Source organism: Megascapheus bottae, chromosome 18, assembly GCF_031878675.1.
Source record: "Megascapheus bottae isolate mThoBot1 chromosome 18, mThoBot2.hap1, whole genome shotgun sequence".
Classification (NCBI taxonomy): domain Eukaryota; kingdom Metazoa; phylum Chordata; class Mammalia; order Rodentia; family Geomyidae; genus Megascapheus; species Megascapheus bottae.
In genome coordinates this window covers 28,731,510-28,801,287 of record NC_143526.1, presented here as the reverse complement: position 1 = coordinate 28,801,287, position 69,778 = coordinate 28,731,510, and the positions used below count along the sequence as shown (strand labels likewise).

The 69,778-nt window shown below is 49.0% G+C and overlaps 3 protein-coding genes across 5 annotated transcripts; all 3 read right to left on the bottom strand.

Annotated features, from left to right (window-relative positions):
• Nucleotides 1–922: 922 nt before the first annotated feature.
• On the bottom strand, nucleotides 923–2,150 carry Id1 (inhibitor of DNA binding 1). Its single transcript, XM_090352821.1, has 2 exons — nucleotides 1,613–2,150; nucleotides 923–1,370 (listed from the first exon to the last, which is right to left on the bottom strand). Exons 1-2 carry the CDS (start codon nucleotides 2,033–2,035, stop codon nucleotides 1,332–1,334), a joined length of 462 nt encoding a protein of 153 aa, XP_090208947.1. The 5' UTR covers nucleotides 2,036–2,150; the 3' UTR covers nucleotides 923–1,331.
• Nucleotides 2,151–27,362: 25,212 nt separating this feature from the next.
• Nucleotides 27,363–67,862, bottom strand: Hm13 (histocompatibility minor 13). 3 transcript variants are annotated; one of them, XM_090352131.1, is made up of 13 exons: nucleotides 67,572–67,862; nucleotides 58,539–58,637; nucleotides 51,279–51,361; nucleotides 44,991–45,079; nucleotides 42,147–42,232; nucleotides 41,891–42,016; nucleotides 40,983–41,040; nucleotides 38,039–38,122; nucleotides 35,886–35,922; nucleotides 32,561–32,663; nucleotides 30,370–30,455; nucleotides 28,618–28,767; nucleotides 27,363–27,807 (listed from the first exon to the last, which is right to left on the bottom strand). In XM_090352131.1, exons 1-13 carry the CDS (start codon nucleotides 67,752–67,754, stop codon nucleotides 27,708–27,710), a joined length of 1,284 nt encoding a protein of 427 aa, XP_090208257.1. In that variant the 5' UTR covers nucleotides 67,755–67,862; the 3' UTR covers nucleotides 27,363–27,707. The 3 variants fall into 3 exon arrangements, with proteins under 3 accessions (XP_090208257.1, XP_090208256.1, XP_090208255.1); XM_090352129.1 differs by having other exon boundaries at nucleotides 27,721–27,807; nucleotides 28,565–28,767; XM_090352130.1 differs by lacking the exon at nucleotides 28,618–28,767.
• Mcts2 (MCTS family member 2) lies at nucleotides 43,138–44,174 on the bottom strand. The gene has a single exon (XM_090352132.1). It carries the CDS (start codon nucleotides 43,897–43,899, stop codon nucleotides 43,186–43,188), a length of 714 nt encoding a protein of 237 aa, XP_090208258.1. The 5' UTR covers nucleotides 43,900–44,174; the 3' UTR covers nucleotides 43,138–43,185.
• Nucleotides 67,863–69,778: the final 1,916 nt, after the last annotated feature.

Here is a 69,778-nt window from a genome sequence, read left to right as displayed (position 1 = left end):
CAACACACATGCACACATGTTCTGCGGCATTCACCTCTAAGCATGACCTTATTCACACAGCAGGCCTGTGCAGATGGCCCAGCCATGGTGGTGAGGGCTCCATTTACTCCCACAAACAAGTCTGGGCACCTATGCACTCCTTTTAAGCACGAGTTCACATGGCCAGGTAGACAGACAGGCCCCTGCCAAGGACCTTTTTCCTGCTCAGGAGCTGGGGACAGAACTCGCCCACTCCTCTTCAGAACCCACACAGTAGCCCCAGGGAGACCGTGGTTTGAACTGTACTGGCAGTCAGGCTAGGGTGAGGGGGCAGAATCCAGAGCCAAAGCAGGTGGCCCAGCAGCTGTGCACAGTCTGGCCCTGCCAAGTTGATCACCCACTTGGACCCGCCAGGAGCCCCAGGGCAGCCTATTGGCATTCAAGGGGAGGTGCCCAGCTAGCTAGGGGGAGATATCTCCTAGTAGCAAAGAGGGTATCAGAGAAGCCTGGGTTCAAACAAGATAGGACTCTTTAGTAAGCAAGTCAAAATAAACACCCCCTCTCCTGGACCTCAGTTCCCCCCACCATGGCTCTAGTGGCAGATGTCCCAGTGGTGTGGTTCAATGTAAACCCAGAGGGGGGGCCCTGGCAGGTTCATCTGCATTTAACAACCTCCCAGGTGACCCAGATGGCCAGGGATCACTTTGAGAGAAGCCCAGGGTCTAGAGGATTAATTTTATGACACTAGGGAGGTAAGGAAATGGCCAAGGATGGTGAGGAAATCATAGACATTAAAGACACCGGAAACACTCTTTCAGGTCTGTAAGATCGACAGTCCAGATGTGGCTGTCCATTGCACCTCCTCCCAGGAGGAGGTCAGAGGTCAGAGGTCAACCCCAGCTCCTCCCTCCCCCTCCACTCAAGAAGTCACGGCAACTTTTCCACTAAATTATTTGTTTAATAACAACAAAAAGCCACCCCCCCAGAACTATTGTAAAACAATATGCTCAGTCCATGATCATTGTAATATACAATACAAAGCAATTTTCTCAGAAATCTGAGAAGCACCAAACGTGACCATTTTTTAAAATGCTTTTCAAAAAATAGAAACACACGGGGGGGGGGGAGGTAGCGGTACTCCCCCGCCCCCAAGTCTGAGAGATGGTAGGTATGAAGAGGAGTAGGCCTGTCCTCCACTATGATCCCCAACCCTGGGTCCGAATCCGCCACAGGCAATGGCCACCGAGGCGTCTTGTTTCCCCGCAGACTCCCGCTCAGCGATTAGGGAGGACGGAGAGCATTCCTCTGGGCTCCTGGAGGGCTGGGGTCCAACTGTCCCCGAGAGCGGAGCTTCAGCGACACAAGATGCGATCGTCCGCCGGAACACACGCCTGTGAAAGAGAGGAGAGAGTTGAGTCCTGCAGATCCTGGAGGAGACAAGAAAGGGGAACAGGCGACTCCCCGCCCCTTGTCCAGGAGACACAATGGGGGGGACACGCACTCTCCGTGCTCCGAGAGTCCTCTTTAGGGAATCGACCGCCCACCACGGGCACAGGGCACAAAAACTCCCCCTTCTCCTCCCCCGCTCCTGGCTTCAGTTTCCCCAGCGATAGCACTTCAACGTGGAACACACCTCGGCCGCCAGGGCACCGATCTCGCCATTGAGGGTAGTAAGCGGAGCGCGGACGGGGAGCCCCCGGCCCCCGGGGGTCCCAGCTTCGGATTCGGAGTTCAGCTCCAACTGTAGGTCCCTGATGTAGTCGATGACGTGCTGGAGGATCTCGACTTTGCTCACTTTGCGGTTCTGGGGCAGGGTGGGCACCAGCTCCTTGAGGCGCGAGTAGCAGCCGTTCATGTCGTAGAGCAGCACGTTTACCTGCTGCTCGTCCAGCAGGGCGGGCAGGCGCGCCCCGGCGCCCCCCGCGCACCGCGAGATGGCCACGCTCTGCTCCGACAGGCAGCGCACCACCTCGCCCGCGCCTCCCGCCGTCTTGCCGGCTTTCAGCGCGCAGCTTGGGCCCGCGGCGGATGCGGTGCTACCACTGGCGACCTTCATGATCCTGGAGGAGACCGGGCTTGGAGGGAAGACGGAGGTGGCGGCGGCGGCCCTTGGGCGCGTGGGGAGAGAGGAGAGAGTTGGGAAGACTGTGCTACCAGGCGAGAGTCCAGCGCCCCGGCAGCACTTTTATAAGGATGCCGCCCCCCCCCTCCCGAGGGCGGGCTCAGAACGTTCAAACGCAGCCAATGAGAGGCCGGAGGGCGTGGCCTCGCGTGCTCCTGGGCCCCACCCCCTGCCCAACTGGTGCACCCTCAAGTGCCAGCGAGTCTGCAGAACCCACAGGGTGGGAGGACACCGGGCTATGGAGGCGAGAGCAGCCTGAGGCTCTGTGGTAATAGGGAGGCACGGAGGCTAAAGCAATTTGGCCGATAAGGAAAAGACCTCAGCCACATATTTTTCTCTTGTTCGCTTTCTGACCTCTCTAGCTTCCATTTTACAGAGGCTTGGTGGAAGAAGTGGCTGGGGTCTGCATCGCGCAGGAGCCAAGCTTTCCAGATCCTCTTGGAAGATTGATTGCCTCTCTGATCTCCAGATATTAGGGCCAAAGTTGAAAGCGGGTGCTCTTTCACACTCCTCTTTCTCAAGTACCGAAGAAATGTTGCCGTTCCCGTGCTTAGAATCCCAGAACCGGGATCCGGGTCCCTGGAAGTGGGAGCGATTAAAGAAATCTTCCCGTAAGAGGCAGCGTTTCTGGACTAGACAGAAAGCCTCGTCATGAAGTCCATTTGCAGCCCCTGCAAAACGAAGTTCCCAAAAAGGCAGGACTGAGAGACTTTTTTTCTCCCTGTTTTGCTTTTCTTCCTAAAGCTGGATTCCCCCCCCCACCCCCTTAAAGACCTCGGAGCCGGGTCTCCCTCCCACGGCGCGGCAGCTGCGGAGATCGAGTCCCCCCCCCCCCCCGCCCTCACCCCTCCCCCTTCCCCGGGCTGGTCTGTGTCAGCGTCTCAACAAGCGGCTCAGACCGTTAGACGCCAGGGCCGTGACGTCACCCATTCATAAAACCCGGACGAGCTGTCAGGCTGGCGCCGCGCGGGCGGTCGCCATGGAGACGGCAAACGGGGCTGGAGCTTTGTCGGTCCCCACCCCCTCCCCTCGGCGGGTCACCTGCAGACCCCGAGCGGGAGGCCCGGGAATGCGTTCCTCTTGGGTGCGGTTTCTGGGCAAGGGTCACCTTACTTCCCCGCCCCACACCTGCGGAGTCTCCCCCACCCAGCCCCCCAGCCCTCCCCGGCGCCTAGGGAAAGCGGCCGGAGTGGCCGTTCCGACGCCGCCGGCTGGAGGAATGCGAGGAAGTCTCCCACCCTCTTTGAGCCCTGCTCCGTCAGTCTCTCCGTCTGTCTTCCTGCCCCTCCGGTGGGAAGTTTGTCCTGAAAGTCTGTAGTTCTGTCGACAGCTCTGAACACAGGTGCTATTTGATTTCAGGCCCAAAGAGGGAACTGGGGTTTAAAAACTCTCCCCAGAGCCAGAGCCACAATACTGACAATTTAGTTACAACAGGGACGTATTATTATCATACAGCCATTTCTACCCTCGGGCAGGCAGGACAAGCCAACAGAAGGGAAACTGGCATCAGATCACCTAACTGGATGATCAGACCCTAGGCCTGAGACCCAGATCATGAAGTAAAAACTCCACCCACCCCCAACCCCCTAATCATTGGTCATCTGAAACTTCCCTTTTCCCACAGATGTTTTTTTTTGGGGGGGGGGGAGGATGGCGGAGAAGGACAGTAAACCAATTTTCAGCCTTCCCATCAGGAAACCAGGAAAACTCATCAGTTTGACAGTCTTCAAAAGGAAAAGACAGCTGTGAGGCTGAGATGGATGGTGGCAAGTTTGAAGGCAGTCGCTACTACTTAGGGAGACCCTGACTTTAAAAAGAAGGTAAAAGATAGAAAGGAAGAAGGAAGGAAGGAAAAGAAAAAGAAAGGGGCCAAGAGTGTGACCTAATTATAGAGTGCTTGCCTAGTGTGTATGAAGCCCCCGCTTCAAGTCCTCAGTACCACATACACAGAAAAAGCTGAAAGTGGTGCTGTGGCTCAAGTGTAGAGCACTAGCCTTGAGAAAGCTGAAGGACAGTATCCAGGCCCTGAGTTCAAGCCCCAGCACTGGCAGAAAACAAAGAGAAGAGAAAGAAAAGAAAAAAAGAGACATTGTGGCTCAAAATGGTAGATAGTGCACTAGCCTTGAGCAAAACAGCTCAGGGACAATGGCCAGGTTCTCCAGGTTCTGAGTTTAAGCTCCACCAACAAAAAAGGGGGAGGGGTCAATGTAATGGTTCACCCTTGTAATTGTAGCTACTCTGGAGAAAGAAATCGGAAGATCACCATTCAAAGTCAGGCCAGGCAGATAAATCCCAGAGGCTTTTTTTTTTTTTTGTCAGCGATGGGACTTGAACTCTGGGCTTGGGAGCTGCCCCTGGGATCTTCAGCTCAAGGCTACCATCCTACTCCTTGGCCTGGGTGTTGTGCCTGAGCTCTTCAGCTCAAGGCTATAACCCTACCCCTTGAGCCACAGTGCCACTTCCAGTTTTCTGGTGATTAACTGGAGATGAGAGTCTCAGACTTTTTAGTGCCCAAGCTGGCTTTGAACGGAGATACTTTGAGATCTCAGCCTCCTGAGTAGCTAGGATTACAGGCGTGAGCCACCTGAGACTCTCCAATTAACCAGCAAAGTGGAAGTGGAGGTGAGGTAGAGGGCCTAGACAGCTGTCCTTGAGCAAAGACCCAAGCAAGACTGCAAGGAGCTGGCATCCACAACACGTGCTTGGGAATCTCAGCTACTCAAATGGCTGGGATCTGAGGTTTGTGGTTCGAAGCCAGTCCTGGGGAAAAAAAAGTCTATGAGACTCTTATCTCCAATTAGCCATTAAAAAAAAAAGGCAGAAGTGGAGCTGTGTCTCTGTTTGTAGAGTGTTAGCCTTCCGGGGCCAAGTTCTGCAACTGGGAGTTTGACCTAGTGGTAGAGGACTTTCCTAGCATGCATGAAGACCCAGATTTGATTCCTTGGTACTACGTGCATAGAAAAAAATCCAGAAATGGTGCTGTGTCTAAAGGGGTAGAGCTCTAGCCTGGAGAAAGCCCTAGTACTCAGGCCCTGGGACTAGCAAAATAAAAAGTTCAGAGATAGTGCTAAGACACTCTAGAGAGACACATCATCAGCTAAATGACTGGGATCCCCCAAAATCCAGTTTGTTCCCAAACTCTTTTAGGCTTTGGTTGGCAACCCTTTACTTGATGGGAGAGAGCATTACACTACTCAAAAGAATTAAAGAACTGAAAGAAGAATGGTTAACCAGAGGAAATTGGAATACAAATTCATTTCCAAATGTTTCGTCATCAACCTAGAAATTGTACCGGCTGCCGTCAAGAACAAGGCTATCCACTGCTGTGCTGTTCGCAAGAGGGGCTATCAAAGTCACCGACATGGCCATCTATGGCTGCATGACATGAAATGTGATGAGCAGGGCCAGCCTGGTGGTGTAACATAGGCAGCATGGCAGAAGTGTGGCTCTGACAGTCTCTAAATCCAACTGTGTGTGATTGGGCCAGCCGTGTGGTTCTGTGGTCCAGTACTTAGCCAGTGTGCTGAGACCCTGGGTTCTACTCAGCGCTGAAAAGGAAGAAAGAAAGCAGGGGATTGGGGGAGAGAGGAGACATACAGTGGCTGATACCTGTTATGAGGCTTGAACTCAGGGCCCTGGGCCATCCCTGAGATTTTTCACTCAGGGCTAGTACTCTACCACTTTGAACCACAGCTCCACTTCTGGTTTCTAAGTAGTTTATTGGAGGTAAGGGTCTCACTGAGGCTTTCTGCCAGTTCTGGCTTTGAACTGCGATCCTCAGATGTCAGCCTCCTGAGTAGCAGGGATTACAGGCATGAGCCACTGGCACCAGGCTTCTTGTTTTTCTTATGTGTCAATTCTGGGCCTCGAACTCAGGGCCTGGGCACTGTCTCTGAGTTTCTTTTGCTCAAGGCTAGCACTCTACCACTTGAGCCATAGACCCACTTCTGGCTTTTTCTGTTCAAGTCGTACTAAGGAACCAGGGCTTCATGTATGCTAGGCAAGCACTCCATAGAGTGCTAAGCCACATTCCCAGCTACCCTACTTATGTTTTTGTTTGTTGTTTTGTTTTGTTTTTGTCGGTTGGAGCCTTAGACTCTGGCCCTGAGCTCTTCAGCAAAAGGCTATTGCCTGGGGCTGGGAGTTTGACCTAGTGGTTAAAGTGCTTGCCTAGCATGCACAAAGACCCAGGTTCGATTCCTCGGTACCACATATAGAAAAAAGCCGGAAGTGGTGCTGAGGCTCAAGTGGTAGAGCTCTAGCCTTGAGAAAGTCCAAGGACAATGCTCAGGCCCTGAGCTCAAGCCCAGGACTGGCAAAAAAAAAAAAAAAAAAGGCTATTGCCCTACCCCTGGAGCCACAGCACCACTTCTGGTTTTCTAGTGGTTAATTGGAGATAAGAGTCTCATGGACTTTAGTGCATGAGCTGGCTTTGAACCACCATACTCAGATCTCAGCCTCCTGAGTAGCTAGGATTACAGGCGTGAGCCACTGTGCCTGGCTTCCATACTATGTTTTTTTTTTTTTTTTTTTTTTTTAGCACATAAGAGGTGCTCACAAAAAAGTGAAGTCATAGCATGTGTGTCCAGCTGCTCTGTATTGGTGGTGCTGGGAATTGAACCAGGGCCTCACACACATGGGAAAAATGCTATACAGCTGAGCTGCATGCTCAGCTCTTCTTCTAGGGTTTCTTTTTCAGTTGTTTTTGCCTTAATGAATCAGAGTCTCACTATGTAACCCAACCCAAGCTGGCCTTGAACTTTCCCTCTTCCTGCCTCCCAGTGGAGCTGGTTTTTCTCATATATGTATATGTATGTATGTATATGTATATATATATATATATATAATTTATTTATTTATTTTTTGCCAGTCCTGGGCTTGAGCTGAGGGCCTGAGCACTGTCCTTGGACTTTCTCAGGGCTAGAGCTCTACCACTTGAGCCTCAGCACCACTTCTGGCTCTTTTCTATGTATGTGGTACTGAGGAATCGAACCTGAGTCTTCGTGCATGCTAGGCAAGTACTCTACCACTAGGCCAAACTCTCGGCCCCTCTCTCTTATATTTTTAAGGCCTCTCAAGTTTAAATAAAGATTGTTTGTTTATCTTGTTGTGATATGGGCAGTTTCCTGGCCCTCTTCTTGGCAATGTAAATTGAGGGGAATGTTGTCTTCCTTGTGCCATCTATATAGGTCAATTAGGAGCAGAGGCCTCTATCCATCAAATGAGAGGTCTAGAACTGAATTCCCATGTTCTCTGCCCAGGAATCTCACTCGCTAGTTGTTTTGTTTGTTTTTGAGACAGGCTGGGCTTGAACTCTCCATCTTCCCATTTAAGCCTCCAAGAGTGCTGGGATTATAGATATGCATGAGCCATCCTCCCCTCCCCCCCAGCCACTACAGGCTTTTAGGAAGACCTTTTCACTTAGCTGTCACTATTTGATTCCATAGCTGTTCCCTGGCCCTGGATGTGTGTGTGTGTTAGTCCTGAGGCTTGAACTCAGGACCCGAGCACTGTCCCTGAGCTTTTCTTTTTCACCCAAAGCTGGTACTGTATCACTTGAGCTACAACTCCACATCTCATTTTTTAGTGGTTAATGAGAGATAAGTCTCATGGACCTTCCTGCCTCATCTGGCTTTAAACTTGATTCTTAGATCTTAGCCTCCTAAGTAGCTAGGATTACAGATATGAGCTACTGGTGCTCAGTTTGAGAATGTCTTTTTCTTTTTGCCTCTTATTTATGCTGGGCATGGGACTTGAACTCAGGGCCTTGGTGCTGTCCCTGAGTTTTCTTGGATTTTTTTGGGGGGGGTTGGGCGTGGTGGCTCACACCTGTAATCGTACCTACTCTGGAGGCTGACATCTGAGGATCAAGGTTGAAGGCCAAGCCCGGACACAAAGGGACCTGAGCCTCTCATCTCTAATTAACCTCTAGAAAATGGGAAGTAGGGCTTGGCTCATGGGATGGGCTGAAGAGCTCGGGAACAACACCCAGGCTCAGGGGTAGGGTGGTAGCCTTGTGCTGAAGAGCTTGGGGACAGCGCCCAGGCTGAGCTCAATCCTCATGACCAACCAAAAAAAAAAAAAAAGCTAGGGTTTTTTGGTGGTTAACTGGAAATAGTATCCCACAGACTTTGCTGCCCAAGCTGGCTTTGAATTGTGATCCTCAGCTCTCAACCTCCTGAGTTTAGAACTATCAGCACTAGGCTGCCTTTTTTATTCTATACTTGTCCTGGGGCTTGAACTCAGGGCCTGGGTGTTGTCCCTGAACTTTGGTACTCAAAGCACGCTCTCTACTACTTGAGCCAGAGCTCGACTTTCGGCTTTTTGGTGGTTAATTGGATATAAGATTCTTGTGGACATTTCTGCCTGGAGCCGTGATCCTCAGCTCTAAGTCTCCTGAGTTGCTGAGATTGCAAGTATGAACCACTGGCACCCAGCCTGGATTCCTTTTTCCTTCTGACATGGAGTCTCACCATGTACTAAGGTTGATCTCAAACTCCCAGGTCCAGGTTACCCTCTTGTCTCAGGCTTCTGAATAGCTGGGCCTCATGCCTGCTAGAAAAGCCTTTTCAAGATGCTTTCTGCCTTTGCACCAATCTTTCTAGCCTTCCAGGTGCTGCTTCTGGCCTCCAGGGATGGAGGCAAATGGCTCATTCTGACTAAGTGTTCAGTCAATGTCAGGTGTGGCTCCAAAGACTCATGTCAGCTGAGAGGTGGGAGGGCGGGACCGCAGCTGTCCTGATCTCGGGGGGACTCTGTCCCCTTTACCGCTGGAGTGGCTGGCTTCAGCCCACTTCGCAGGGAAGGTGACATTGAACTCAGGAGGTCTGGCTGCTGGGGTGTATTTCTGTTCACTGGTGTTCAAGTCCAGCCAGCTCCTCACGGCACCTCTGGGGGAATCTTGGCCCTGGAAGTTCCAGGGCGGGTCTGCCCAGTGCCACGTGACCCCCACTCTGGCCCTGGCTCAGCAGCTGCTTCCCAGATGTGCCCACAGCACAGTCTTCCAGCCGCCAGGCCGGCGCCTCTGGGCTGGGATTGCTGGAGCTGCGGGGGAGAGACCTTTGGCTCCGACTGTCCGCCGCCCCCCACCCCCACACCCAGCCAACACCACATCTTTGCCCATCTCTAGGAGAAAATCTAAACATCTCCTGTGCGTGGCCTGTGGCTCCAGACCACCCCCAACTCCAACTCCTGTCCCTCCCTTCCCTAAACTGGTCCCTGCTGCCTCAAGGCCCTTGCCTGAGTGGTTCACTAGGCCTAGAGCACTTATCAAGTAGGTCTTAGTAATGCTTCCAGTTCACCCAGTCTCGGGTCCAAGGTCTCCCTTTGGGCTTCTCAAAGCCCCTATAGGCAACTTTTTTCACTTTTACCCCTCCTCAATTCGTAATTATTCAATTAATTACCATCTGGAATGGTATTTGTTTGGGTGCATTGTCGATTCTGAGGCTAAGACAGGAGGTCAGAGAAAGCAGAACTCCTTGGTCTGGGCAGGGCATGAGGGGGTCTCAGGGTTTGGCCCAGAAAAGCCAAGCTCAAGGTCACACAGCTTACAACTTGGACCAGAATCACATGTAGAGTAATAATTGTTGAACAATGACATGGTGGCTCTGAGGCTCCGGGGTTTCCTCATATACAAAATAGAGGCAAAACTCAAATGGAATCCAGAGTTCTGAAATACATGATAAGCATTCTGAAATGGGAACCCTGAAGAGAGTTTTGGATACTTCCTGGGTCCTCATTTTTCCATCCCCCCAAGTCTAGTAAGGAGGCTATGAAGGGAAAGATATGGAAATTTTAGCCTATGCTAAAACTGATCAGGTTTTAAGAATCTTATGGTCGAGCTGGGAGTTTGACCTAGTGGTAGAGTGCTTGCCTAGCATGCACGAAGACCCTCGGTACCACATGCATAGAAAAAGCCAGAAATGGGCTGTGGCTCAAATGGTAGAGCACAAGCCTTGAGGAAAGTGCTCAGGCCCTGAGTTCAAGCCCCAGGACTGGCAAAAAAAAAAAAAAAAAAAAGAAGAAGAAGAAGAATGGTCTCAGTTGGGCACGGTGGCTCACGCCTGTAATCCTAGCTACTCATGAGGCTGAGGTCTGAGGATCGCGGTTCGAAGCCATCCTGGGCACTAAAGTCCATGAGACTCCAATTAACCACCAGAAAACTGGAAGTGATGCTGTAGCTCCAAGGGTAGGGCAGTAGCTTTGAGCTGAAGAGCTCAGGGACAGAACTCAGATCCAAGTTCAAGCCCCATGACAGTCAAAAAAAAAAAAAAGCCACACATGGGTGGTTCAGGCTTGTAATCTAGCTATTCAGGAGGCTGAGATCTGGGGATAGAGGTTCAAAGCAGTCTGGGCAGGAAAATTCATGAGACACTTACCTCCAATTAACCACCAGAAAAGTAGAAGTGTGGGGCCAGGAGTTTGGCCTAGTGGTAGAATGCTTGTCTAGCATGCACAAAGACCCGGTTTGATTCCTTGGTACCACATACATAAAAAAAAAGCTGGAAGTAGTGCTGAGGCTCAAGTGGCAGAGCTCTAGCCTTGAGAAAGTCCAAGGACAGTGCTCAGGCCCTGAGCTCAAGCCCAGGACTGGCAACAAAACAAAACCCCCCAAGATACAAAGTCCTCACCCCTACTGCTTCCCAGCCCAAGCCTTTTTTTAACCTTCCTTCCTTCCTTTTCCAGTCCTGGGGCTTGAACTTAGAGCCTAAACACTGTCCCTGAGCTTTGTTTCAAGGCTAGCACTCAACCACACCAGCCACAGACCACTTCTGGCTTTTTCTTGTTTATGTAATACTGAGGAATCGAACCCAGGGCTTCACCCATGCTAGGCAAGCACTCTACCACTAAGCCACATTCCTAGTCCTCCCCAAGACTTTTAGTTATAGACAGTCTTCTTCCCCTCAACACAGACATGCCAGAAACCCCACAAGACACATGATCGTACTACCCAGACCTCAGAGTCTCACACCCACACAGGCAGACCTGGGCCCTGCCCAGGGTGGAGGTGTGGGAGCTGGCCTGACCCTGGCAGTCACAGACACTGATGCCACTCGGAGCAAATGCCCCAAGGCTGACCAGCCGCACCCTAGGGAAAACCAGTCGAGACCTCTGGCCAGGCCTGCAAGGCCACTTCTGGACCACTGAGAAGATGCCAGGGAGACAGGACAAGACAACTCTGTGTGTGTGTGTGTGTGTGTGTGTGTGTGTGTGTGTGTGTGTGTGTGTTGACTTTCTCATTTGCCTAGTGGGAATGGACAGGAAGCGTCAGAGGTCCCAGTGTGGAAGAAAACCCTCCTTCTCTAGCCCTCCGTTGACTCACCTGCTGAGGTATACCTGGCTTCCCTCACCCTCACCCCCATACTGCCCTGGGGCCAGAATCAGGAAGCAGCTGAGGTTCAGTCTCTCAAGACTCCGCCCAGTTCCCAGGGCCAACTCCTATCCTTCCGGCTCAGCCCAACCCCAAGTACCCATTGAGTACTCTCTGGAGGGTGGCACCTCCTTCTACACCCTCACCTCAGGCCACGAGCACAGCTTACAGGAGGTGATTCACGATGATCCCTTTCCTTTCTTCTCTTTTAAGAACAAAGAGGCCTCTAGAAAGGATGGAAGAAAGAGATCTTTTTTCCTTGAGAAACAACAGAGAGGAGTGTGTCTCTGAGGGTCAAAGAGCCTTGGGTTCAAATTTGGCTCCAAGATTTACAAGCAGTGGGATGGAGTCACCTGATTTCCTGTGTGTCCCTTGGCACAGATGGCAGGACCACCACCGAGAGAGGGTTGAGTGAGGTCACATGAGAATCATCAAAAAACTCCTGGCAAAGTCAGCATTCTGATGTCACGAGTCACCAGTACCCAGAGGCCTCTCCTGTTCATATTCTCTCGCACTCAGTTACAGAACTACAGAGCCGGCTCAATGCTTACCATTCATTCTGCAAGCCAGCAGTGCCCACTGCCCTCAGGGCAGAAAAAGAGCTGGGTTCCTGCTGTGAGTGACACCCTTAGTTCAGGGGAAATAACCCAGTGGGCATAGATACTGCTGGCCAAGTGGCTGCTTCCTGTATCCACACACCAGGGGCACAGATGCCCAAGAGGCTCTTTGTAGGATTATAAAGAAAAAGACTTACTATGGGTAAGGAAGCTCTCTGCAAATACTCTTCCTGTGTGTGTTGGTATTTGGACTTGAACTCAATGCCTGAACGTTGTCTCTTAGCTTGTTGTTGTTGTTGTTCACAGGTGGTACTGTACCACTTGAGTCCCACTTCCATTTCCAGTCTTTAAGATGGTTAACTGCCCAATCTTGCTTTGCAGGATCATCGGATCTCAGCCTCCTGAGTGGCTAGGATCCCAGGTGTGAGCCACTGGCTCCTGTCCACAGTCCTGTTTGTAGAAAGGGCCTCGTGCTCCAGAGCCTGATCAGCATCCCCGAGAAGATGGCTGTCTAGAGATGTCCACATGCCGTGTGAGAGGCTGACAATCATGTCATCAGCCCTCCCACTTCCCAGGGCTATGCTGTGGCTGGTCCAGAAGGGGCTGTCATTCAGCTAAAGAGAGCCAAGGGTGTCTTCCTGCGGGAGAAGCCTGTCTGGGGTGGGTGTCCTGAGCCCCCACATTTACATATCTGGGTAGTCTGCAGGAGACAACTGCTTGTCACATGGCAAAAAAAAAGTCAGATAATGGAAAATGTAGATGAGGACATGGGAAAAGGAACCTGCCATTGGCTCATCAGTCGCTGCTGGTGGGTGTGTGAACTGGTATGGTCACTTGTGAACTTAGTGTGGTGACTGCTACTAGAAGTGGCTATTCAGGAATCGAAGGTGTGGCTCCACTGGTTGAGTGCTAGCCAATGAGCGGAAGAGTCAGGTCCTGGTCTCAGACCAAAAAAGAAGCGACCATTCAAACCCTTGGTGATTGTCAATCCACTACAGCTGCAGCCTACGAGTCAGTCCTGTGTATAGGACTCAGCGGGTGAAGCTGGAACACACACTGCTTCTGTAGTCCTCCTGTGTGCTCATGGAACAGAGAAATGAGTGCTTGTCTACCTCCATGGGAACAGTGGTGTGTGTTCAGCTAGGTACATTCACAACTCTCCAGCTTCTGAAAATGCAGAGTAACTTTCAGAAAAGTATAAGTTAAAACAAACTCCACAAACCATGCTAATACATTTATATGTTGTAGCACTATAAAGAAACATGGAAGGGGGTTGGGGAATGGGGCCTAATGGCCGGCCCTAGCATCTTCAAAGCCCTGGGTTCCATTCCTCGGTACCACATGCACAGAAAAAGCTGGAAGTGGGGCTGTGACTCAAGGGCACAGCGCCACTTGAGCAAAAATTTCAGAGACAGTGCCCAGGCCCTCCGTGTAGACCCGAGGACTGGCAACTAAATAAATAAATGAAGAAAGAGAGAGACAGAGAAGCCAGAGGGGGAGGTGTGGCTCAAGTGGTAGATCAGCAGCCTCAAGCTGAGGGCCAGGCCCTGAGTCCCAGTCTCGGGAGCTGCACTCAGCAGTGTTAAGACGCAGCTCCGTGTCTGCGGCTGGCCCAGCCTGTGCCGGGCTGGTCCTGGGCGCAGCTCCTTGGTCCCCGGCGGCGGTGACACACCCGCAGGCCGGCAGACCGCAGGGGGTCTGGGGTCGGAGCTCCCGCTCGGCCGCGGGGAGAGGTCTGCACCTCCGATGGCCTGGGACGCTCGGGACCTCGGGGCGTTCCCGGGCCAGATGGGCGCGGGGTTCCCGCGCTCGGCCGTGGGAACCGGCCGCGGGGCCCGCCCTCGGGAGCCGGGCACAGATGGGCGGCGCCGGGGGCGCGGCAGATGGGGTCCTGGGGACAAAGGCGGAGGGCAGATGTTCGCGGCCAGATGTTCCCAGAGTGGGAACGCCAGGCCCGTTTCCGGTGTCGGCCCCCCACCCCCCCGCCCCGCGGCGCCCGGGCCTCCAGCAAGGTGCCCGGGGACGAGGAGAGCCGCGCACCCCCGGCCTAGCCAGGCCCTGGCCACCGAGCAACCCGCTCACACACCTGCTGGGAAGTGCCAGCTTAGGGATATGGCCCCAGTCCTCTGCCCGGGCCATCGGGGCCTTCCCTCCCCTGCTGTATTAGTGCCAGGAGTGCTGCCTTGGACCCTACCCCAAGGGGGTCACAGCCCACCCCTGCCACCGCCACCACCCCTGCCTGCCATGATCATCTCCACCACCACACCTCCATCCCTAGCCTCACCTCCACGGTCATAACCATTAGCAGTCACCAGCAGCATTTCTATCACCGCCACCTGGCGTGGAAGCCATTGAGGAATATCTTGGGAAAGGGGTGGGCGGCTTCGCACACACTGCTGGGGGCTCAGGGGTGTGCAAAATACTGCAGGCGCTGCCTTCACAGGAGCGGCCAACCACACACGAGCACACTGTTCATGGAAAGGAGTGTAGCTGAACTGTGAAATTCCTTGTGGCCCTGGGAAATCGCCAGGCACCATCGGGATGCGAAATAAGACAGCCATTGGGAAAAGCATAGTTTGAGGACCTACACTAACTACAGGAGGGCCACTGGGCCACTGGAAGAGGGAAGGAAACGAGCTGGGCATGGTAGAGGGCAGCCTGTGTTCCCAGCTACTAAGGTGGCTGGAGGATACTTTGAGCCTGGGAGTGGGAGACCAGCCTTGGTGAGCTAAAGTGAGGCCTGTCTTTCAAAACAACAACAAAGAAAACCTGGTGCTTGGTGGGTGTGTCTGTAACCCTAGCTACTCCGGAGGTAGAGATCTGAGGATCATGGTTCAAAGCCATCCTGGGCGGGAAAGTCTGTGAGACTTTTTTCTTTTGGCCAGTCCCGGGGCTTGAACTCGGGGCCTGAACACTGTCCTTGAGCTTTTCCTCAAGGCTAGTCCACTACCCTTGAGCCACAGCACCACTTCTGGCCTTTTCTGTTTATGTGGTACAAAGGAATCGAATGTAGGGCTTCATAAATGCTAGGCAAGCACTCTACCACTAGGCCATATTGCTGGGCCTGTTCATGATATTTTTATCCCCTGTTAACCACCAGAAAGCCACTAGTGGCGCTGTGGCTCAAGCGGTAGAGTGCTAGCCTTCAGCAAAAAAAAAGCTCAGGGACAGTACCCAGGCCCTGAGTTCAAGTCCTATGACCACCATCAACAATAACAAATTAATAAATAATAAATAAATAGTGCTGGGAGCGTGGCTAGCGTGCTAGCCTTGAGAAAAGCCGAAGGACAATGCTTAGCCCTGAGTTCAAGCCCCAGGACTGGCTAAATAAATAAAGGTTCAGAGACCCCCAACAAGTTGCTATAGAACTGAAAAACATTCCAATTTCTTTTCTTTTATCCTTTCCTTTTTTTTTTTGTCAGCCCTGGGGCTTGAACTCCTCCTGGACATTGTCCTTGAGTTCTTCAGCTTAAGGCTAGCACTCTACCACTTGAGCCACAGCACCATTTCTGGTCTTCTGGTGGTTAACTGGAGATAAGAATCTCACAGATTTTAGTGCCCCAGGCTGGCTTTGAACTGAGATCTTTAGATCTCAGCTTCCTGAGTAGTTAGGATTACAGGCGGGATTACAGGCGTGAGCCACGGGCTCATGGCTAACATTCCATTTTTTTCTTTTTCCTTCCTCTTTCTCTCTCTTTTTTGTTATTATTATTATTATTATTATTATTATTATTATTATTATTATTATTATTTTGTCAGTCGTGGGGCTTGAACTCTGGACTTAGGTGCTGTCCCTGAGCTCTTCAGCTCAAGGCTACTGTCCTACCCCTTGAGCCACGATGCCACTTCCAGTTTTCTGGTGGTTAATTGTGGTTTTCTGGTGGCTAATTGGTATCATGGACTTTAGTGCCCAGGCTGGCTTTGAATTGCGATCCTCACATCTCAGCATCCTGAGTAGTTAGGGTTAGAGGTGTGGGCCACTGCTTGCTTGCTCTTTCTTTCAAAGTAGGGTGTCTGAGTCCAAACCCACAAAGAGTGGCTTCTGTATATTCTGTATAGTCTCTCCTTATAACCCTTCCCTGCTTCTTTTTTTCTTTCTTTTCCTTCCTTTCTCTTTCTCTCTCTTTTTCTTTTCTTTCCAGTCCTGGGGGTAGGTTCCTTTCTTCCTTTCTTTCCCAGTCCTGGGGCTTGAACTCAGGGCCTGGGCACTGTCCCTGAGCTTCTTTTGCTCAAGGTTAGCACTCTACCAGTTGAGCCACAGTGCCACTTCCACCCTTTTCTGCTTATGTGGTACAGAGGAATCAAACTTAGGGCTTCATGCATGCTAGGCAAGCACTAAATCACATACGCAGCCCTTTCTTTCCTTTCTTGGCTTCTTTAGGGATTTTCATGAATAATAATTGTGATAGTTAATGTGGTAGTGTGGATGATGGGCTCTGAGAGGGGGCGAAATGGTTCAGGTCCTGACTGCTGGGTGTGGGGACAGCTGATCCCAGTCCTCTCCTATGAACAAGAGCCCAGCATACTGGAACGTGGCTTACTGGTCCAGTGCTTGCGTAGCATGCATGGTAGACAAGCATTCGACCACTAGGCCTGCCGGGGCCAACCGGCAGCAAACCAGGGTTCGCAGATTGGGGTTCCTGAAATAGGGGACAAGGACTAGGAAGAAAAAGAAGAGAGACAGACACACCGGGTCCGGGACGTCCGCAGTCCAGGCAAAGACTGCCGAGACTGCCGCGTTTATTTTCCACTCCCCCTTCTCCCCTCCTCCAGACCCCGGGAACCTCCAGGTGTTACATTCATATGGTAATTCTCAGGTCATTTACATAGAATAGGGCCAGAAAGCAATAAGACAATAAAGCCATGGTCTGATGCAAGTCAAGGTACAGTTTGATTCCACTCTGGCTCCCAACATAGGCCAAACTCCTGGCCAACTCCAGAAATCTTGACTGCCTCCACTCCGCACTTGTGTGGCCCATAGATGCAGTCCTGTACCCCACCCCCACACTTCCCCTCCTCTCCCTTCCCTGCCACTAACTGGGATCTCAGCATCACCTCCAGTTTGAAGGTGCTGAGGACTAATGATGGGGCTGCAGTGGGCAGGCAGACAGACCCTAGAACCAGTACCACGTGAGGCTGGGGGATGGTGCCCCTCTCCTGCCCTCCTGCCTCCTCTCATCCTTCCCTGGGAAAATCCAACAGGTGGTGGGCCAGGGGCCGTGGTACCCATTATGTGGTGGCAGGATCAGGATCTGAAGGGCCTGCAGTGTGTCAGAGGGAAGATGGATGCCTTCATTACCATGTGAATCCTGGGAAAGCCCCAGGCTGGAGGTGGGTGGTCATGAGTGTGTGTGTGTGTGTGTGTGTGTGTGTGTGTGTGTGTGTGTGTGTGTGCTCGGTGAGCCCCTGGAAGAGCACACAGTGGCTAGGAAGGGGTGCTGGGGGATCCCAAGAGCCCTTAGAAAAACCTAGATCAAGTCCAGGTACTGGTGGCTCATGCCGGTAATCTTAGCTACTCAGGAGGCTGAGATCTGAGGATTGTAGGTCAGAGCCAGAATGAGTTGCAAAGTCCCTGAAACTCTTATCACCAATGAATCACCAAAAAGAGCTGGAAGTGGAGCTGTGCTCAAGTGGTAGAGTGCTAGCCTTGAACAAAAAACAGCACCCAGACCCTGAGTTCAAGCCCCAGGGTGTGTGTATGCACACGCGCACGCGCGTGCACACACACACACACACACACACACACACACAAACACATTCACGGTAAGATTTTCTCTTCTGTTTAATTTTTTTTTTTTGCCAGTCCTTGGGCTTTCCTCAAGGCTAGAGCTCTACCACTTGAGCCACAGCACCATTTCCAGCTTTTTCTATGTATGTGGTACCAAGGAATGGAACCTGGGTGCTTGCTAGGCAAGCACTCTACCAAATTCCTGGCCATCTTCTGTTTAATTTCTTACTTTAGATTATTTCCATTCTGTAGGGTTTCAAAGAGACACAAACTGAAAATAATTTTTCTTTTTTAGATAAAAAGAGTCTATTTTCCTTTCTTGGTTACAATTTTCCCATCCTGGGGCCAGGAGCATAGCCTAGTGGTAGAGTGCCCACCTAGCATGCATTAAGCCCTAGCTTCGATTCTCAGTACCACATACTCAGAAAAAGCCATAAGTTGTGCTGTGGCTTAAGAGGCAGCGCACTAGCTTTGAGCAAAATGTGTCCAAGGACAGTGCCCAAGCCCTGAGTTCAAGCCCCAGGACTGGCCAAAAAAAAAAAAAAAAGTGCAATTTTCATCCTGGTGCTGTGCATTCTGCCTGCAACAACCCCCCGGCCCCCCAGTGGATACCCACAGCAGGGCTCTTCCGGAACCTCCTGCTTACAGTCTGCCCTAGGAACATCCAGGGTGATTAGCAATTAGGTGCTGAGCAAATTGGGAAGAAACAGACTTTAGGCTTAAACAAAGGTGTCATCAATTTGGTCGTGTGAGAAGGACTGCTGGGTGGTTGGAAAAGAGGCAGGTAATAGACAATGCTAACCAGAACAGTAATACCCAGGGGAAAGTGAAGCCTCAAGAGCCACACACAGAATGGCCCAGACACAATTTAAACCCTGCTTCTTGGGCCTTAGAGTCTGTGCTTTTTCTGGAACTTTCTCCTGGGGCCAGAAGAGGGGAAGGCTAGGGGTGCTAGGGAGGGTGGGTGGAGTACAGGACATTAACAACTGGGAGAAACCCCGTCTGTGGGGAGCAGGGAACCACAGAACCAGACAAACCCAGACTAGCCTGCACTTCTTGCTCACACACACTTGGGTAGACAGAAGACAGAACAGCATATGTTCACAAGCCCCCTAAAACAAAAAGTCCTACAGAATCTCACCTGGGACATAGTGGCTCATACCTATAATCCTAGGTACTCAGGAGGCTTGGATTTTAGGATCATGATTCAAAGCCAGTCTGGGCAGGAAAATCCATGAGACTTTTTTTTTGCCAGTTATGTGGCTTGAACTCAGGGCCTGAGCGCACTGTCCTTGGGCCTTCTCAAGGCCTAGTGCTCTACCACTTGAGCTGTAGCACCACTTTTGGCTTTTTTGTTGTTGTTGTTGTTGTTGGTCTTGGGGCTTGAACTCTAGGCCTGGGTGTTGTCCCTGACATCTTTAGCTCAAAACTACCACCCTGCTACCTCTGGAGCCACAAGGCCACTTCTGGTGGTTAATTGGAGGTAAGAGTCTCACAGACTTTAGTGCCTGGGCTGGCTTTGAATCAGGATCCTCAGATCTTAGCCTCCTGAGTAGCTAGGATTACAGGTATGCCACTAAACCCGGATTCCCCCCACCTTTTTTTTGGTCAGTCATGGGGCTTGAACTCTGGGCCTGGGCATTGTCCCTGAGCTCTTTAGTTCAAGGCTATCGCCCTACCCCTTGAACCACAGCCTCACTTCCTGTTTTTTAATGATTAATTGGAGATAAGTCTCATGCTCCTTTTCTTTCTTTCTTTTTTTTTTTTTGTGGGTCTTGGGGCTTGAACTCTGTGCATGGGCGCTGTCCCTGAGCTCTTCAGCTCAAGGCTACTGCCCTACCCCTTGAGCTATAGCCCCACTTCCCTTTTCTAGTGATTAATTAGAGATAAGGGTCTTACAGTCTTTAGTGCCTGGGCTGGCTTTGAACTTCAATCCTCAGATCTCAGCCTCCTGAGTAGCTAGGATTACGGGTGTTACGAGTGTGAGCCACCACGCCCTGTTACTTCCAGCTTTTTCTATGTGTGTGGTACCAAGGAATCAAACTTGGGTCTTCATGCATGCTAGGCAAGCACTCTTAACACTAGGGCAAATTCCTGGTCTGGTTTTTTTTTTTTTCTTTTGATCATGGGGCTTGAACTCTGGACCTAGGTGCTGTCCCTGAGCTGTTTACCTCAAGGCTAGCATTCTACCTCTTTGAGCCACAGGGCCCCCTCTGGTTTCTGGTGGTTAAGTGGAAATGAGTCTCATGGTCTTGTATGCTGGCTTTGAAATGAGACCCTCAGCTCTCAATCTCCTGAGTAGGTAGGATCACAGGCATGAGCCACCACTGCCTGGCTTCCGTGAGATTTCAATCTCCAAAAAGCCAGAAGTGAAGCTGTGGCTCAAGTGGTAGAGCAGTAGTCTAAGTAAATAAAACTCAGGGACAGCACCCAGACCCTGAGTTCAAGGCTTAAGCTCATCTCCCCCAAAGCCCTACAAAACCTTTTATTAATGCAAACATTCCCAAAGTCTCATATTTCTCTCTTCTCCCTCTCCCTCTCTCTCTCTCCCTCCCTCCCTCTGTCTCTCTCTTTTTCCACACACACACACACACACACACACACCAGTGCAGTAGTTTGCTCACAGATGTTTTCACAAACACACACTCCTAAACAAACCAACACAGACACAATTGCATAAGCTGTGTGTGGACTGAGTTGCAGTACTAGGCTGGATGGAGCAACCAAAGATGGAGTCCCATGCAAAAACAACCACACAGAAACCAGAACTGCAGGCTTTCCAAGAACTCAGGAGATGGGATAAAAGTCAAGTTCCTAAACTGGCCAGTAAGTGCCAGCCAGTGTCTGCCTTATGATGCATGGCAAGTGCCTGAAACGATCAGTCCACTTTCTGCAGGATCTCATCTACCGTGAACAGGGCAACACTCTCAGATTTTTTTCCCCAGTCCTGGGGCTTGAACTCAGAGCCTGAGTAGTGTCCTTTCACTTCTTTCTACTCAAGGCTAGTGCTCTACCGCTTGAACCACAATGCCACTTACAGCTTTTTCTGAGTAGTTGACTGGAGATAAGAGTCTCATGAACTTTCCTTTCCTGGTTGGTTTCAAACTATGATTCTCAAATCTCAGCTTCCGGAGTAGCTAGGATTACAGGTGTGAGTCAGCAGTGCCTGGCTTTGCACAGATTCTTACACTTTTACACACACACTTCTAATCTTACGGAAAATCTACCAAGCAGAGAGGACCCGACTCCATCTCTCCTGGACCTACACCTTATCATCTGGCTTGCGAGTCTTGGCCCCTGGGATTTTCTCTTCTTGTCCCTATCTCTGAGGGCTGTGGTCCATTCCCTTTCTCCTCTTCTTCAGAGCACAGCCAGAGCTATGGACTGTCTCCTCAAGAGAGGGGTGGGCACTCAGCTCTTGGCAGGAAGGTACACAGGTGTGCAGACACCTGGAAGTCTTGGACGCAGCCCCATGGGGGTGGGAGTGGCGGGAGCACCAGGGACCACTCTTCTTCAGGGGCTCAGAACTGGGCTAGGGTGTATCAATCTGGGGAGGGTAGGAAGAGGCTAAAGCCTCACTTCAGTGCAGACTGCCTTCACACGGAGATTGCCTATTTGTCCCACCTGCTCTGCTTTAACATGACCAAGGTTGCTTGAGGTCCCAGTGGGATGACAACTGACTAACATAGGAGGGTTCCCTGCAAACAAAAGGGTGAACACAATTCAATATGGGCCTTAGCTGGACTTGGGTTGAAAAATAACATAAACATAGATAAAAGTGAAAGCGGGCCAGGAGTGCGGCCTAGTGGTAGTGTTCACCTTGCATGTCCAAAGCCCTGGGTTCCATTCTTCCACACCACATACATAGAAAAAGCCAGCAAAGGCACTGTGGCTCAAGTGGCAAAGCGCTAGCCTTGAGCACAAAGTGTCCAAGGACAGTGCCCAGGCCCTGAGTTCAAACTCCATTACTGACAAAAAAAAACCCAAACCAAACCAAACCTGAAAGCATCTTTGGGAAGGTGTTAGCAGCCATTTCTGGGAAACAGGAATTTTCTCATTCTTTTTTTTTATCATGGGGCTTAAACTCAGCCTGGGTGCTGTCCCTGAACTCTTCAGCTCAAGACTACCACCTTACCCTGGGCCTGGGCATTGTCCCTGAGCTCTTCAGCTCAAGGTTACCACCCTACCCTTGAGCCAAGCCCCACTTCCCATTTTCTAGAGGTTAGTTGGGGATGAGAGTCTCAGGTCCTTTTGTGCCTGGGCTGGCTTTGAACCCTGATCCTCAGATGTCAGCCTCCTGAGTAGCCAGGATTACAGGCGTGAGCCCCCACACCTGTCCCTTTTTATTCTTAACATATATTCTTAACATAACATTTATTCTTAACGTATGCAGCTCTTTGATAATTATTTTTTTGTTAACCAGTTGTGGGACTTGAACTCTGGGCCTGGGCGCTGTCCCTGAGCTCTCTGGCTCAAGGCTACTGCCCTACTCTTGAACCACTGTGCCACTTCCAGCTTTTCTACATATGTGGCACTGAGGAATTGAACTCAGGTCTTCATTGCTAGGCCAAACTCCCAGTGGGTCCTCTTTGCATTTATTTCCCTATCTATACAATGGAGACTCAGTTCACCGGGGAGAGGGGCCATGTGAGGACCAAGCATCTGAAGCATGTGATATAACACCGGCAGCTACCATTGGTGATTTCTTTCTGCAGGTTTTCTTCAGCGTAGCCCAGGAGTGATCGGACCCAGATGCCTACAGGGAGGCCCTTGCAGGCTTACATACATACGTCTGTGTCTCATGCACACTCAACCTGGTGCACGGCAGGAGGCACAGTGAACTTCCACACTGGAAATCCAGTCCCTGCATCCCAAACCACAGCTGCTTTGCTCTTAGAATGTTCGAGAATGGGGAAATGTTACCTTAGTTGTTCCCTTAGGTTTTTTCACCTCACTTCCCTTCATCTCAAAGCTTTCTTTCTGAACCCGACCAGACCAAAAGGACCTTAAGGAGCTGCTGTTTTAGTCTCCAGCACTGGGGATCAGGGCAGGGTACATGCTTGGCAAGAGCTCTGCCACTAAGCCAAATCACCAGACTTCAGCTTAGGGCTTTTTGTTTGTTTTGGTTTATTTGTTTTGGTCAGTTTTGGAGCTTGAAGTCAAGTCCTGGGCACTGTTACAGAGCTCTTTTGCTTAAGACTCATGGGGCTGGGAGTTTGGCCTTACGACAGTGCTCAGGTCCTGAGCTGGCAAAAAAAAAAAGACTAGTGTTCTACCACTTTGAGCCACAGCTCTATTTCCAGTTTTCTGGTAGTTAATTGGAGAGAAGACTCTCAGGGACTTTTTCCCTGTCTAGGCTGGATTTTTGTTGTTTTTGTTGGTCATGGGGCTTGAACTCTGGCCTGGGTGTTGTCCCTGAGTCCTTCAGCTCAAGGCTACTACCCTACTAACCCTGAATCCACAGAACCACTTCTGGTTTTCTAGTGGTTCACTGGAGATAAGAGTCTCATGGGCTAGCTTTGAACCTCTACCACTTGAGCCTCAGCACCACTTCCGGCTTTTTTTTCCCTCTTCTTCTATGTATGTGGTACCTAGGAATCAAATCTGGGTCTTCATGCATGCTAGGCAAGCACTCTACCACTAAGCCAAACTCCCAGCCCTGAATGTTCAACTCTTACACTTAAAAGTTCTCTAAGCAAGCTGGGCACGGTGGCTTACGACTAATCCTAGCTACCTAGGAGGCAGAGATCTGAGGATCATGGTTCAAAGCCAGCCCGGGCATAAAGAACCTGAGACTCTTATCTCCAATTTACCACCAGAAAATGGGAAGTGGGGCTGAGGCTCTAGGGGTAGGATGGTAGCTTTGAGTAAAGGGATCAGGGACAGTGCCCAGGCCCAGAGTTAAAGCCCCATGACAGACCAAAAAAAAAAAAAAAAAAAGAAAAAAAAAAGTTGAACATTCACTAGAGAAGAAAGGTTAAGTGGAGTAAGGGCAAGTGAGTTTTTTACCCTGCTTTGCTGCCAAGGTATGTTTGGATGACTTGGGTTTACCCTATGGCTTGCTTGGAATTCTCATCCATCCTTTCCCTGGTCCCTGTCTTTAACACAGAATGTCATCAGTGTGGTTGGTCTGGAGCTATCCCAGGCTTCTGGGCCTCATTTCTAATGCATACAAGGGATGATGTCCAGCACGCCGTGTGGACAATGATAAGCTCCTTGGCCTGGTCTTGTAGAAACTGTCCCCCTTCCAGACTCCATCCCTCTGGCTTCTCTTTCTCCAGCAAGCCTGAGTAGAGGGGCACTTTCCAGAAGTGATGAAAAGCAAGTGAGAGAGGTGAGTCTTGACCCCTCACTTCTTAATTTGCTTTCCACTAAATTTATATTCACATCTCATTATTTTCCAGGTCTGTGATTCTGGATTGTGGACATTTGGGCAGATGTAGACAATTTATAAAACCACCCAATTCCTCTGTATATTTGTTTTGCGTTCACATTTACCAACACTGTCTCATGGATACTCTTCCACATCTACTGAGGACATACAAGATGCATTTCCCAAGGATCTCCACTCAATCTTCACAGCTACCAAGGAGGTAGAGGAGGATGAGGCCCCCAAGGAGAACTGGCATGCGTTATCCCAAGGTAATGAGTGTTCACTTATGAAGGCTCAGTATGTATCAGGTGTTGGGATTATCCCAGACCTTCAGTTTTTCATTCGATAGGAACTGGGTCACATACGGAGGCTGAAACCATGGAGAGGAAAACCCAGGCTTACGACTCCAGAGTTTGCATTCAGTGGAGACAGCTCCTGGTTGAAGGAGGTCCAATTTCTCCCTACTTTCCAAGTAAAAAAATCCAAGTATAGAAGAGGTAGAAATTGCCCTTCAGAGTGCATGGCGATAAGAGCTGACCTTGAGGATGCAGCAGCTCAGTTTGAGACCAGTCTGGACTATGTCTCAATAAAAAAAAAAACAAAAAAAACATCTAAGATAGGCAGCCTCATGGCACAGGTAGAGAAATTGGCATCCATTAGGGAAAGACTGAAAACAGGAGGATGCACAGGGGTCCAGACCACGACAGCGATGGCCCCGCCCACAGGAGGCGGAGCCAACCCAGTCCGTGTCCATGGCCTGCCCGGAGGTGCTTCCTGTGGGCCTGGCCTCGCAGACTGATGGCCCATCTGGCCGCCCCCACGGGGAGGCGGCCCAGACTGCTGGAGCCAGGCGCCAGCAGGCCTCCTGCCGAGCCCAGGTGTGGCCATGGAGGAGGGGGCAGGAGGTGGGGCTTTCCTTCCCCTTTGCTGGACCCTTCCAGATACACCCAGCAGGATGCGGACTCCTCCCCAACCTCAGCTTCCCGCAGGCCTAGAGGGCCAGGGATCACGGTGGGGGGGAAAGGGGCGTAAGGAGAGGACAGGGGAGGGTCACCCATTGTCATCAGCCACCCATCCTTTTTTGGTTTGGGGCATGACTCAGTTTCCCAGTTTGTGCAAGGCTAGCTGGTTACAGGTCCGGCTCCAGGACCCCAGCCAGGAGGCACCTCTCTGGTGGCATCACATCCTTTGACCTGTCTCCCATCACAGCACCCGACTTCCTGTTCCTGCTGTCTCCAGCCAGGTGACTCTTGGTGGGTGGTGTCTTAATACATCTGGTCTGAAGCCCATGGAGAGGTCAGGGCTTCACCCCCCCCAAAAAAGGCCAGGCTAGGATGGGAGATGCTGCGGCTGCCCTCGGTCATTGTGGAGGGAAGACGTGCAGGAGTAGAGTGAGGTTGCTATTCTCCTAATCCTACTCCTCCAACCCTGTCCACAAGGAATCAGTCCAGAATCTTGGTTATGTGGGGCGTGGAGGGCAAGCCCTCTGGTTCAGATGCGTCCTGGGATGTACTACTGTCCTTCAGCTTGTGTCCTTTGCTGTGCGATGATGGGAGCTGACACTTCTCAACGTTTCTGAAATACTAAATGCCCAGTTCATGAGCTGTGACTCTCAGCAGGAATTTTCCCCTATGGAGTTCTCACCTATCTTCTGCAATTGGGGGAGAGGGGACACAACAAATCAAGGGCAATTCTGGAGTTTTAGAGTAGCTTCCCAAGAAACCACTCCCACCCCTGGGTGAGGCTGGCACCAGGCCCACCTAAGGCCCAGCCCAACCACCCACCCCACCTCTCAGCCTCAGTGTGCAGCCCCAATCTGTGCCCGGCCTGGTGCCATTTTTCCACAGGACTCAGGCTGTGGTGGTTCACATCTGGAGTCTAGACTCTGAGGCTCTGCAGGCTGGGCCTACCGCCCAGGCTGGGCCTTGCTGCCCGCTGTTTGCTCAGCTGAAGCTGCTTAATTGGAATTGGAGTGGCCTCTGCGGCCGGTTGGCCGGGCGGGCCCTGGTCTGCATTGCCGAGGTCTGTGGAACATCTGGCTGGGCCAGGATGGTCATTAGGTGGCAGGCGCCTGGCGCCACTGCCACCTCAGCCTCCGCTGGGGGCTGACGGTGACTCAATGAGGCCTTTGTGGACTGTGGGCCACAGAGCCAAACGCACTGTGTGCCTGGGCTGCCGCCCCATCTGCCGCCCTCAGAGGGGCTTTGTTCCAGGACCACACGGCCTCCCTTTGGAGGCAGCTGCAGTCCACAGGGATCAGAGAAGTCGCTGAAGGGACCCCCTGGCTGGGAGATGCCTCCTTTTTCTTACTAGAAAGTTGCAGGATGAGAAGAGTCGGGTGGCTGGGTGACTGGCTCAGAGCTCACCAAGAAGTGGCTTGGTCTCAAGGGTCTGGAGAGCAGCTGCCTAAATCCTTAGGAACTTGCAATTGTATTCTGAAAGACAGCTTCGATTCCCTTAGCTGCACAGCAGCATCCAACCATAGCCCACACAGGGGCAGTGCAAGGCCTCACTGCTACCGGGTCCCGTCCCCATGTCCTCACTGTGCACCCTCTGGTCCTCTGGCCACTTCCAAATGACCTGCAAGCTAGTTATTTTCAGTGTCTGAACTGAAAGTACAAGACCAAAGAGAACCCTAGGCTGGGAACCAGAAGCCTGGCTCTCAACAGCCATCAGCTCCTGTCTCAGTCTCCCCGCATCACTCCGCTTGCAAGTGGATAAGAGTTGTCCTCACCCACTGCTTTGCTCACTGGGATCTCTCTTGAAGGCCAAGGCTGAGGGAAACTGGCCCTGCAGTCCCAAGCTCTTGGCCCAATCCCTCTGAGCGTGTGGCCTTTGAGCCGTGGCTGGCTTCAGAAGTCATTTTGGGATGAATCCCAGGGATGGGCAAAATGAGAGAAATGGGTCCTCCATATTTAGGGCAGCTTGGCGTCAGGCAGCTTCAGTTGCTGGCTGTCTGGTGAGCGGCCCTGTGGTAGTCGCCTCACCTCTTACCATGGTGAGTGGGGGCACATGGAGCACCTGTGTGCTCCCTCACTGCCAGCAGGTGTGAGGAGGAAGGGAGGAAGAAACCTTGGGGACTGGGGAGGGCTTACGAGCCCCCTCTACTGCCCACAGGCATTCTTGGGGTGTCTGCTGAGTTGGCCAGCTAGCCCCACACTGGAGGGAGTAGCCAGTGGACAGGTTTCTGGGTGGCAGGTGAGACAGAGTGACCTCAGCACGAGACGCTGGGCTGCATATGGGAAACAGAACCCACCTAGCCGTGGGATGAGTTTTTAATGTGAGGCAAAGACAGTTCACAATACAAAAATCTAAAAATCACACCCAGTTCTGGCTTGGGTCCTGGGGAGGGGGACAGGGAGGTTGCTGGGGGTTTCCTTTGCCTGTAGGAGTGGGGAGCAGCAGAGGAAGGACACACACACAGTGGAAGGGAAGCTGGGCATGGGGCTGGGCTGGGGGGTTCTGGTGCCCACCCATCCTGGAGCTGCCTTCGGCTCCTGAGGATGTCCTTTGCCCAAGTTGCTTGTCAATCTGCCCCCCACCTGGTCTGGCCCTCAGAGGGTCCGTCACCAGCTGCCTCACTTCTCCTTCTTCTCCAGCCTCTTCGATGTTGATGCCTCTGTGGCCTCTTTGGGTTCTGTCACAGCTGCGGATTCCTTAGGATTGGACTCCTCATAACTGACCAGAGAATAAAACAATAAATACACATTTAGAGGTGGGGCCAGTTTCTGCAGGCCCCTCCCTAATCCTCTGGGCACACGAGGGTCAGTGCATATCCACTGTCCTGCCCAGCATCTGCCAGCAGCTGGTCGTAGCCAGAGTCTGTGCCCTGCAGGAGGCTGCTGTGCTTCTTTTTTGGCTGTTCCTGCAGCTGGAACTCAGGGCCTGGGTGCTGTCCCTGAGCCTCTGCGCTCAAGGTTAGCACTCTACCATTTGAGTCACAGTGCCACTTCCTGCTTTTTCTGAGTAATTTATTGGAGACAAGAGTCTCTTGGACTTTTCTGTCTGGGATGGCTTTGAACCAAGATCCTCATACCTCAGCCTCCCAAGAAGCTAGGATTACACAGGTGTGAGCCACAGGCACCTGGAAACTTTAAGCTTCTCAAACCTTCTGCTGGACAGTGGAAAAAAGGGCAGCTAGGATGAGGCTACAGCAAAGAAGCTGTATTCACGTCAAGTACCACACACATTTCCTCACGAGATCAGCCTGAGCGGCAGGAGTGTGCCCACTGGCACAGGAAGTCCCTAAAAGGAGTGATGTGCTCAGGGCCGTGTTCACAGTGAGCACCACTCTCCAGTGAGCCCCATGTTGTCAGGACACCCCGAGGCTCAGCCTGCCCGCTCCCCATGGGCTGGCCGCGGAGTGCTGAGGTTGTGGAGCTGCCTCCTGCTGCTGCCCTCTGCCTCTCCATTGGAGCTAGAGCATGTGCCCTACCTTCGGCCCCAGGCAGTGAGGGAGCAGGCAGGTGGGCACCCGCCAGGCATTACATGGTGCTGGGGTTGTGATGGCGCCGGCGACGAGAGCCGGCTAGCTTCTGATGCTGCATGGAGTTGGCCAGGCTGGCGGGGGAGCCCGAGACAGTGGGGAAGTGGGTGAGCCTCGGGGTATGAGGCAGGATTTCCGCCGAGGACTCGTAGCTGTGTGAAAGACAGAGACAGAGACAGAACGGAGATGGAGAGAGGAAAACAGAGAGTGGAGGAGCAGAGAACACGGGCATCTTAGCATCATCTGGCTCTGCACTTCCAGACTAGTAGGAAGCCAGCATCACTTGCAGAAAAAGGTGTACTATACACCTGTGCAAAAGAACAATGTGCTGCTGTGGAAATCTCTGAAAAATCAAAGGCTGGGATGCGTACCCAGAGGCAGAGCATGTGCTTGGCACGTGGCAGGCGCTGGCCTCAATACCTACCACCAAAAACCCCCACCCCAAACACCAGATGCCAACCAGTGGAGTGAAGCCACCTAGTCTCTGCAGCATAAGAATGTGGGCTCTCCACAGCCAGGGAGTGGTAGAACTCTGGCCAGGGGAATGTGTTACCCATTCAAGAATAAATATATGCAGCTCAGGGTAGAACACTTCCTAGCATGCAGGAGGCTCTGGGTTCAATCCCTAGGGGGTGGGGGTGGATGACTGGATTTCAAAAAGAAGAGTGGCAATAAAGAAAAGTAAAACAGAGATCAGGTGGAGAATCAGAAGAGACTAAAGAGCAGAGAAAGACTGCTACTTCTTCACCTTTCCCTAAGAACCACTGGGGGAGTGGTGGTGGTGAATGCGTGTCACAGAATTCAGGGAAAGTAACCAAGTGGGTGAAGGGGCACTTTCTGTCCTGTCTGGGTTGCTCACCCCAACATGATGAGGCGGGGCGATCTGAGGCTAGATGTGCCCAAAAGAGGTGCTAAACTCAGGGATCAAGTGCCATGCTTGTTTCCTAGAGCTGCCTTCCAGTTCACATCCCTACCCGACCTGCCACAGACACTAGGGCTTTGGCAGGTGGAGAGATAGGGGCAGAGAGGCCAGGGGCTGGGGATTCTAGGTAGCTCAAGGAGGGCAAAGGCAGGCACGGGGGAGGGGTGAGTCACTGGCTGCCCTTCAGGCAGCCAGGTGCGCAGGAGGCCCTGGCAGGTGCTTGAGGGGCAATGTGGAGGCCAGGGAGATGGAGTGGGCAGCTTTAGTCGCAGCTGGCAGCTATTTCTAGGTCCCTGGCAAGTGGGATGGTTGTATCAGGGAGCAAACACCTGCTGGAGTCACACAGGCCTTGGGGTAGGGGTGGGGCTGGCTGTGCACAGGTAAAGAATGAGGGAAAGACAGGAGGCTAGAGACACAGTGGGCTACGGCCTGAGATCCACACGACATCACGGTCAGGGCACTTTCCACCACTTGTCCTATTCTATTCCTGTGTGAAAGCTGACTGCGGGAGGAGGTCACATGTCAAGTTACTTGGTAGACAGGGGCAGCCTGGAGAGACAGATCCCTCACCTGCTGTTCCCTTCCCATGACCCTGCTGGCACGTGGTGTGGGGGTTGCCTAGAGAGCTCCAGGCCTGGCCCCATCCTGGCTCCTGGCCCAGGGAGAAGTTGTCTTGGTGGCCACAGGCCAGGCCCCCAGGTGCTGGCAGAAAGGGCAAGGAGTGGAGCAGGTGGTGGGAACAATGTTCACTGGAGACAAACACCCCAGGGAGGCTCCAGGCTGCCCGCAGGTGCACAGGAACCCGAGTGAGTCTCTGTCCTGCCGTGCTTACCTGAACATCTCCGTCACTTCTCCCTTGGCCAGTGCTACCAGGATGGGAAAGCCGATGCAGGCAGGGACCAGGTACAGGAGGGCAGGCTGTGAGAGGGCAGAGGCTGGTGAGATACTGCTGGCAGGGCACTGGCCTGGGCCTAACTGAAGGGCAGCTTTGGCCTAGCTTCAGAGAGGCTAGTTGCTAGGCTCCAACCCTGAGCTCCTGCTTGGCAGGGAATGTACTGAAACCAAAGAAGCCCAAGAGGGAAGAGCTTCAGGGTCCCGAGAATCTTGACTGGGCCCAATGTGGTGGAGAAGCTGCTGTGGTGAAGTACTTGTCACAGCCTGTGTTATGTGAACACATGGTCACTGGCTCCCTGCGATTCCCACCCAGGTACCCTGAAGTCTGTGCTGAGATCCCTGCAAGAGCTAGACTTGGAGGAAAAGACAACTGTATACTAAGAGCCTCTGTGGGCACAATGACACCCTGGAGCTGGACCCACTGTCTTAGCTCCTCGCAGGTGACTATTTTTACAGAGAAAGACTGAGAGGGAGGAGTCATCCAAGCCTCAGAGGTGCAAGTGCCAAAGTGAGGATAGAAACTCAGGCATGCCGGATTCAAGTCATTCATTTTTTTCTTTTTTTTTTTTTTTGGGCTTGAACTCTGGGCCTGGGTGCTATCCCTAAGCACTTCAGCTAAAGGCTACCGTCTTACCCTTTGAGCCATAACAACATTTCTGGTTTTCTAGTAGTTAATTGGAGATAAGAGTCCTAAGGTCTTTAGTGCCCAGGCTGGCTTTGAACCAAGATCTTCAGATCTCAGCCTCCTGAGTAGCTAGGATTACAGGTGTGAGCCACCCAGCCTCCTTCAGCTTTTTTGATCAAGGCTATCATTCTACCACTTAAACCACTGCTCTATTTCCAGATTTTTTGGTAGTTAATTGGAGATAAGAGTGCTATGGACTTTCCTCATCAGGCCTGGCTGGCCATTGGGTTTTTATTGTGAACTAGACTTTGAGCCTGGGGGTGGAGGTGGGGACTAAAAATCACAGTAACCAGTCTGCTCCAAAGCCTGTGAGAAGCAGTGGCACTCGGTGGAAAACTGCTACCCTTAGATGATTTGGTGAGAAAAGCAAAGACTTAAAAAGGGCTGGGATGTAGTTCAGTGGCAGATTCTGCCCAACAGGCCTGAAGCCCTGGGTTTGATCACAGCCCTCTACCTGGTCATCTCTAAGAGCCTTCCTACAGGGTTTTGAATGCATACTGCCTTGAAACAGGTTTTGCAGAGGGTTAAATGAGTTGAAAGCCACAGAGAGGTCACAGAGGTAACTCTCATCAACAGCTGCACTGGTATTAGAATTATCAGTGTCTTAGAAAAGGGGCCATCCCATGCAAAAGGATTTTCAGGGAAAGAACTACTTAGATGACTGGAGAAAGGGCTGGGGCTCTTGTGGGGTCTAGCTAAGCCTGCTGTGTGACCTGCATCACACAGGTCACACAGACCTGTCCTCCCAGGTCTGCAATTTCCCCACAAAGGAGAAGACCAGCTTTCTGGTTGCTTGCCTATGAGAGATTAATGGCGTCCTCTTCTGGTCCAGTTGGAAAGGCAAGACTGCCATCTGGTGGCTGCCAAGTGAATGGCTTCAGGCTTGGACTGCAGAAGGGCTGAATAATTATAGTGGAGAACTTCACAAAAGGCCTTCCAGTCAGCTCTGCTACACTCCACAACAAGGGTACACCATGATCTCCCCTACTAGCCTGAGGCCAGTTGGACCCCAGAGGATGTCTGATACTGCAGATAATATACTCGGGGTGTGGGTGTGGGGTGTGTGTGTGTGTGTGTGTGTGTGTGATAGCTAACAAGTGACTAATGGGCAGGAAGTGCTTCATAAAGGTTACCATGGGATGGTGAAACAGTTCATTGTGATGTTCACAATGGCATGAAAATTAGGTTATGAATTATTGCTACAATTTTCCGCTTACTTCTTTTTTGGCTGTCGTTACACTACCCACCTCGCCAGGCAGTTTCACTCTCTAAAAAATTAAATGGAAAATTCTAGCTAGAGCAGAGACAGACACCCTGCAACCACAAACTGCTGATCTCACCAGGGAGCACCCACTTCTGGATGTGTAACCGACAAGCAAACCCTCTGCCAGGCCTGTCACTGACAGTGCAATACTCCCACCCATATGGGTTTAGCCTTGCTTACCTGGGCATGCTTGAAGATATGCATGATGGAGATGGTAAGGCCCAGGCCAAAGATGTAGGCAGCGAAGCTGGTATAGAAGTAGGTGTGAGTATTCTTCTTCAAGCTTCAGGGAAGATGGGGAGGAGGAAGAGGGTTAGAGAAGCCAGCTCCTGTCTGGGGAAGCCCTGTAGTTGCAGGGGGGATCTGAACTCTGAACTGGGTGTGGAGTTTGCTACTTCTTCCAGGTAGTGTCTTTGGACAAGTCATTTTTTCCTCTCTCAGCCTAGCTTACTCTTCTGCAGAATGGAAGAAATGGGAGCCCATCTTCTTGGTGGTTTTGATTAAATGCCAAATATTATACCCTCTAACAGTGGCTATAAGACTTTGAGTCAGCATAAAAGCTTGTGAAAAAAAATGCAGGTTTAGGGTTGGGAGTTTGGCCCAGGGGTAGAGTGCTTGCCTAGCCTGCACCAAGACCCGGGTTCAATTCCTTGGTACCTCAATACATAGAAAAAAGGCCAAAAGTGGTGCTGTGGCTCAAATGGTAGAATTCTAGCCTTGAGAAAGCCCAAGGACAGTGCTCAGGCCCTGAGCTCAAGGCCCAGGACTGGTCAAAAAAAAAAAAAAAAAAAAAAAAGCAGGTTTAGTAAGTGTGAAGCAAGCCCAAGGAATCACATGTTGAAAAACAATGGAGGGTTTAATATGGGTGGCTCAGGCTCTGGGAAACAAAAAGGTAGAAACCAGGAAGGCTAGTAACTACTTTTAAATATGATAAATGACAGAGACATGGAAAAAAATGTCTGTGGTTTCCTAGAAGTGTTCATCCAAGATCAACTTTAGAACCTATGACTCACAGGCAACCCAGGACCACTACTGCCTGACTTTCCTGCATAATGCCAGTGAAACACTGTCGCCGTCACAAGCAGCAGGAATGGTGCCCACCAAGGACTACAGGCTCAATTAATGTGTAGAATGAGCATTTATTTTCATTTTTTATTTTTTGGCCACTAGTGGGGCTTGAACTTAGGGCCTGAGCACTGTCCTTAGGCTTTCTCAAGATCTACCACTTGAGCTACAGCACCACTTCTGTTTTTTTGCTATGTATGTGATACCAAGGAATCAAACCCAGGTCTTTAAGCATGCTAGGCAAGCACTCTACCACTAAGCTAAACTCCTGGCCTAGCCTAGAATGAATACTGTTTTTTTTTTTTTTTTTTTTTGGCGGGGGGGGGGATGGGGGGGGGGAGGGAGAGAGTTTATGGGACTTGAACTTGGCCTGGGTACTGTCCCTGACCTCTTCAGCTCAAGCCTCCCTCCCTACCCTTGAGCCAAGCCCCACTTCCTGTTTTCTAGAGGTTAATTGGAGATAAGAGTCTCAGGTCCTTCTGTGCTCCCGGGCTGGTTTTGAACCTTGATCCTCAGATCTCAGCCTCCGGAGTAGCTAGGATTACAGGCGTGAGCTACCGGGCCCAGCTTGTGGGTTTCTCTCTGTTACTTCTGCACAGCTAGGGGTGGAGTTGCAAAGTCCTGCTGTGTCTCTACCTACTAACTGGCCAGGGTCCTTACAAAGGTTATCTGTAAGTCTCTATGTTCATGAGGCTCTAAGTGGAACTACATAAAGAAACCAGCAGTCAGAGTTTAGGGAATAGCTCCACTGCCTGCCTACCATGTTTAATGCCTCAGTTTGACTCCTAGAACTGCAAAATAAAAGCATCAAACAATCAAGAAGACAGAAAGACAGGCAAGGTAGCCCATGTTTGTAAGCACTCGGAGTTTGAGGCCAGCCTGGACTACAAAGTGAAACCCTGTCTCAAAACCACAAAATAACCCAGGAGCTGACGGCTCATGCCTATAGCTGAGCTCAGTCGGAAGGCTGAGATCTAAGGATCAAAGTTCAGCTGGGGGAAGGAAAGTCAGTACAACTTTTATCTCTAATCAACCAGCAAAACTTTAGAAGTGGAACTTTAGTTGTGGCTCTAGTGGTAGAGCTCTAGCCTAGAGCAAAAAAGCTCAGGGACCTGAGCAAAAAAGCTCAGAGACTATGCCCCAGGCCCTGAATTCAAGCAAGCCCCTAGAGGAGCATGCTCAAAAGAACAAAAACAAAAAGCTCCTATCTGTAATCTTAGCTATACTTGAGGCAAAGATTTGGGGATTGAGTTACAAAGCCAGCCTAGCTGGCAAATCTATGAGACTCTTATCTCCCATTAATGACCCAAAAGCTAGAAGTGGAGCCTGGCCCAAGTGGTAGAACAGTAGCCTTGAGCAAAAAAGTTCAGGGACCTGAGCAAAAAAGTTCAGGGACAGTGTCAAGGCCCAGAGTTCTAGCTCCAGGACTGGTATAAAACAAGGAAGAAAACAAAACAATTGCCCTCCCCCATAAAACAAAAACAAAAACCATTTGGGCCCAGTGGCTCACACCTGTAACCCTAGCTACTCAGGAAGCTGAGATCTGAGGATCAAGGTTCAAAGCCAGCCTGGGCACTAAAGATCCTGAAACTCTTATCTCTAATTAATCACTAGAAAATGGGAAGTGGCACTGTGGCTCAAGGGGATGAAGGATAGCCGTGAGCTGAAGTGCTCAGAGACAATGCCCAGGCCCAGAGTTCAAGCCCCAGGACTGACAAAAAAACCAAACCAAACAAAAAAACAAAAGCAAACAAACAAAACCCTAGGGCCTTGTGAATGTTCTCAATGACACTGTTATCACTCCTGCTGTTTTTTGCAAGTAGTGGGCATGAGCAAAGAGTAGCAGATCAGTAGCAGACTGCTCTCATCAACCATGGACCGCCCCTTTCTCTCCTTTGTGTTAAGTGTCCTACATTTACTTATTTCATTTTATTTCTGTGGGTGATAGGGACAGAATCTAGGATTTCCTATAGCCAGGAAAACACTCTTCCACTGACCCTCAGTCCTGAGCTCATTTTCTACAGCACACTGAAAAAAATCTTAATAAGGAGAGGGCATGTAGAGAGCTAGATGGGATGATATTGATAACTGGAACTGGCCTGCATTCAGCACTCTCCCCGACTGTGGTGGAGAGTACGAAGATAACTTTTACCTCTCACTACCTTAAGCAAGAGAAACCCAAGGCTTGCAAGGGCACAAGGAGAATGCATTACATGTCCCGCTAGGACATTTGTTCTGAGTTTAAACTCTTGGTCTGTGATTCTCAATGTTACAAAACATTTTGGACATGTGTCTGGAAGCACTTAAATTTCAGAATGCACATGAAATTGGAATTGCTCTGATGGCTGTGTGTGTAGAATTTGATTCACTAAGGAGTCTCCCAAAAGCTACTGGTGAATCCTGGGAGAACCCTAGTCCAGGTAGGCTCTCCCTCCCTTACCTGATATCAAAACGCAGCAGCAAAGCGATGAAGATCCCTGTGGGGAGAAAGTCAGGGTTAGATTGTGGCAGGGAAGGAGCAGGTCCTGGACTGGTGTTTCCAGTCCTGGAGCCATAGCTGGGGGCTGAAACGGTGGTCAACACTGCCAAGTGCCAGCAGAAATCCGTTTCTCTCTCTAGAACAAGGGGAGCAGGAAAGTCCGTGAAACTCTTACTTCTGATCAACCAGCAAAAGACTGAAGTGGAACTGTGGCTCAAGTGGTCGAGTTCAAGCCCCAGTACTGACATACAAAGAAAGAACCAAAACATTCTGTGTGGGTCACAAGCACCAACAGACAACCTAAATATGTGTATGCACTTGCATAATGCATGCTGCAGTGTTGAGGATTAAACTCAACAGCTTGTACATGATAGCCAAGTGATCTGTTGCTGAGCTGCAACTCTAGCTCAATTTATTTTCTTTATTTATATTGATTTGTTGCTGGTTCTGGGGCTTCAACTTAGAGCCTGGGTATGCCTGAGCTTCTGGGCTCAAGGCTAACACTCTATCACTAGAGTCATAGCTCCACTTTTGGCTTTTTTGGTGGTTAGTTGGAGATTAGTGGCTCTCTAAATTAACTGGAAGTGGAGTTGTGGCTTAAAGCACTAGAGTGCTAGCCTTGAGCAAAAACAAAACAAAATAAAATAAAAAAAGACCCTTAGGGATGTGCCCAGGCCCTGAGTTCAAGTCCCAGAACCAGCATGGAAGGAAGAAAGGAAGGAGGAGAAGAGAAGGAAGGAAAGAGGGAAGGAGGGAAGGGAAGGAAGGAGTGAGCTGGGATCTGGTAGCTCGTGTCTGTAATCCTAGCTATTCAGGAGGCTGAGATGTGAGGATCATAGTTCAAAGCTAGCCTGGCCACAAAAGTCCATGAGATTTTTATCACCAGTGAAACACCAGCAAACCAGAAGTGGTGCTATGCTCAACCTACTAGAGCACTAGAGCACTAGCCTTGAGCTAAAGAGTTCAGGGAGAGTGCCCAGGCCCAGAGTCAAGCCCCATGATCAACTTAAAAAAAAAAAAGGAAAGAAGGAAGTCTCTTTTTTGCTTGGGCTGGCTTTTGAATTGTGATTCTCAGATCTCAGCCTCCCAAAAGTAGCAAGGATTACAAGAGTAAGCCACTGGGGGGAGGGGGGGTGTGCATGTGCACACACACACACTTGAGGTCTGGGACTTGAACACTTTTTGCTAAGGCTAGTGTTTTACCAGTGGAGCCGTGACTCCACTTCAGCTTTTTTTGGTGCTTAACAGGAGATAAATCTCATGAACTTTCCTACCCTGTTTGAGTAGCTAGGGTTACAGGCATGAGACAATAGTGTCCAGTTCCTGAGGGTTTTTTTTTTTTTTTTTGGTACTTTTTCAAAGCTGATGATTCAACTCAGGGCTTTGCACTTACCAGCAAGTGCTCCCCCCCGCCTTTTTTTTTTTGGTTTGTTTTTTTTGTGGATTATGGGCCTTGAACTCGGCCTGGGTGCTGTCCCTGAGCTCTTCAGCTCAAGGCTACCGACTCATCCTTGAGCCAAGCTCTACTTTATGTTTTCTACAGGTTAATTGGAGATAAGAGTCTCAGGTCCTTGTGTGCCCGGGCTGGCTTTGAACCTTGATCCTCAGATCTCAGTCTCCAGAGTAGCATGAGCCACCACACCCAGCCACCATACGTGGCCTCCTTGAGCTTTTTTGCTCAAGGCTAGCATTCTACCACTTAAACCACTGCTCCATTTCTAGATTTTTTAGTAGTTAATTGGAGATAAGTCTCATGGACTTTCCTCATCAGGACAACTTCACATCTCAGCCCTGAAGTAGCATGAGCCAATGGCACCTAGCTTTATTTTTCAGAGTCAATCTCAGACTACTTTGCAGTTTTTTTTTTAAACACCATGACAGCTTATTTACAGCAGAAGTTCTGTGATGACAGCCTTGCTCACTGTTGTCCATCCAGGGCCCAGCTCAAGGCTTAGCACATGTCTGCTGTCCCACAAAAGTGTGCTGAGGAAGAAACTTCCACCAAATCCTGAGCTTCCTTGTTCTTTCCCAACAAGTAAAGCAGTCTCTTTCACAGCACTCCTTCTTGTTCTCGCAAGTACCTTCTCCAGTCCTGCACCTCTCCCAGAAGTTACCTGGAATGACAATATCTCCAAGTCCTAGCATGGCGAAGTTGTCTGCCTCCAGGCCCTTCTCCAGCAGATCCTGGGGAAACACCACTGCAGGGAGGAGCAGGGACGAAGGTTGGCTAGAATTCATCAGACCCACGCTGCCAACCCCAGCCCTGGACCACACACACACACACGCTTCTGGGGGCTATGGGGAGGTGAAGAGGAGTTCACTGGCTGATGGTGACGGATAGTGTTTCTGCCTGGAATCACAGCTGGTTAGAATGGGGACACGTCTAGGGCTCTTTGGATGAAGGTAACTCACACCCTAGAATCTGTACTTTTTTTTTTTTTTCCTTTTCCTCTTTTGTTGGTTGTGGGGCTTTAACCCAGGGCCTAGGCACTGAGCTTTTTCACTTAAGGCTAGTGCTCTACCACTTGAAGCCACAGCATCACTTCTGGTTTTCTGGTGGTTAATTGGAGATAAGAGTATCATGGACTATTTTGCCTAGGCTAGCTTTGATCTGTGATCCTTAGATCTTAGCCTTCAGACTAGCTAGGATTACACACGTCAGTCACCAGTGCCCAGATTTTTTGTTGTTGGTAGTGGTGGTGGTAGGGCTTGATCTCTGAACCTGGGTGCTGTCCCTGAGCTCTTCAGCTCAAGGCTACCATCCTACCCTTGAGCCACAGCGCCACTTCTACTTTTCTAGTGGTTAACTAGAGATAAGAGTGTCAGGGACCTTGGGGCCGGGAGTTTGGCCTAGTGGTTAAAGTGCTTGCCTAGCATGCATGAAGACCCGGGTTTGATTCCTTGGCACCACATACATAGAAAAAAAAAAGCCGGAAGTGGTGGTGAGGCTCAAGTGGTAGAGCTCTAGCCTTGAGAAAAGCGTAAGGACAGTGCTCAGACCCTGAGTTCAAGCCCAAGACTGGCAAAAAAAAAAAAAAAAAAAAGTGTCAGGGACCTTAGTGCCCGGGCTGGCTTCAAACCACAATCCTCTGATCTCAGCCTCCTGAGTAGCTAGGATTATAGGTGTGAGCCACCGTGCCCGGCTCTCAGTGCTTTCCATAGCTGTAGAATCCTGGAGAGGCTGCCAGGTTGTACTCTGCCTCCATCTCAGGAAGGTGAACAAGGATGGTCTCTGGGAGTTTATTCATGTTATAGCTGGGACAAACTTAAGTTTCCTCTAGGCCGAGCTGGGGTTACAGAATTTATTTTACTTATAAAAAAATTCTCTTTTTCGATATTGGGGATCAAACCCAGAGCATTGCTTTTGCAAGGCAAGAGCTTTACCATTGAGCTATCTCCCAGTCCGAGACTATGGAATTTAGAAGTGATTTGTGGCTATAAACTCTACCCCAGTTCATGACAAAAACCCATTTGCAGCAGGGAATGGGACCAGAAAGACAGGAAATGCTTGATACTGAGCTGACTTTACCAAGGCATTGCTGACAGTCGGCTGCTCTCCTAGGCTATTCCTTTCTGCTACCATGCACACCTGGTGCTGTCCCCAAGCCTGATGATCTGAGAAGGTGATTGGTGCACAGGCTAGGACTGGGACTTGAAGCAAATCATGCTTTCTTGCTGATACATGACTCGGATTTGTGATCCAATTTTGAAATATAGGAAAGAGGCAGGGGGACTATGAGAGATAAAGCTTCTCTTTTGTGCTTCTGCATGTGGTAGAGTGAAGAGTAAATGCTAGAAAGCATGATTTTATTTAGGGACCACGAGTTTACCTAGAGCCAGTAGCTTATGCCTTTAATTCTAGCTACCCAGGAGGCTCAGATCTGAGGTTCATTGTTCAAACACACCCCAGTAGGCTGGGGCTCGAATTCAGGGCTTGAACACTCCCCTTGGGCTTTCTCAAGGCTGGAGGTCTACCTCTTGATCCACAGAACCATTTCCAGCCTTTTCTGTGTACCGAGGAATGGAACCCACATCTTCCTACATGCTAGGCATTCACTCTATCACCAGGCCAAACTCCCGGCCGGGAAATGGACTTTTTTTGTGTGGGTCATGGAGCTTGAACTCGGCCTGGACGCTGTCCTCGAGCTCTTCAGCTCAAGGCTACCATCCATAACTAGAGCCAAGCCCCACTTACTGTTTTCTAGAGGTTAATTGGAGATAAGAGTCTCAGATCCTTTCGTGCCTGGGCTAGCTTTTGAACCTTGATCCTCAGATCTCAGCCTTCTGAGTAGCTAGGATTACAGGCCTGAGCCACCTCACCTGGCCAAGAAATGTACTCTTTACTTGACTTTATGTAACTATAACCCCTCTGTACATCACCTTTATATTAACCATTTTAAAAAATACTTTAAGAAATGGCTACATTGAAAAATAAAATCAGGGCAGTGTAAAAGGTGTGGGACAGAGTATTAGAGGGGCTGAGTAGGTCCTATGCTCTCAGTTCTCAGTATGATGTTTCACCTCTGGAAAGTCTTCTGCAGCCCCACAACAGGTTTTTTGGACGCTTCTTTTCTCTGCTTCTTCCAGCTTATATCAATTTTCACTTACTACACACTACATTGCATCATGACCCAGGGACGTGAGGCGAGGGCTTGTGGTCACTCAAGAACACAGCTGGATTAATCAAGAACAGATAACCAGATGAGAGAGACCTACTAGATCTTTGAGAAGGAAGTTTACGGGGAAAAGGGAGCAGTGAGCTGGTGGCCCATGCTTGTAATCCTAGCTACTCAGGAGGCTGAGATCTGAGGACTGCAGTTCAAGGCCAGCCTGGGCATGCAAGTCTATGAGACTCTTATCTCCAATTAACCACCAGAAAACTGGAAGTAGCGCTGTGGCTCAAAGTGGTAGAGTGCTAGCTCAGGGACAGCACCCAGGCTAAGTTCAAGCCCCATGACTGTCCAAAAAAAAAAAAAAAAGAGTGGTATTGAACAAACAAGATGGTAGATGCTCTGGTGGCAATTGAGGGGTTCTCCACTGTGGGAGATGCTCACTTACATTTTATTGGTGCTTCAAAGGACTTGGCCACGGTTACCATTACATTGGTACCAAATACCTGGAAGAAGAGAAGAGTCTGAAGGAAGGCAAAGGAAGGGGTAGAAACAAACGGCTTTCCCTGGGCATCTGAAAATACTGCTGCCTGGATTCTGCAGGAATGGGGCAGGAAGCTAAGAGGGCTCAGAGCAGATGAGGTTGAGGTGAAGTAGCCACTGATGCTGTTTCTGGGGGAATGGAGAGGAATTTCCAAGGAGTTTGCAAAAGACCTCTGCTGGCCCAAGTTAGGTAGCCTGTTTGTTTCTGCTCCCCCTACCCCGAAGAAGGGCTTTTTTTCCCCTTTCTTTCAGTAGAGGGGCTTGGACCCAGCAGCTGGGCACTGTCCCTGAACTTTTCCTTCAAGGCTGGTACCCACACTTTGATCCACAGTGCTACTTCCAGTTTTATGAGGGTTAACTGGAGATTAGAATCTCTCAGACTTTCCTGGTCAGACTGGCTTTGAGCCACAATCCTCAGATCTCAGCGTCCTGTGTAGCTAGGATTACAGGAATGAGTTCCGGTGCCCTGCAAGGGAGAATGGCTTTTTGAGCCAGGGAAAAGGGTGCCTTGTTGGGCTGATCTGCCTAATGCTTCATGGGCTATGAAGTCAGAGTGCAGCCAGTCTCTGTTCTGCCAGGTCATTGCTGGACCATTCATTAATGTTCTACCACCCATCTGAATGTCCCTGAGTCTAATTCATTGGACCTAGAGATTACACTTTGAAAACCACCAAAAAAACACAAGGGCAGATAGAGGCACTGGGTACTGCATGGGCCCACTCAGAGAGGACTTGATTTCTCTTAGATTCAGGAGTAAGAAGGTAGGGCTGGGAGGGCAGAGATAGATATCTGTGGAGTTCCCACCAGACTCACCCAGAAGACATCATAGATGAAGAGTCCACCCAGTAAGATACAGCCAGTGCTGACGTTGTTCAGGTGAAGGAGTTCCACTCCATTGAGGGAGAAGGCCAGGCCAAACAGGTTGTTGGCAATCCAGTGCTGGAGAAAGTAGCAGAAGTTAGACCAGGTTATTGTACTTTGCCCTGCCCAAATGCTGCCTCTCCCCCCACCCCCCAGCCCCCCACCCCCGCCCCAAACCCATTCTTATACACAAGCCCAGGCTACTTACCTTCCTCATCAGGTACCAGACACCAACAATGCTGCTTAGGCCCAGGCATATCAGGTCCTTAGTGTCAAACTCATAGTTGATAATATCTGGGCAGAGAGGCTGGGTAAGTCCACTCACCAGTGTGGAGCTGTCCATCCCGCCTGTCAGCCCCTGGATACTAGAGGGCATGTCTATGGGTATGGTCAGAGCCCTGGAGGCCCAGGGATTCAGCCTTGATTTCTCCAGACTGGTGGGGATATTAGGATGGGGAGAGCCCATGAGAGCTATCCCAACCCCTCTAATTTTCTAGAAGAGGAAACTGAGACCCAGAGGAAATTTAGGGTCAGAGGGAGGCAGTACCTAGTGTTGGAAACACAGGCTCTGCCAGTTTTAGCTGAGTGACTCTGGGGGAGACTGTTCCCTCTTTGAGTTTCAGTTTTTTCATTTGTCAAAATGGCAACAGCACCTCCCTCATAGAACTGCTAGAGGAAGTGAGGGTCCTTATCATGCCCTCAGGACAGTGCCTGGCACACTGTGCTCAGGTCTTTAGTAAGGTCCCAGTTCTTTCTGGAATCTTTCTGCCACTAAAGGAACTGAAGGTCACTGGCAATTCTTGTTTGGCAGCAGAGGAAGAAGAGGGTAGTAACAGAGGTCTAGAAAAAAAATGCAGGAATGGGGCTGAGGTTGGTCTTGTGGGGACCCTTCTGGCAGGCATCCTGATGTTAGCCCCATTTTTGATACTTCAAAGCTTTCTAACAAGCAAGCCAGGAGAAATGATGGAGGTTGCCCACGGTCATGGAGCAGCAGCCACTCCTGTCAGAATCCAGAGTGCAGCAGATAGCTACAATTGTTCCCCAATTTCAATTTTCTGCTGTAGTAGCAGCACCCTGGGTGGTTTTTTGTTTTGTTTTTTTTTTTTTCGTTTTCTTTTTTTAAAGGCGTATGTCGAGTTTATTCAGCATAACTACAGAAGCACTGTCTTCATGCTGTCACACACAGACACAAACACATATACAAACACAATGATCTATATTTAACCCAAGTACATTGCTTTTACAGCTCACTTAAATGTCTTCATGTGCCACAGCCCATCATTTAAATAATGGATATTCTCAATGCCGATTCCTTTGTTGACCTTCTCAATGTCCTCCGCAGCCATCTTCATGACGCCGACACACAGCGCGTGCTGCTTTCCTTCTGCCATGACCGCCACGATGGTATCTACTGCAGCGGGGTAAAGCTTCGCTCCACGAGAAGTTAAACCCGGACACATGATGTTTGCGCCACTGAGCACGAATTTGATGGCTCCTTTATCCACCTGCTGATGCGGCAGGATGAAGGGGTACTTATGAAGTAGCCTGAGGGTCGGATAGAAGGGTCCCTTCCTCTGTCTGAAGAACAGCAGCTCTCCGTTCACGGTGAGGATCTCCGTGTGCTCGTGGCAGCGGACGATCTTCACGGGGTCTTTCTTGGGCATGATTTGGTTAAGCCACGGCTCGATACCCGGAAACTGCTCCGTCAGCTGGCTCTTGATCCCCTTAATCACCGACGTCTTCAGCTGGATGCAGTTGGACACATCTTCTTTCTCGTCAAATTTCTTGAACATGATCCTCCGGTGAAGGGGCGCCCACGGGGACCGGCACTCGGCAAGCTTCAAGTGGCGAGGGCCCCGGCAGCTCCGCACGCGAGGAAGGCGGCTCGGACGGGTCCGGACAGGCCGTTGTCGTCCACCGGAAAGTGGGCCAGCCAGCTGCGCTTTACGGCCGTGCAACATGACCACTTCCGTTCCCCGAGCATCACGTCAGCACCCCCGTCCGCACGTCTCCCCACTTCCGGCTCCTCTTCCAGCTTCCGATTCCCGGGCACGGGGGCAGCGGAAAGGGCGGGCCCCCGGCAGGAAGAGGGGCCGAGCGGCCCTGGTCCTCGCAGGAAGCGGGGTGTGGGGCGGGGCGTCGGCCGGGGACCACCTGGACGCTCGCCCGCTCGTGGCTCGCGCGCTCGTGGCCGGCTCGCTCGTGGATCGCGCGCCCGTGGGTGCATCGCTCGCTCGTGGCCACGTGTGCCGGCACGCCCGTGCGCCGGCTCACGGGGCCCGTGGTCCGGGTATTTCAACCGCTTTCGGGTGGACCGCGGAGGGACTGACGGTCGCCATCCAGGACCCCTGGGCCACCGAAAGGCAGTGTTGGGACCCAAGGGGCCCGGAACCCCGAGGCATTAGTCTCTTAAAAAAGCAAAAAGGCTTAGTCTTAAAAAACAAATCCAAGTCGTTTATTTGGTGTATATGCACTGGAGATACAGAATCACGTCGGACGCGGCCGAGGGTGCCAGGTGCCAGCAGAGAGGGATGCATTCCATGGGCTTCGAATTGTACGTGTGGGAGACATGTCTTCCGTTTGTTCAGTCTATTGAGAATCTTGACTCCATATTTGGATCCCACATGAGCCTCCAATAACCCTAGGCTTCCCTGAACCCCCTATGGTTTTTTTTGTTGTTTTTTTTTTTTAAAGCTGTAGAATCCCCCTTTCAAGGGAGGAAAAACCTGATTGGCAGCCAGCATTTAGTAGTTTTATGAGCCAGGCAGTATGTTGAATGTTTTTTCAATCATTATGTACGCTGTCCTAACAAGACAAAAGGTCTATGAAGAAGGTGCTTGATTTGTGTTTTCCAGATTGGCAGGAAAGCCCCAATAAAACCTCTAGTACTAAGAGAGGCAAGCTATCCACCCAGAGTCCTGTTTAACTGTGACTATGGCAGAGCTGGATATAAACTCAGGGAAAGATACCCCCAGCCCACTTTCATCATTTTCTCTGTTAGGAGACAGCTGGGAAACCCAAAACACCATAGGGGAGAGTGGGCAACACTGACCTTCCTTGTATTCCCCAGAGCCCTGAGTGAAGAGCAGCTGATACTGTCGATTTGGGAAGCGGGCTGGAAAGAACTTATTCATAAGGGGGCTGGAAGGAAAGACAAAGCAAGTTGGCAAACAGAACTCCTTGGGAATAAGAGCTCTGACAACCCTCATCAACACCCATTTTCTGCTGTTAACATCTTGGCACCCTCAGCTCCCTGGATAGGTAGGTGTTAATTTTTCCCATTTTCTTGCCCCCCCCACCCTCCTCACCCCCATCCCTATCCTGGGGCTTGAACTAGTACCTAGATGCTGTCCTTGAGCTGTTTTGCTCAAGGTTATCACTTGAACCACAGCCCCACTTATAGTTTTTTGGTGTTTAATAGACAAGTCTTAATATGAGACTTGCCCAGACTGGCTTCAAACTGCAACTCTGAGATACAAGTCTCCTGAGCAGTTAGGATTACAGGTGTAACCCACAGATACCTGGCTCTTTCCCTTTTCTACAGATAAGACCTGTATGACTTGCTCAGGGTGATAAAAATATTTATCCTAAGGTTCACACCTGAGCTTCTGGTCTGTCTTGGGGCTTGAACTCTGGGCCTGGGTGCTGTCTATGAGCTATTTTGCTCAAGGCTAATGCCCCACCACTTTGAGCCATAGTGCCAGTTCTCATTTTCTGGCAGTTAAATGGAGATAAGAGACTCATTGACTTTCCTTCCTGGGCTGGCTTTGAACTGTCTCATCCTCTTGAGTAATTAGGATTACACTGAGCCACAGACACCCTGTTTTCCCAGTGACTTTTATAATGCCTGTTACCACCAAAAAATATGCAAAAGCAGAGGCAGAGAGAGCTGGTATAAAATGTTGGGCAGAGTCAGGAATTCTAAGCCATGGTTTTGGCCTTATTAGTTTGAAGGATCAAAGGATTGTGTGAAGACAGAAGAGAAGGCAGAAGAGATGCTCAGCCCAGCGCTGGGCCTGCAGCAGGGACATGTGAGAGCTGTGAGCTGTACAGTGGTTTCTAAAGGCTGGGCTTAAAAACATGTAAGCATTCTGGACTAGAGTGGTAATGACTAAGGAGGTAGGCACATTTAAGAACTCTCCTCCCAATTAAAGGTAAATTGAGGCTGCTTAGGGATATCCAGGACATTATAATTAAGGCAAAAGACAAAAAAGTTGTCTTTCTAATATTCTGGTGTCTTGGAGAAAGACGTGGACTAAAGAAGTATCTCTGGATGGTTTCTCCATTTGTCCAAATATGGATTGCTTATAGCTTGGGGGGTTGGGTTGTAGTATGAATAATGAGAGGCCTTGTGGACAGATATGGTAGAGGTAGGGCTGGAATCAGGAGTGGGCTTCCATGCAGGGCTCCAAAGATGTTGGAGGCAGAAGCTGGGATGGATTGGAAACTCAGTGTGTTGAGTCACTTTGGGGGAAGTCTGAAGCTGGCGTGTGTGCAGTAATGGGCAGATGCAGAGAGGTGACTCAAGGCCTTCACCCAGTCTGGCCTCTTCCTTTGGAACTTGGTGCTCTGCTTTTCACCAGCAGAGTATGCTGGTGAACATGGCTTTGAGCCATACTTCCTCGGTTCAAATTACAGATATAGCCCCAGTCATGGTGCTTGGACTATGGGCCTGGGTGTTGCCCATGAGCTCTTCAGCTCAAGATTATTGCCCTACCCCTTGAACCTCAGAGCCAATTACAGTTTTCTGGTAGTTAATTGGAGATAAGAGTCTCTGGGACTTTCGTGCCTGAGCTGGCTTTGAATTGTGATTCTTAGAGCTCAGCCTCCTGAATAGCTAGGATTATAGGGGTAAGCTACTGGTGTCCTGCCTTTTTAAAATTGTGGACCTCACTAAATTGCCCAGGTATGCCTCAAACTTGTGATACTCCTGTCTTAGCCTGAGTAGCTAAGGCTGCAGATGTGCAATACCACACTGAACAGACTAGCATATATTTTGGAGAAAAGGCATCTGTGGCAGTCTTGAGTCTGAGCAGTGGCTCCTGTCTCATCTTCCTGACATCCGTGCAAAGTACCGTTACCAGGTGGTAAATGATAAATGCTCGCTGAACAACTGACTGAATACCCTTCCCCCCACTCCCCAGTGGGCAGATGGTCCTCGACAACTCCTGTCAAATAAAGCCTGTGATTTCTGCTAAGTAACTGGGACCCTAGTATCCTCTGGAGGTGGATGGCAGGTGTTAGTGAAACTGGCAATGTGGCCTCCTTCCCTTGGGGTGGCAGCTTCGGGCCTCTGTCCTTCAAGGGTCAGTTGCATAGGACAGGAACTCAGAAGTGATTTAAAAAAAAAAAAAGCCAGGGCTCTGTTGGCAGGAGGGGATCTGGTACCCTTGCCCTCTATACAATAGCTGAGGTTTGTTCTCAGAGTCTTGAAGTGGGCCAAGGGTCGTAGTGAAGGTAGAGATCTGAGAAAACCACAGCCTGGGCTGGTGGGCTTGGGGGGTCAGCTCTTATAGCCTTTTGGCATCCTGTCCTCTGCCAACCCTTAGGTCTGTGTAGAGAGGTGGCCAGTCTCCCCTGGTTAAGCTTTCCCTCCCTTTCATTTCTACTAAAACTAGAAAGAATATTGGCTTTTCCATCTGTGATGTTTTCAAACCCCAATTTCCCTGTATCACATCTTTGGACCATTGTTGTATAGACCTGAAAGAACATCAAACTCTTAAGTTTGTGGATATGAAAAGTTCATAGAAATTTCAACTCAGTAATTTTCTTTGAGAAAGTGTTAAAGAAAACTCAATTCAACTGAACAAGAGTCAGTTTAATTGTTATGGTAAATGCGCTAAAACAAATCACAATGAAATTCTAATTCTTTTTAGTAAAATTTTTATAGCATGTAGTTCTTTTATATATAAATACTAATTTTATTCACTTCACAGTTTTTGGCTACCAAATTTTCCTCAGTGGACTGCGCTGTATGGTAAGTACAATTATGTCCACAGCTACCCTATATTTTTACAAACTAATTTTCTTAGATCAAATGTTGTTGCTTTAAGTAAAAAACAAAGCCAGGCACTGGTGGTTCATACCTGTAATCCTAACAGATTGCTGTTTGAAGTTTGTGAGACTATATTGCCAATAAACTACCAAAAAAAGCAGGAAGTGGAACTTCAGTTCTTTTACTCTACTTAAAATTCTCTTTTTTGGCGGGAGATTAAGGAGGGAGAAGGTATAGAATTAAGGTTTGTTTGTACTCAGGGCCTGGTTGAATGCTGTCTCTGAAGTTTTTCTGTCAAGAGCTCACCACTAAGTCACAGTTTCACTCTCTGGCTTTTGGTGGTTAACTGGATAAGAATCTCATGGACTTTGCTGGGAGTTTGGCCTAGTGGTAGAGTGCTCACCTAGCATGCATGAAGAGCCAGGTTCGATTCCTCAGTATCACATACATAGAAAAAGCCAGAAGTGGTGCTGCTGCTCAAGTAGTAGAGCTCTAGCCTTGAGAAACCCCAAGAGCAGCCCTAAGTTCAAACCCCAGGACTGGCCTAAAAAAAAGAATCTCATGGACTTTTCCTGCCTGGGCTGGCTTTGAACCATGATCCCCAGATCTCAGCCTCACGAGTAGCTAGGATTTTAGGAATGAGCCACCGCTGCCTCTTACTGCTCTAAATCATACCAAGTTGGATACGACGCTTATTTTCATAGTTAACCAGTTTCACATGTGTGCTTTAACTATTTTCTTTCTTTCCTTCCTTCCTTCCTTTCTCTCTCTTTGTTTCTTCCTTCCTTCCTTTCTTTCTTCTTTCTTTCTGAGTGCCAAGGAGCAAGTCCAAGGCTTAAAACTTGCTAGGCAAGTGTTCTATCACCAAGCCACTACATCTCTAAGCTATTGTTAATTTTTATTTTCTGTTGATAATACCTATCATGAAAATTACAAATTGTTTCTTGACTAATCTTGAAAAATCTTTCAGTTATTTGTTTTAAATATAAAAGGTCTTTGATGCCAAGGTGACCTTTAAAATACCTAGTGTGGGAGTTGGATGGAGATAACATCTCTCTTGCAGGGTTGCTAGATAAAGTGACATATCAGTTCCTCAGAACATGGCCCATCTGCAGTTTTCAAAAAACATGGGTGCTCTCACTACAGAGACACCGGGGAGGGATGGATGAGGTTTGCAGGTGGGACAGCATGGGTCTTCATCAGCCCAAGAAAGGAGATGATGGAGTCTAGAGTGACTGTTTCCATCTCTGCCAGAGGTTCTCATAAGTAGAGTCTGTCTGCCAAGCAAGGGTAGCTGGTCTGTCACTGTCTGGCTAGGTCCAAATCCTGCTGGTCCTCTAGACCTTCATATTTCAGACTAGAGAGTTGAAGAAGAATCTGCTCAAGGTGGCTAGAGTAAGACTTTATAGGTTAAGACTCCGGGTAGCTAAAGGTAGTACTAGATCAGTACAAAGACCAGAGTGGTGCCCCTCATGTAAGCTCTGGCTAGCATAGAGCTCACTATGGGCCTGGCATGTGCTGTAGGCATGCTACATACAGTGGTTCATTTGGTACTTCCTGTTTCCGTGAGGTTCTCTAGCCTAGAAAAACTGATGCTCAGATAAGCTTGAGTAACCTCTGCAAATTCCAAAGCTGGTAGAGCCAGGCCTTGGTGCCAGGCTGCCCCTCAAAACCATGCTGTAACCTCCACCATCCTGCCAGCATGCCTTGAGGAATGGGGCCACACTCTTTGTGGCATTGACTGCCACTGAGGGAAGTTTCTGACAGCAATCACTTAAATGCAAGGACTCATGGAACTCTTGGCCTGACTTCTGTCTACTTAGCATCTCTTCCAGGTTTCTAACCCTTTGGAGTTGAAGTCAAGTTTTTTTCCAGGAATGTTTCCTGGTCTGTTGGCTACCTCTCTATTAGTGGTTCTCAGCCTAAGGCTGACCATTGCATTGTAAGGGTGCAATTGAAACACATTGAGACATCTTTGTAAATACACAGGCATGTGCCCTATGTGGTGGGTGGGACAGGGACATCTAGAGTTTGCAATGCACAGGATAGAAAGTCAATACTAGCCTTCTCTGTGTCACACAGACCTGGGTTTAAATTCTGGTTCTGTTACTTATCACTTGTGTGATCCCAGCAATTTCTTAACCTCTCAGTGCTTCAGTTTCCCTGACTACAACCCAGGATTAAAAGTAAAACCTGGCCAGGAGTCTGATCTAGTGGTAGAGTGCTTGCCTAGCATGTATGAAGACCCAGCTTTGATTCCTTGGTACCACACATACAAAAAGCTGGAAGTGGTGCTGTGACTCACATGATAGAGCACGAACCTTGAGAAAACTCAAGGACAGCGCTCAGGCCCTGAGTTCAGTCCCTAAGACCAGCAAATAAACAAACAAACAAACAAATAAATAAACACGAGCCTTGAGAAAACCCAAGGACAGTGCTCAGGCCCTGAGTTCAGTCCCTAGGACTGGCAAATAAATACATACATACATACATAAATAAATAAATACTAACCATATAAGATTATCTGGCAGGTTAGCACAGATAATAGTAAGAATAACCAATCTGCCAGGTGCTGATGCCTCATGCCTATAAACCTAGCTACTCAGGAATCCTGAGATCTGGAAAATCATAGTTCAAAGCCGACGTAGGCAGAAAAGTCTCAAGGATTCTCTCTCCAAAATACCCAGCAGAAATCAGAGCTGGAGGCATGGCTCAAGGGGTATAGAGCACCAGCTGGCAAGCTGAGAAAGTAAAAGTCTCTGAGTGCAATCCCTGATATTGAAAAAAAAAAAATGATTGAACATAGTTAAGTATAAGATACAGTGTTACAAGTTTCCCATATTACTCTAGAAATACTATTATTTTCTTCCACAATGAGAAGGAAACTAAGCAGACAGATTAAGTAACTTGCCCAAGGTTACAGGGATATTAAGTGACATAGTGTGGATTCAAAGTTAGGTAGTCAATTTCCCAGTGCCTGCACTCCTGTTTTCTACACTGAGCCTCTCTAAGAGAAAAAATGACATGTGAGGACCTGAGCCTAGTATACTGGCATATGTGCTAGTGTTACTCATCCAGTGCTACGCCTATTACCAGGACACTACTCCTCACAAGCAACTCTCCAACTGGGTTCTCCATCAGCCCTTATATGGAAATGGTGGCCTGGGGAAGTTATGATTTTCATCCTAGGTCACCTACACTCTGACACAAGGGCAAGATTCCCTTGGATTTTACAGCCAGGATCCACATCTGGCTCTCAGTGACACCAAAGGTCATGTTCATATCCAAGACCCTGTACTTGCTCCCGAGAAAGTGGCTTCAAATGCTGCAGAGATGCCTTCTGACCTGATGGTGTGGGACAGGGCCAGGATTCCCAGCACGAAGAAATACATGGATAGCAAGAGGTTGATGTACTCCTGGGAGAATAGCTGCAGAAATACAAAAGGAAACAGGAAGTTAGGGTAGCTGGTAGCCATGAGGAAACCAGAGTCCCCTCAGGAGTTAGCTAGGAGACAATCAGGAAGAATGTCAGGCACTACTTGGGGCCTTCTTTTTTTTTTTTTTTGTATAGCTATGAGAAAAATGGTGACCCTTTAGGTCCCCAGATATACTTTCCAAAGGAGTCTGAAGATTTGTGATCATGGTTCCACATCTGATGACAGTTATTGTGTTTATGTCTAGTCTTTTTCATGTACTGTAGGGGATGACAGTCTAAACACAGAGCTGATGGACCCTCAGAACTCACCCCTCTATTGATTTTCTCTGTTCAAAACTCTTGAGCACCCCCAAGCATGCTAATTCCAGGATGACTCACATCAGTTCTCCCCATGCCTTCTGACAGTGGCAGGCAGTCAGGACAACAGGCCCTGACAGCTGCTGCTCCTTTCTTACTGCCAGGTGAAACTTAGAAACATTCAGTCACAATGCTCCAAAGCTAGTGGTCATGATAATTCTGGACACTGGCAAGTCTATGCTGTATGATTCCATGTCTGCTGTGCCCTTTGCTGAACCTGGCATTCTGATGGTCTCTTACACAGGAAATGAGATGCTCTCAGACACTGTGCAGGGACTCTGGCTGCCTCTAAGCTGGCCTGTTAGATGATCTGTTTAAATGTTACTCTGCTACGCAGGGTGTTGGTGGCTGATGTCTGTAATCCTAGCTACTAAGGAGGTTGAGATCTGAGGATTGTGGTTAAAAGCCAGGCTGGGCAGGATGAGTCTCTTATCTCCAGTTAACTACTAAAAAGCTGGAAATGACACTGTGGTTAAAAGGAGTAAAACACTAACTTTGAGCAAAAAAGCTCAGAGATAAGTGTCCAGGCCCTTAGTTCAAGCCCCAGGCCTGACTTGCAAAGTTCCTGCACCCAGATTTCTTGTGCCCCCGATGAAGAATCACTGAAGAACCAATGATACACATGTCTTATCAGGTGGTGCTTTCAGGGTGCTAAGAAAAGATAAACAGGGCAATGAGTTAAGAGTAAAGGGATGGGGGGACATCGGGAGTTTGGCCTAGTGGTAGAGTGCTTGCCTAGCATGCACAAAGACCTAGGTTTGATTCCTTGGTACCACATACATAGAAAAAGCTGGAAGTGGCAGGCACGGTGGCTCATTCCTGTAACCCTAGCTACTCAGGAGGCTGAGATATGAGGATCAAGGTTCAAAGCAGCTTATCTCCAATTAACCTCTAGAAAATGGGAAGTGGGACTTAGCTCAAGGGTGGGGTGGTAGCCTTGAGCTGAAGAGCTCAGGAACAACTGCCCAGGCCCAATTCAAGCCCCAGGACCCACCAAAAAAAAAAAAAAAAAAAAAAAAGAGCTGGAAGTGGTGCTGTGGCTCAAGTGGTAGAATGCTAGCTTTGAGGAAAGCCCAAGGATAGTGTTCAGTCCCTGAGTTCAAGCCCTAGGACCAGCAAAAAAGAAAAAGAAAAGAGTAAAGGGATAGTGGGCCAGGAGTGTGGCTTAGTGGTAGAGTGCCTGCTAGGTATGAAGCCCTGGGTTCAATTCCTTGGTACCACATACACAGAAAAAGCCAGAAGTGGTGCTGTGGCTCAAGTGGTAGAGTGCTGACCTTGAGAAAGCCCAAGGACAGTGCCCAGGCCCTGAGTTCAAGCCCCAGGAAAATAAAAATCTAAACCAAAGAGTAAAGGGACAGTTATTTCAAATAGGCAGTCAAGGAAGACCTCTGAAAGAAGACCCTGGAGTACAACCCTAAAAGAAGTGAAGAATAGGCTATAACGATTCTTGGGGGTGATACCTAAGGCAGACAGAGGACAGGTAGAAAGGTCTGGGGGTGTTACTTCTTTGTGTAAGCAAGGAATAGTGATGGCTGAGAGCAAGCCTATGACATGATCTGATGCCCGAAAGTAGGAACTCTGCTCTGCAGAAGACCCTGTATGGCAAAAATTGAAATACAGTGCCAGGGAGGAAGGAAGGTGAAAGGAAGGTGGCACCTTAGGCAGGAGCTGAGGCTGAGGAACAGTCCAGGGTTCAGACTGGTTCTGGAACCCGAGTGTAGGATGTGCAGATGGACTGGGAGAATGGGCAGGGATGAAGGAGATGTCAGGGTTCTCTGACTGAGCAACAGGTGGATGGTGGTGCTGGTCTAGCATTGGGTGTGGGCAGGCGGGGCCTCAGCGTGGGCCTGCCCCTCTGTGCTTTTCTTGCACTGAAGCCCTTCCAGAGCCACTTCCCATCCTCTGTCCTGGGGGCAGAGACCACTCACTGCTTTTCTCTCTACGGTGTCCCCAGCATAGAGCCTGATGTGACAAGCACTCAGGAAACGCAGAATAACTGAGTATATGAGAAAACCAGTGCCTGATGATGTCAGTGTCACAAGAAAAATATTTATACACATATTTTGCGAACACATGGATTATATTTCATTTATGACAATGTACTAGATCTCATCAATGAAGTTCTTTCAGTGGGGGTCTGGATTAAAAATCTCTTCCGGCCCCACTGTGAGCTCTGCTTGCTGGTCTGTGGATCTGTGTGGTGAGCATCAACTCTTATTCTCCTTTGTGCTCTGGCTGCTGCACAAAGCTGGAGTTACAACTATGGCCCATTCCTCCATGTTTCTTCAGACCACAGGGTCTGGGATAAGGTCTTTACCTAAAAATAGTTTTATTTATTTATTTTTGCCAATCATGGGGCTTGAGCTCAGGGCCTGAGCACTGTCCTTGGACTGGGTCTTCGTGTAAGCTACCACCAGGCCAAACTCCCGGCCCTTGGAATTAATTTTTATAAGCTGTCTCAAAGTAATTGGTTTTAAATGAGATGATATCAAGTAAATGCAGTGAGGCTGAAAAATATTATCTTGTAAAATTTTAAAACCTTTTCTTGATTTCTTAACTTTTTTTTTTTTTTGTCAGTCCTGGGCCTTGAACTAGGGGCCTGAGCACTAGGCTTTCTCAAGGCTAGAGCTGTACCACTGGAACCACAGTACCATTTCCAGCTTTTTTTTTTTTCTTCTATAAATGTGGTACCAAGGAATCGAACCTGGGTCTTTGTGCATGCTAAGCAAGCACTCTTACCACTAGGCCAAACTCCCAGCCACCGTTCTTAAACACAGGCTTGGGCACACCCTGCCTAAGTGGCCTAGTGACTAGGAATAAGGTTGGTTCCTGCTACAAGCTACCCTCTTACCCTTTCTTGACTGTGACCTAGCAAGACTTATAGTGAAATTCCTCCTGTCTTCTCACTTGCTCTTGGCACTGATTTCCAACATGGGTACCTGTTCAAGGACCCTCACTCCCCAGGAGTGTGCCCCTGTCTCCAGGGACCACTGAACACACATGCCTCCTTGTGTTGGAATGTCTCTTAAAAACCATCAGGAGCTTTACTTCTCCACTTACAACATAGCATTTCAACCATCCACAAAGTCCTGCAGAAAGGCATCTGAGGGAGACCTCTGGGCAAATGCTTTGATTGGAGTCAGGGTCAAGACACATATAACAGAGTTGGGGGGATTTCTTTTTTCTCCTCTGTGTCTGAATGTCGGCCAAGGACAGGCGGAGGGGTCTGGTGGCAGAAACCAGCCACTTGGCTGCCTGAGCATGGGAACATCCAAGCCTGCCCACAGGGACATCAAGGTATTAGCAAAAAATAAAGCTTTAAGAGTCCACAGTTAGGGCCGGGAGTTTGGCCTAGTGGTTAAAGTGCTTGCCTAGCATGCATGAAGACCCGGGTTCAATTCCTCGGTACCACATACATAGAAAAAAGCCGGAAGTGGTGCTGAGGCTCAAGTGGTAGAGCTCTAGCCTTGAGAAAGTCCAAGGACAGTGCTCAGGCCCTGAGCTCAAGCCCAGGACTGGCAAAAAAAAAAAAAAAAAAAAAGAGTCCACAGTTATAAACTTATCCCAACCAGGAAGAAGGGGAAAAAGGCGAAGCAGAGCCACTGACGTAGGCCTTTTTCTGTGAAGCAGTCAGCTAAGCAGCTATCTTTCAGGATCTCAGAGTGGTCCCTCTGAGTCCCATCTGGGCTTTGGCACAAGGCCAGTTAGGGCTCACCTGAGAAACAGGGAGCCAGTGCTTTAAGAAGAGGACATTTAGCCTAAGGAAAGAGTACTAGGTGCTTCACACATAAGAAGACAAGGAAAGGGGCTGGATATATATTCCTGTTCTTAGCATTAGAGAAACATGAAAGATACCTGTGACAAGACAAATCAGAAGTGAGGGGGTGGCAAAGTGGCAGGAATACCTGAGTATGGGGGAGAGGAAAAGGAAACAAAGGAGACCTGTTGCACAAGACGGTTATGGAGGCTCATTCTCTGTGATACAGACACATCAACACACCAGACACACGCGAGCAGGGATCTCTGGTAACAAGGGAAAGAAATAAAGGTGGGAAGGGAGGTGGGCATTATTAATGAAGGGGTTCAAACAAAAATAGGGTCTGGGGATGGTATGCTACAAGTCAAGACATTTGACATACTCAGATATTTCACCTGAGTTCCAGGGAAAAAAGAGAAAATAAACTGCGTATTTCATGGTACTTGGTTATATAGCCTTAGCTGCACAGAGTAAAAATGGTAATGTCGCTTTGTTTAAAGTGAGGATAATGCTGTACATCACCTATGGTGTATCTGCTTGTGAGGATATTCTGAAACCAATAAAGATACTTTTAGAGACAGGGCCTCACTATGTGGCAGAACTCACATGGTTCTGCCTCTGCCTCCTAAATGCTGGGACCACAGGCTTGTGCCACGATGCCAATTTGAAGTGTTTCTGACCTGACACTGAAGCATGGAGGCAACTACAAATTATAAATTATTTAAGCAGACACTACAAAGTATGCTTTTGTTTCACCCACAGACCAGTAAAGATGAAAAATGTTGCTGTTAGCCAATGTCATTGAGAGCATGGAGAAGGGAACTCATGTGTAACTGTCTATGAGAATGTAAATAAGACAGTCCTCTGGGAGGTTAATTTGGCACCATCTGGGGCTGAGAGTTTAGTTCAGTGGTAGTGTGCTTATTAGCATGTGTGAGGTCCTGGGTTCCTTCCCAGCAACATGTGCTTGCAAGCACGTGTTCACACACATACACATGTTCTCTCTCTCTCTCTCTGTCTCTCATATACATATATACATATATACACACACAAAATTTGGCAGTATCTGATTATATAAGCACATGACTTAGAATATTACTGTAGACATACTTGAGTAAAATATGAAACATGGATCAAAATATGTGCACAAAGAAGTCTACAGCAATACTGCCATGGTCAGCACTATGGCAGTGCAACAATTTCACACCTAAACACTCTCACAGGGTACACTGTAAACAACGACAACTATTAGAAAACCATCAGGTAGAATTCATGGTGTTGATACATACAGTACTGCCCTGGTATTAATTTATTATTTTTTATTATTAATTATTATTTCCTGCCTGGCACAGTGGCTCACGCCTGTAATCCTAGCTATTCAAGAGGCTGAGATCTGAGGATCGAGATTCAAAGCCAGTCTGGGGGCCAGGAGCATGGACTGTGGTACAGGGCTAGCCAGCATGCATGAAGACCTGGGTTCAATTCCTAGGTACCACATATATAGAAAAAGTCAGAAGTGGTGCTGTAACTCATGTGGCGTGGTAAAACACTAGACTTGAGCAAAAAGTATCCAAGGACAGTGCTTAAAGCTCTTGAGTTTAAGCCCAGGACTGGAAAAACAAACAACAACAAAAAAACAACAATAAAAAAAGCCAACCTGGGTACAAAAGTCTGTGAGCTCTTATCTCCAATTAACCACCAGAATAAACCAGAAGTGGTGCTGTGGCTCAAGGGGTAGGGCATTAGCCTTGAACTGAAGAGCTCAGACACAGTGCCTGGGCCCAGAGTTTAAAAAAAAAAAAGTTATTTCTTTTAACCTTAACTCTGAAGAATAAGATTCATGCTGGGTGTCAGTGGTTCCTAGCTACAAGGGAGGCTGAGATCTGAGGATAGTGGTACAAAGCCAGCCTTGGCAGGAAAGTCCATGAGACTCTTATCTCCAATTAATCACAGAAAAAACCAAAAGTGGTGCTGTGGCTCAAGTGGTAGAGCACTAGCCTTGAGCAAAAGAAGTGCAGGGTGGTGCTCAGGCCCAGAGTTCAGGCCCTAGGACTATCAAAACAACAACAACAACTAAAGAATAAGACTGATAAACTATATTGGGGAAAGATTTTGGCTCATTTATGTTTTTCTTTGGTTGAAAAAATTTTTACTTTCTTTTATTGTTGTTGGGAGTGGAACCCAGGACCTCATATATGTTAGGCAAGTACTCCATTGCTGAACTACCTAACCAGTCCTGAAAAACAAGTTAAACCATATAAATGTACTTTGAAGTGCAAATTAAACCATCATTGAGTAATTTCCAATATCTAGGAAAAAAGTGCTTGGCATATACTATTTAATAAACAAAGACTACAACACTATAATTATGCCAATGTTAAAACCGTGCTGCTTCAGAGCCTGGAATGAGACAAACCAGGTAGACGTGATAACTCTGCATTCTCTTCCACACTTTTCTGTCTGTATTATTGCTCTCATCAGAAAGCAGTACAGTTCTATTCAAATAAAGGCTTGAGGAGCACTTGCAGCCACATGAGAAATGCTGACAGTGTCATCAATGTAAGTGAAAAAAGCAGCTACAGACCAAATGCAGTGTGGAGAGACTGAGGAGGGAGAGACATGAAAGACACACCTCTGAGGGGGAACTGTCACTGTCACTGCAAGTGGGGCTTTGGATGACTGCTATTTCCCCCTTTTTACTTTTCTATGATTCCAGGATTTCAACACTGAGCCTGTGTAACTTTTAGTGGGAAAATAAACCTCGATAAATTAAAAAAAAAAAAAGTGATTAGTATGGCAGAGGTATGTCTGACCCAAGCTATCCCCAGCCCAGTGTCAACAGAAGATAAAACCAAAGCATTTCCAAAAAACAGAACATGAGAAACACATGAGAAAAATAAATGGATGGATGGGAGGGTCTCAACACCACAGCACTGTCCCTGGATCACAAGTCTACAGGTAAGTTCTTTATGTTCTGCACAGGAACATGTATAGCTCCTGTGAGGTGAGAAATGAAATGAAACAAGTAAGGTCATTTAAACTCAAAATGACTTACTTTGAAAAAGAGGTACAGCCCCAAGAGCGTGCAGCTGGCAATGATGGGGAAGCGAGCAGCATCCCGGCTGGTGATGGTTTCAGGCATCTCCGAGGAACACTAGAGAAGAAAAGAAAAGGGTCCCTGAGCTGAGGCTACAGGTCTGCCATTCCACAGCCAGGGAGAGGTAGAATGTGATGCTTTCTTTCTCTTCCCGGTTCCAGTACAGTTAGGTGCCTTAAGCCCCAAAGATTTTGCTAATGCTGTTCTGTCTACACCGTGGATGAGGTGCATCCTTCTCATCATTCTGCCATTGAGATCTGAACCCAGGGCACGGGGATGTATTTGTGGAGAGGAGCTATGACAATGGAAATTGTGACACCAGATCTCACGCAGAGAACTGTTTTTGAGACAGGGGCTTGTTATGTAGCTCAGGCTGGCCCCCACTCTCAATCTTCCTGCAAGCTGGGATTGTAGGTGTGGGACACCTTACCTGACTTCCATTAACAATTTTCTAACGCGTCAGCTAGGAGGAAATACAATTAATCTTTTATACAGCAGGCAGCAAGTAATAAATATTGAGTTAATCAAACTAATGAAAGCTGAAATTGTACAAAGGAAGACACTAATTGTAAGAAGCAAAATGTAAACAAATATGACTGAGATTTGAGTACAGTAAAAATAGAGCTACAATTAAATTTATGATGGCAGATGTCATAGTTGGCAAGAATGTGACAGTGGGTAAAGAGCTGACAGAGCCTAAATATTTACATGGAAAAAAGAACTGAATGCAACCAAAAATAACTTCACTATTTTGAGGTGCTGGTGGCACATGTCTGTGATCTTAGCTACTGGGGAGGCAGACTGGAAGGGTTGGTGAGGTCTGAGGTCAGCCTGCACTCAGTTCACCAAAATCCTTGCTCAAGGGAGAGGCAGAACGCCCGGCACAGGCTCAGGGAGGAAGTGAGATCGTATTTCAAAAAATTACAGGTAGGGCCGGGAGTTTGGCCTAGTGGTAGAGTGCTTGCCTAGCATTCACAAAGACCTGGGTTCAATTCCTTGATACCACATACATAGAAAAAGCCGGAAATGGCCCAAGTGGTAGAGCTCTATCCTTGAGAAAGCCTACGGATAGTGCTCAGGCCCTGAGTTCAAGCCCCAGGACCGGCCAAAAACAAAAGACAGGTAAAAGCTGGTCATGGTGGCACACGCCTGTAATCCTAGCTACTCAGGAGGCTGAGATCTAAGGATCGTGGTTCAAAGTCAGCCTGGGCACTAAAGACCTAAAGACCATGAGACTCTTATCTCCAATTAACCAAGAGAAAACTAGAAGTGGCGCTGTGGCTCAAGAGGTAGAAGAGCTCAGGGACAGCACCCAGACCCACAGTTCAAGCCCCATGATGGACAAAAAAAAAAAGACAGGTAAGCCAGATACTCATGGTATCTGGCTCATGTCTGTAATCCAAACTACTCAGGTGGCTGAGACCCAAGAAGCACCGCTAGAAGCTAGTCAGGAGAAACTCTCCAAATGACCAGCACAAAGCCAGGCACTCATGATCAGAAGCAGCTTAGTGCCACAGGTATGGTGGGGAGTGCAGGAAGCAAAATTAGGGGTGGTGGTGAGGCTCAATGTGGCACATGTGCTCAGCAAGCACAAGGGCCTGTGTATAAACCCCAGTAATGTCCAAAAAGAAATTCCACTACTGCAAAGGTACAAAGGAACAGAAAATTGTGTTTCCTCGGTCCTTAGGGGTCGTAAATGTTCCTACCCTATAGCCTTTCTGGACTTCCCTACCGCACAAGCCCACTCTTCCCATTTCCTTGCCAGTCCTGGGGCTTGAACTTGAGGCTTAGGGGCTGTCCCTAAACTTTTTTGCTCAAGGCTAGTAGTTTACCACTTGAGCTACTCTTGATTTTTTGCTGGTTAATTGGAGATAAGCCTTAAGGACTTTCTTGCCCAGGCTAGCTTTGAACCATTATCGTCAGATCTCAGCTAGAATTACAGATGAGCCAACAGCACCCAGCTTCAACTCCTTATTCTTTTTTTTTTTTTTTTTTTTTCCTTCTGCCAGTCAGGGCCTGAGCACTATCCCTGGGTTTTCTCAAGGTGAGAGCTCTACCACTTGAGCAACAACACCCCTTCTAGCCTTTTCCTTGTATGTGTATCAAGGAATCAAATCCAGGAAAGTACATGCCAGGAAAGGTACCGCTAGGCCAAACTCCCACCTCTCCCAGTTCTTTTTTTTGGGGGGGGTCATGGGGCTTGAACTCTGGCCCAGGCACTGTCCCTGAGTTCTTCAACTCAAGGCCACCGCCCTACCCTTGAGCCACAGCCCCGCTTCCCATTTTCTGGCAATTAACTGTTAACTGGAGATAAGAACCTCTCAGCTTTGTATTGCCCAGGCTGGCTTTGAAATGCAATCCTCAGATCTCAGCCTCCCAAGCAGCTAGAATTACAGGCGTGAGTCACTGTGCCTGGCCCCTCTCTTTTTTTTTAATGCCAGTCCTGAGAATGGAACTCAGGGCTTGGCATTGTCCCCGAGCCTCTCTGTGCTCAAGGCTAGCACTCTACCACTTGTGCTACAGCACCACTTCTGGCTTTTTCTGTGTATATGGTACCAAGGAATTGAACCCAGGGCTTTGTGCATGCTAGGCAAGCATTCTACCACTAGGCCAGCCACGCTCCTGGCTCTGCAGCTCCGCATTCTTTTTTTTTTTTTTTTTTTTTTTTTTTTTGCCAGTCCTGGGGCTTGAGCTAAACTAGCACTCTGCCACCTGAGCCACATTACCACTTCTGGCTTTTTTCTATGTATGTGGTACCAAGGTATTGAACCTGGGACTTCTTGTATGCTAGGCAAGCACTCTACCACTAGGCCAAACTCCCAGCCCCGTGCAACTCCTCATTCTTAATAAGAGTAGCTCATACCAAGATTCCATTTATCATCTCCCAGAATACAAAGAAGTCTACCCATGGCTAACAAAGTTGGTAGATTGTGGGACAAGAAAGGGCCAATTGATCTGTTTGTAGAGATAATTTGGTAATATACGTGAAAGGCATAATTGCATACACATACCCCCTGAGCAAGCAATTCTAGTTCTGGGAACTTTTTCTGCAGGCAGAACTTACACATATGCAAAGATGCATATGAACTATACGTGAAGTATTTATTCATTGCTGCTGTTTATGACCCTATGGTCATGCAAGAGGTTATAATTATCGGGGAGATGAGTGAGTCCTATGTGTAGGACTAAGGTAGACCCTCCCCTCCAGAGTCCTTGGAGTAGCTTTCCCAGGAGGCAGGGTTGGGGAGGGAGAGTAATACTGACACTGTGGGGTTTGTTTCCTTCCCTCTTTTCTGCCAGCCACTAGTTTCTGCTTTTTGTGGTGAAAGTAAGAACAGGGTCAGTACCCACCACTCTGCATCTCTGTAACTTCAATAAAGTGGAATGGGCACACAAAAAACAAAACAACCAACAAATCCAGCTCCTCACCTCTAAGGGTTTCCAGATAGACTTATCTTTTGAGGTGAAGTTTAGTACATACGCAGCGACATGAAACAAGACAGGTATGTGTACCAACCCTGTGGGAAGGCTCAGCGGTCCAGAGCACTCTAAGGCCAAAAGGCCCAGCCTTCAGGCTGTGCTTCTGTACAGCTGTAGGACTCTAGGATGCTGACCTCACTTAGGGCCTCAGTTTCTTGGCTACAAAATGAGTTTCAAGGATTCTCATTTGTGCTGGAAGCACTTGGCACTATGACCTGAGTAATTATTCAAGCTGTACATGCTACCTGCATCATTACTATAAGAGCATCACCAGGAGGGGTACACAACATGACTTCTAGTCACAGGTGGCTTGAGCAGATACTATGTAAGGCTTGAAAGCTATGCAAAGGGTCTGCTAACACAGCAGGAGCTAGATAAACACCGAGTTGAGTAATTTACATACAAGGAGGTGAAGTATTTATTACGCAGGGACCTGCACATACAGAAGTGCAGGGGTTGAAATTAAAACAGGATTTTGTGGCTTCTTGGCAAACCAGTGCTGTGGATCACTTCCACAAATTTCTTTCAGTGTGCAGGCAGGAAGAGGTCTGATATGCAATGACAAACCAAGGCTGGCCAGATGCTTCACCAAGGAGAGAGATCTGGTCTCTGTGGGTGTTATAAATATCTTATGCTGTAGTGTTGAGTCAGAGCAGGAGCTGACAGTAACAGTAATGAGAATATCACTGACTGAAATGTTCCCATGTGCTACAAACTGCATTGGGTACTTTACATGATTTCATTCTCATAAACTCTAAAAAGTGGAAACTTCTGACAGATGTGGAAATGGAGTCTCAGAGATGAAGCAACTTGCTTAGTGTAACATGGATATGAGCAGCAGAGCCAGGATTCAAACACAGGCAGGCTGGTTGCAGACCCTATGTAAACTCCTGGCTATTCCCCCTCCCGACCCTCCCTTCCCCCGACTATTTACTAGATGAACTCCATCCTTAAATGTCTGGAAATTTCTGATGGGAACCTGGCAACCTTCCTGAGGAACAGAACCCTTAAAGGTAAAGGAGTTACAGAAATTGAAAGCCTAACAACTTGGACTTTTAAACCAAGCATATTTAATGCAAACACAACAGCTCCTGAAACATAAAACATATTTGGGGGATGGAGGGAAGCTGACACACATAGCAGAAGTAAATGTAGCTTCTAGTGACATTCTGGACCTTCTGTTATCAGGATGGAAGCAAAGGTAGCAAGAAAGATAGATGCCCTATTTCAAGCTATTGGCAGAGCTTGAGGTCTGGAAGTGCTGCTTCCAGGCCATGCCCTAGGAACTACCTGCAATTCTTGTTTTTGTCACCTCAGCTCACTAAGCTGCCAATCACTTACCTTGCTACAATTTTGCTTCCTGAACATTTCCTGAATCACCTGCTCTAACACTGGACCCAATGGCCATCTTCACCTCTCCTTTTCCCATTTAGCTGGCAGGGAGCTCTCTCTAAAACCCGCTTCTGTCTGCAGAACTGGCCTGCCAGAAAACCTCCATAAAGAGTACTATGCAGCTCAAACAAGAATCAAGGACACTGCTACTTGCTGAGTAAACTGTTACCTCTACGGGTAATCATTCTGTGAAAGCTAAGTAAATGACAATGGAAGTTTCCCCAAGTTGAGTGTGCATCAAATTCACCAGGAGGGTTTCTTACATACATGGGGGGGGGCACACCTGTGTTGTCTGATCCTGGATCTTCATTTCTTACAAGTACCCCAGTGGTGCTGAGGCTGCAGGTCCAGGGCCTGCTGGGAACCAGCTCTCAGCTGTGGGACATGGCGGGTACTGCATAGCTGTTAGAGAGCATGACCAAATCTTACATACTGACAGACTGGATCTTCCATGTGAATTTGGTAAGAAAAGCAAGGTGCAGGGGGTGGTGGTGGAGGGAAGGGTAATGGGGACCAAGACATGTGAAAGGATATCAATATATGTGAATTAATGCACCTTCTATCTAGCAAATATCTTGTAATCCTTTTATTAATTACAATAAAAATATATATATAAAAAAATAAAAATTGAATTTGAAAATAAAAAAAAAGCAAGGTGCAGAAAAAACAGTGTATATGTAACAATATGCAAATTATATAACAAAAACGGGGTAAGCATATGCCTGTTTGGAAAGGTACAGAATTCCTGTGGATGGATATTGTAAAACACAGGTGACGTGCTGCCCCTGGAGAGGGATGCTGGGCAGCTGGGGCAGGAGGACACTTCCACTGTGTACCGCTGTACATCTCCTGAATTCTCCAAACAGGACATTAGTCACCCATCCTCCCTGTACAGAGCAATGACTAATAGATATTGCTAAAAATCAAGCTGCAGACCAGTGTACTGCATACTCCCACTTTTTTTTTTTTTTTTTTGCCAGTCCTTGGCTTGGGCTCAGGGCCTGAGCACTGTCCTTGGACTTTCTCAAGGCTAAAGCTCTACCACTTGAGCCTCAGCACCACTTCTGACCTTTTCTGTGTATGTGGTACCGAGGAATCGAACCTGGGTATTTGTGCATGCTAGGCAAGCACTCTACCACTAGGCCAAACTCCTGGCCCCATACTCCCACTGTTATAAAAACAAATTTCCCTGCATCTATCTTCATGAGCATGGACCTATTAGGTTTGTATTTGCATATAGAAGGTTCTGCAAGGCAGGCTGACATATACACTTGGTGGCGGCGTGTGTGCCCAGTACCTGAGTCCTGGATTTAAGAGCCAGCATCGTAAAAAAGAAGCTCTAGAAGGCTGCACACCAGGCAGCTGAGTGGGGTCTTACTTCCACAGCTCTTCCTTTAAACTGACCCTTGAATATTTTACAAGTTAGTAGTAGTTTTGTCACTACTAAGGTGAAGGGCTGAGAATTCTTCTGGATTTTTTCCTCACAAAGGCCACTTTCTCCCCGAGCATCTTGTTACCTGAACCCCTCTGTTTTTCATCTCACTTCTCACTGCCCTCAGATCCATGCAGACACCTGCTGCCTCTTCCAGAGGGACAGAATTCATTGTAGTTGGCCAGTAACACCTGTATCTTGTCCCAGCCATCGCTGATGCCTTGCCCAGGGATTGGCAGAGGCAGAAGTCCTGTCCTCCAAGCTGAGGGGCTCCTTTGCAGAACCATTCTGTATGACATGAGTTATTGGGTGGGAGCCCTCTCCCTCCCCAGGCCACTCCTCTCCCCAGGATTTCACAACATGCCCTGCCTGTTATAGACACTTTGACCCCAGGGGAATTGTCCTCATATGCCCTCTCAGTTGGCTTTGGGAAATCCTAATCTCCTGGGTCCTCTCCCTGTCAAATGACCAGGGAAATGACTCAGGATGGACAAGGGAGTGATTTCTGCCTGCCCTTTCCTTGGCCCAAATGCTACATGTGTGGGTCTCCAGAGGCACCCATATCAAAGACAGCAGTCTAGCAATAGGCACCCTTGGGATATGCTGCAAAATGGCAGAATGACCTTTAGAAGTCATTCTTAAATGCTGTTTTTTTTTCTGTGCAACAGCAAGAATAAAACTGGCTCTGCCTGCCACAATACTCAGGTGCTGTGACCATCCAAGGAGGTGTAATGGTTTCACAAACTTGAGAACATCCTGGTTACAGGGGAAGAAAGCCACCAGTGAATGATCAGCCCCTGTTGTAGTTTCGGTCTCCCAACCTCACTGCTCAGTAGGAAATACCTGGGGTAGATGGTTAGAGGTTAAGCCTGTCTTCTGCCTTTTCCTTCTCTGCTCCATCCACACCAGCTCCAGCTGTTTCCTGAATTGCTTTCATCTCTCTAGCTTGCCTTATTTTTTGTTTAGCATGCCCCCTCCTGGCTGGAATTCTACATCTCCATCATGGCTCACACCTGCCTCCAGCACAAAGCCTCTTTACTCTGCTTCAGAAGCGCTCAGCCCTGGAACTGCTGCTTGCATTTCGATCACAGACCCAGTCACCCTGTCTCATCTTCATTCCTGGGGTGTCCAGGCTTTGACTGCTCACCTTTGCACCTCCCCCAACAGGAGGTAATAGTGGAAGCACAGGAAACATTGGTGCCTGGTAGGTGTTTTCGGAAAAGATGAGTGACCCATTTACTCAGTCTGGGAGTTGCTTAGCTCAAACTGCCCAGCCTTGTGCCTTGCTGCGCCCTCTCTCCCTCTTTGTTTTGGTCTACTTCAGAAATTCCCTTCTAAGTGCCTGCTAGGCCCTGCAGACAGGCCGAGGCCACCCGAATTCTGCTTAGAAGAGGCAGAAGAAAAAGAAAAATGGATCATATTGGTGCCTCTCAGTTGAAGCTGTCACTCTTGTGTCTGATCACAGATGAGAGCCAGCAGTGCCTTATCTGTTTTGGGGATGAAAGGTAGCAGCCCTTAGCTGCTACACAAGTTTGGTAAGTGTTTTGAGAGTTTCAGAGGTGGTAGTTGCTCAGTGGGTTTCTGCTCTCTCTGGATAAGAAAGCTTCCTTCCACTTGGGTCCATCTTCAGGTCTGGTGGAGCTGGAGCAGGCAGCACATTAAGAGGCCATGGAGGAGAAAGTGCCCGGAAGCAAAAAGCAATTGGTCCAATCGACTACCAAGGACTTAATATAGGGAAGAAGCAGGGACAGGGAGGGTAGGAGAGAGGGTGGCAGAAGATGGAAAATGCTGGGATCCTCTTAGTATCTAATGGGACAGATGTCAAGGAAGGCCAAGGATGGAGACTGGACCAGTGTCCCAAGAAGCCACTTTAGGCTCATTCTCTATGCCGATAGATCCAACTTGGCAGAGGCTGTCTTAAGTGGGGATGAAGTAAGGCTAAAGGTAAGCTAAGAACAGGGTTGGGGCTAGGAATGGGGCCTTGTGATTTGGCTAGGAAAGGTCCAAATTAGAAAGAGGAAATAAACAGAACAAGGTGTCTACGGTTAAAAACTATAAGATTCAGGTGTCACTTTCTGAGGAGCCAGCTGCCTGGAATGGCTTCCAGATATTGGAACAAAAGATGGAAGGCTGCTTTGGCCTGGGCATAGATTCCTGGGTTTTATTTTCGAGGCAGGGGCAAATGCCTGATCTGGGAGTTCCAAGTGACTGTGCAATATGTCACGACTCTAGGGAGGCCAAGGGATGGCTGTGGATGGCAGATATAGCCCCCCTGGGTTGGGGGGGGGGGCTGGTGGTGCTTCGAATGGACGGAGCACAAAAGATGGGAAAACCATGTAATTTTCAGGACGTCCGGGTCCAGACTGGGGGCTGACCCAGAGTTGGGAACAGTAAGGGCAGAACGCCTTGCTCGCTGGCGCCGGCCACAGAAGGTGGGGCTGGTCTGCCCGAGTCTGGGGGCCTCGGAGCAGTTTGTCGCAGGGTGAGGGTGGGTCGCCAGGGTTCCTGGCTGCGACGCGATGCAAACAAGAGAGATGTGTGAGGGTCCCGCGCGCACATGACACCCATCTCCTCCCCAAGGAGAGGTCACGACGCAGCAGGGGCCGCTTCGGGGGGTCAGCCGCATCCCACACGGGGTGGGGTGGGGTGGGGTGGAAAACGCTCGTTTTGGCCGGCGCCGCCCCTACCTTGCCTCGGGCGCAGCGCACCGAGCGCAGGGCGCCGAAGAAGATGGGCAGCAGCGCCATAAGCAGGAGGCTGCCGTAGGCCAGCGCGATGCCCTCGGGCGTGGACGGCGGTCGCGTCGTGCCGTTGGCCGGGTTGGGGGTCTCCGTGCTGCCGTTGTGTGGCTCGCTGGCGGCCGAGTCCATCGCGAGGCTGCGCTCGGGCTCCGACTCCAGCTCTAGCCACCGCAGCAGAGACGCAGATGGAGGGAAGGGCGCTGCGGGAAAAGCCACGTTCCCCTAAAGAAACAGGAAGTGACGTGCCTCTGCCGCCGGCGCGCTGCGCGCCCCCGCTCACGCGCGCGCGCACGTCTCCCCGCCCGCTCGCCCTCTAGCGGCGGGGGTTGGGAGGTGGCTGGTTGCTAGGCAACTGGCTGGCAGTGAGGAAACGGAGCTCTGGACCATTCCTGGCCGGCAGTCCATCTGAGAGGCCCCCGGGGACCAACTCTCTAGCTCTAGTTGGTGTTACTTTTTATTTACCGTTTCATTCCTAGGCTTTTGTACTCTCCGAATCCTTCAGGAATCTGTATTACTCATGCATGCGTTCTTCACAGAGTCCATCGTTTCTTTGATGCGTAAATATTTATCGGGCGTCTCCAATATCTGGGGCGTTCAAACAGGATCTGGGGGCACTGACGTGGCAAGACAGACTAAAGCTGGCTTCCATCGTGAAAACTGCATTTTGGTGCCAGGGAGGGAAGATTGGAAAGACAATACGAGGGACAACATAAAATGTAAAAACTGTGACAATTTTTAAAACATAAAGATGTCAGTGTGGAATTATATGTCACCTTGCATATTAACGCAGATAAATTAGAGAAGCAAAACAAGAATGAGGGGGGGGGGGCTGTGGTAGAATGCTTGCCTAGCATGCACGAATCCCAGATTCCTCAGTACCACATACATAGAAAGAAAGCCAGAAGTGGTGCTGTGGCTCAAGTGGTAGAGCTCCATCCTTGAGAAAACTCAAGAACAGTGCTCAGGCCCTGAGCTCAAACTCCAGGACTAGCAAAAACAATAATAAAAAAAGAAAGACTAGGGTACGGAGTGCATGGGGTTTGCAAATGAATGATTCAGTACCTGCTTTGTGCCCAGCAATAATGAATCTCTTACTAGTCTACAACCTTGTATAGTTATAAAGCCCTGACTCAAACTCCCACAATAATATCTTTTTTTAGGGGATGGGGAGGATATTACTAAATAGCCAGGCTTGGACTGAGTTTCCTGAGTGCTAGGTTATAGGCATTGCTACATTCAGCTCTACTCCATGAATATTTATTGGATGAATGAGTATCTCATTTGATTTGCACTATGATTCCTTAACACAGGAAATTCCTGATGCTCATGGAAATGCTACAGCAACCCAAGTTAAAGGATATAGTGGGCAAACTGGAGAAAGCTGCACCTTGCACATTTCTAGTATTGGAGAGATTATGGGCCAAATAGTGGAGAACACATGCCTTCCAGCAATTTGACAGTGAGTCAACTTGGAACTCGGAAGGAAAGATCCACCATCCCCCAGTGTAACTCTAGTACACATTTTACAGGCTCAACACATGTCATCTGGCAAAAGAGAAATATTTACAAAGCTCAACTTTTATTAGAGAGCAGGCAAAAACAGTGGATTTAGAGCAGAGAGGCAGTAAGCTGATAAAAAGTACTTATGGTAAAAAAAAATTCACAAGGCCAAGAACAAGCTTGGAAGGTAGTTCATGCCAGGCACTGGGCCAATAGTTTTATGCATATTTGCTTTGATCCCTGAAACATCTGTAAGGATGACTGATCACATTTTATAAATAATTTTTAGCAAAGCCAGGTTGCTCACCCACTTCATAAAGTTATCAGTGGAAGAGCAGAGACTCAAACTCAGGTCTATAGCCTCTAAAACCTTTTTTCTCCCAGCTATACCGAAGGCTAAGGACTTTGGACCAGAGAGAATGACAGAGTTCCGTGCCAACCAGTTCTGCTCTTCAGTAAGGTGGACATTGAAAATGGGTGGGTGAAGTCAGTGTTTCTTAGCATTCCATCAATAATTCAGGCTATAGAATCTGCCCAAGAGACAGTCCTCATGGCCCAGAGTCTCCTCATCTGAAACTGGAAACACTTCTATTTCCTGCTGTGCTGAGCCCTGGATTTAGTTTGGCCTGGGGCTCATCTGGCACCTCTCCCTT

Coding starts and splice junctions, on each gene's coding strand:
- Id1 (XM_090352821.1), bottom strand. CDS start 2,035: ATGAAGGTCGCCAGTGGTAGCACCGCATCCGCCGCGGGCCCAAGCTGC. Junction 1,371..1,612: donor TCGGTGCCCTGGCGGCCGAG/GTGTGTTCCACG, acceptor TCTCTTTCACAG/GCGTGTGTTCCGGCGGACGA.
- Mcts2 (XM_090352132.1), bottom strand. CDS start 43,899: ATGTTGCACGGCCGTAAAGCGCAGCTGGCTGGCCCACTTTCCGGTGGA.
- Hm13 (XM_090352131.1), bottom strand. CDS start 67,754: ATGGACTCGGCCGCCAGCGAGCCACACAACGGCAGCACGGAGACCCCC. Junction 45,080..51,278: donor GCCCTGTCCCACACCATCAG/GTCAGAAGGCAT, acceptor CTTTCCTTCCAG/CCCCCTTATGAATAAGTTCT. Junction 27,808..28,617: donor CATCACAACCCCAGCACCAT/GTAATGCCTGGC, acceptor TTCTCTGGTCAG/TTATGAGGAGTCCAATCCTA.